This window comes from Melospiza melodia, chromosome W (assembly GCF_035770615.1).
Source record: "Melospiza melodia melodia isolate bMelMel2 chromosome W, bMelMel2.pri, whole genome shotgun sequence".
NCBI classification, from domain to species: domain Eukaryota; kingdom Metazoa; phylum Chordata; class Aves; order Passeriformes; family Passerellidae; genus Melospiza; species Melospiza melodia.
The window spans coordinates 1,848,780-1,920,868 of record NC_086225.1 but is presented as its reverse complement, the minus strand read 5'-3'; the positions used below and the strand labels follow the sequence as shown (position 1 = coordinate 1,920,868).

The 72,089-nt window shown below is 43.2% G+C and overlaps 1 protein-coding gene across 1 annotated transcript; it reads right to left on the bottom strand.

Moving 5' to 3' along the window:
* Window positions 1-29,619: 29,619 nt before the first annotated feature.
* Window positions 29,620-71,726, bottom strand: LOC134431477 (arrestin domain-containing protein 3-like). Its single transcript, XM_063179490.1, has 8 exons — window positions 71,447-71,726; window positions 42,646-42,727; window positions 38,042-38,189; window positions 36,696-36,798; window positions 35,971-36,227; window positions 32,265-32,427; window positions 31,290-31,444; window positions 29,620-29,676 (listed from the first exon to the last, which is right to left on the bottom strand). Exons 1-8 carry the CDS (start codon window positions 71,724-71,726, stop codon window positions 29,620-29,622), a joined length of 1,245 nt encoding a protein of 414 aa, XP_063035560.1.
* Window positions 71,727-72,089: the final 363 nt, after the last annotated feature.

Genomic DNA, 72,089 nt, shown 5'->3' with positions numbered 1-72,089 from the left:
AAGGTCAAGCTATAACAGAAAAATCCTCAATCCATGCTCTGCAGTATCCCACCAACCCTCAAAACTGCTGTAACTCTGTTTTTATCTGGGGTAATGGAACTTGTAAAATCTCTTGTATTCTTTCTGGATCAATACACTGTAACCCTAGAGTCAAAATGTGTCCCAAATATTTGACCTTTTATTCTGCTAACTGTGCCTTCTTTTCGGACACTCTAAGTCCTTTTTTAGCAAGAAAATTAAGCAGCTTCACAATAGCCTCCTCAACTACCTTTTCCTGTTCCCCTGATAAAATCATCCACACACTGCAACAACGTAACTCCTGAGAGTAGAGTAAACTCTCTTAATATTTTCTGCAAAGCTTGACCGAACAAAACCGGTGACTCTGCATATCCCTGCGGAAGGACTGTCCAGGTCAATTGTTTTACCATTTTCCCCTCCTTCCTCCTCTTCCGACTCAAAGGCAAAATACTGTGTACTATCTTCAGTAATTGGACACCCCCAGAAAGCATCCTTCAAATCCAGTACTGAATAATACTGATGTGAAGAAGGGGTCTGATTCAGGATGGTATAGGGATCCAGAACTGAGGGATGCCTTGGTTTGACAATTTCATTTTTTATTCTTAAATTCTGCACCATTCTGTAAGTTCCATCTGGTTTCTTAACTGGAAGGATAGGAGTGTTATAGGGAGACATACATGGCTGCAAAAGATCTGCCTTTATCAGGGACTCAATGACAGGCTGTAACCCCTTCCTTCCCTCCCTTGAAAGAGGGTATTGCTTTTTAGACATCACTTGTCCTGGTTGCTTCAAAGTAATTTGGAGAGGTGCTATGTCTAGTTTTCCATATTTCCCTGGGGCTGCCCACACTTCTGGATTTATTTCAGCATAAGCCTTCTCAGACACTTTACACAAAGATATCACAGTATGGGACACTGTCATTTTTTACAATACTAATTTGCATTCCCACTTTACCCATCAAACCCTTCCCACTAAGTAACAATCATAATTAGGAACAAACAAGAATTCATGCATTTCAAACCTATCTCCCACATCTATTAAAAGGGGTAGAATTAAATGCACTGGTTCATAATTTCCACTCACTCCTTGAATAATCAAAGATCTTTTTGACAATTTCCCCCCCCTTAGGTATAAAATTTAAAGTGGATCGAGAGGCTCCTATGTCTAGCAGAAAGCACACCTCCTCTTGATCTGGACCCACCTTAAAAGTTATCAACGGCTCCAGAGTGGTGGGTCCTTGATATAATGAGAGCCCCTGACACCCCTAACAATCCATTTCCATTATCCTCTGGACTTCCTCCTCCTGAGGGTCCAGCTTTCTCTGCGGACACTCCCTTTTCCAATGCTCTTCTGCCCAGCAGATAGCGCACTGGTTTCTCCCCAACCGCTGTTTGGGTTGGCTTTCCTCAGCCAAGGAGGGAATACCTCTGCCACATCCTTGTGGCCGACCTTGTCCCCTCTGTCCCGGGGGACCCCTTGGACCCTGCAGTTTGTTTCTCTGGGGCTGTAAAAACTCTGCCATCATCTTTGCCTTAGCTTTTACGTTTTCCTCATCTCTTCTTATATATATCTACTGTGTTTTTCTAACTAATTCCTCCAGAGGCTTATTCTGCTACTCTTCATCTTTCTGTACTCCTTTCCTTATATCAGGCCAGGCCTTAGTAACAAATTATACTTTCAGCAATGTGTCAAAGGCTGGCTCCTCAAGATCCATTCCCCCATGCTTCCACAAGGCATCCCTAATTCTCTCGAACCAATGAGAAGGGCTTTCATGTTTCTCCTGTTCTAACAACATAGCCTCAGCTATGTTGTTAGTTCTGGGAGTGGCTGATTTAATTGCCCCAATCAAATAAGCACAGTAAGATCCAGACTGGCCTAGTTATTTTGGTCCCACTGGGGGTTAGCCTGGGGGATGGCATCATCCACTGTAGGTGCATAAGGTCCAGCCCCGCCCACTGCTTGTGGATGTTCATCCTCCCCCAGCTGCAAAATCATTTCTTTCTTTGATGACCCAAACAAAATCCCCAAAAGAAAATCCCAATCTTTCTATGCATAATTCGCATTTCCCTAATATTCCTCTATCATTTCCCCCACCCCTATGGGATCATAGGGGGGGTTAATTCTTTTCTCAACCCTCTTATATCCTGGGTAGTAAGTGGTACAATTACAAACCCAAACCCTCCCCCTTGACCCCCCCAAGGGAACTTGGCATAGTGGCATCTGGTGTACCCCTGTCTCTTGGGTCCGGGGGGCTTCTGATGTCCTATACTGAGTTCCTCTTCTAGTTCTAGGGGGAGATACGATATGCTGCCCCCCTCACCCCATATCATCATTATTCTCAGGCAGGACCATACAAACAGCATTTCCCTTATCCCCTTGCTGCGGGAGTTGAGGATACAGGGGACGTGCAGCAGCTGGTAACACTGGAGGGCAAGATGGGGGAAGGTGCTGAAAAACATCCCAATCCTCCCCTTTTTCCTCTTGTCCCTTTTTTCTTAACACATAGATTTCTCCTCTTGCTTGTCTAATCCATATCAATCCACATTCCCTTTCAATCCGTCCTTTCCAATTCCCCTCTAAATATCTCCACATATTTTGACACAAATGAGTTCTATCTCTTCTATAAGGTGGCCATATAAGTCCCTTTGGCAACTTATACTCTGCCCACACAAAATAACAATATTTTACCATGATGTCCATAGTTATCTCTGGGTTAATGTATAATCTGTTCCAAGACCTCAGCATTCTCCCCAAGGGACTCTTTGGGGGTATTAATGGATCATCATTCCTTTTGCTGAGGCCACTTTCTGGCTTTACCCTTGCAACCCTCCATGGGTGCCTTTTTTCACCTGTGCTACCCTCCATGGGTGCCATCAAAGGTTTGCTCCCCGAAGATCCCGTTTTCTTCACTGGTGAGATTTTCAGTGGTCCTTCCTTGTGGACTCTTCACAGACCCCCCCTGGTCCGCCACTCATCTGTCTCCTGGACAGTCTCGGGAACCCAATCAATTGCGCGGTGCCGGCTGTCACCAAAGGGAGGTGATCACCAAAACTGGGTGAGGCATGCCTTCTGCCCCACTTACTGCCCGCCGCCCCTGGACAGTGGAAAGGTCCCAGACGAGTCCCACCAGTTGTCAGGAAAACTAGTCCACAAACATCAGAGTTTTATGTCCAAAAACCGAGACAGAGGAGTCCTTTTACTTTATTGGAATAAAAACAGAGGCCATGAGGCATGCCCCTGATGTCTCTCAAATTTTTGGAGGACGCAGCCTTCTTTTTATCCTAATTTCCCATCCGCATTTCCCTTCTCTCTTTCCCCACTGGCTGAGGTACTTGAGAGATAGAGACTTCCCTGAAGACCTGATACCAAAGATTTCCCTCTAATCTATAATCCTCTTTTTAATTTTTAGTTCTCATGGAATTTAGGAATTTTCCCCCATTGTTTCTTTCATATTTCAATATCCAGTCTCATTAATTAGTAAACCTACAGTTTGTTTATAAAGGCAAATATCTTTTGCCATTCATCAATCAGTGGAGGGTTTCGATCCAGAGCTTTATTCTGGCCCACAGGCCTCTGAATCCAGCAACAGCTCCAACAGAACTCCCTGAACCGTGTGGTTGCTGTTCCTTTTAACCCTGGGGAGAGGGGGAGGGAAGGGGTAGGTAGCCCACCAACCAGGTACAGGAGGGGAGGTCTTAAGGGACAAATGACACCTGGATGGCTCAATGCCCCCCTGGGGGTAGACGGCATCCTTTGAATCTGCCAATCACTCAACGCCCTTCTGGAATTCCAGGACTGACTGACAGTTCTCGGCAGGGGTCAGGGTGGGGAAAGGAAGGATGATTGACACACCTGGGAGAGAATCTTCATGGGAGGGACCCGAGGTTCTGAGGTAAACCCTGAAATCATAACGCAACACTGGTAGTGGTATGCCGGCTGGCAGGGTGGCCAGAGGAGTTTCTGGTCACATCAGCAACTATTGCATCAGTTATTAAAGTGTTTTTGGAGCAAATAATTCCAGGATATGGGATTGTGAAGGCAGTGGACTTGGATGGGGGAACTCATTTTACAGGGGGGTTCTTCAAGGTGAAAGGAATGTTATAGATCAATAATGAGATGATTGGCTCTTGCAATTAAGGGATGAACATTGTGTGAATATTAAGAGAAGCTTTATTGATGTATAGTTATGTTATTGTGGTTTGTTGTTTAGATGTCGTCTGTTCTCCCCATAGTCCCCTTTTCCCCTCTGTATTGTGGCCATCGGACAGCCTGGGTTATCTAGGACAGGTAGAGAGAAGGCATGTACATATAACCCTTGCATGGGGCTGTTGGGAATGGAAAAGCTTGTTGCTAGGAGGGGCATGGCATGATAACACCTGACCCTCCAATCAAGCTACAAGAAAGTGGTCTCCACCAATAAATGGCTGAGAAGAGTTTACTGACAGCCTTTGGGAGGGGCCAAGGTTGCCTGAATGCAACCCCCAGGGGTATAAAAGGCCACAAGGGGTGCGGGGGGGGGGTCCCCAGTGCTGTTTTTGCTTATTTAGTCCTTTTGTTGTATTTTTTGTTAAGGTTTAATAAACCTTTTAAAATTTTTAAAGTGAGGAGTCATTTCTCACAGGAATGAAGGATTTGTCTTGACAAACAAACTGTGGATCTGCTGATAAATCAAGTTAAATACAGAGAGATGAAAGAAACAATGGGAAGAATCAGCATTTCCCCTGGGGTCTCTCAAATTGTTAGAGGACGCAGCCTCCCTTTTATCCTAACTTCCTGACCACGTTTCCCTCTCTCTTTCCCCATTGGCTGAGGTACTTGAGAGATACAGACTTCCCAAAATGCCTAATACCGAAGATCCCCTTCTAATGCATAACCTCCCCTCTTTTTCTTTTCCTTGTGTCAATCAGGGGAATTCCTATGGAATTTATGGTTCTCTTATAGCTCCATTTATATCAAGGACCCACCACCCTGGAGCCCTTGTTAACTTTTAAGGTGGGTCCAGATCGAGAGGAGGTGTGTTACCTGGTAGACACAGGGGCCTCTTGATTTACCTTCAATTTTATCACTAAGGGGGGTGTTGCAGTGTGATGTAATACCCTGTTTCAGTTATCCCAGTTCCTTTCCCAGGTGTGCCAATACTTTCTCCCTTCCCCTCCCCTCGCCTCCTGCTGAGAGCTGTCCATCAATCTTGGTATTCCAGCAAGGGCGTTGTGTGATTGGCGAAGTTCAAAAGATGCCTCTCAGCCTTGGGGACATTGGGCCATACAGGTGTCATTTGTCCCCTGAGACTTCCCCCCTCCTACCTGGTTGGTGGCATACCTGCCCCTTCCCTCCCCCTCTCCCTGGGGCTTAAAAGACACGGGCGACCCCCCGCGGTTCTGGGTTCTGTTGGAGCTGTTGCAACATTCAGAGGTCTGTGTGCCTGGAATAAAGCTCTGGATCAAACCCTCCAGCAGGACCCGTCTCCTTTTTCCTTCACCATCGCCTAAAGCCTTTCCACCAGAGGTAAACCTGAGTTCCTGCTTGCCTGGACTTGTCCCAAGTGCCAGCTGCAACATCCAGGTAGCCAAAGGTGTCTCTGAGGTAAAACCACCTCAGCTTCCGCCTCTGGTCAAGCAGCAAGAGCCAGACGAGCCCAGACACGTTCCATCCGGTAATATTGGGATCATATTCCAATAGGGGGGAAAGTTGTCAAAAAAGATCTTTGATTATTGAAGAGGTCGTAGAAATTGTGGTTTCTTCTGTAGGCTTAGAAGTTTGAAGGCATCTTTCTCTGAGGTAATTGTGGAAATTGTGGTAAATGAATTTGAAGATTTGATTCCTTTGTCAACTTGTGGTTTAGTGCAGAGCCTAAAGCTCCTGTTTGGAGGGGACCCATGCCCCTGTGCTTTTTGTGGGTTTTGTTTTGAAAAGCAAGAATTGACAGGTTTCAGTCCTGAAGCCAATTCTGCAACTCCTGTCTTGTGGGGAACCTTCCACCCACCAGTCTGTGGTCTGTTGTGGAGAACTAAAATTGGCAGGTTCTAATCCTGAGGCCAGTTCTGCAGTGGCTGTCTTGTGGGGATGGTGTTGTCCCTATGCAAGCCTAGGTTCCTCTGTGGGGGCTATTGTGAAGGTCCGCCCGAAATAAACGGGTGACGAATGATTTTTGGGTGCAAAAATAACCAACACAAGGCACAGGGGTTTTTGCAGTAACAAATCAACAAGGTGCAATTTATTGATTATAACCACAGCCAAGTATGCGTTTGGTTAAGGGATCCGGGGAAGAGAAGGGTAAGACAAGGAAAAAGGGAGGAAAGAAGGTCAGGGAATGGGGTATAGCTACCAAAACGTGGTGTCTTCGGGGTCCCGCCGCCGAAACTCGCTGGTACACGTCTTGGGGAGTACTCAAAGGACAGTCGGACCGAACCCCAATATATATACTGTTCTTGGTTGGGGGAAGGTAACTGAAATTAGGTTTCCATGGAGGGGAGAAGTCCATTGTTTTCATGGCCGAATGCTCACAGGTATGTTAAGTTTTCCCCCTCCCTGAGTTGGGAGGGAGTACAGTCCCAGTCTCTGGAAGGAGGTTGCCATGGGGGTGCCATGGGGGTGTCAATAGGGTGCCAGAGGGGTTCTTGGTTCCTTGATGAGGGGATTCGCATCTCTGTTGGTCTGTCACGGTGGTTGAAGACAGGCAAGAGGGGTCTTCTTATGGAGCGGAGGGGAACCACCCCAGAGCTCAGTCCAGCCAGATCAGGAGTTTGGAAGAAAGTCCAGTTCAATTGTCCAGAAAAGGGCAGCATGCCCCCTTCGAGTACAGCATGGCGTGTTCTGCAAACATCACTTGTGAACACAGTAGATAAGCAGGAGACTTTCTTTCCCAACCGGCTCAGCACTTTTAACTCTTCGGTAGTCTTTTCTCATGACAATTGTGAGGCAAAAAATGAAGGATTTTCGGATGGACTTCTACAGCTATAGGAAAACTTTAGGGGAAAATATTTTGTTATCCTTCTTTGGTTAATTTATTAGTCGCCTTCCTACCCCTGGAGTTGTCTTGATTTAAAAAAAAATTGGGATAGGGAGCAATTGGTTACTAAAAGATGATTGACTACTAAAAAAGTGATTGATTATTAAGAAAAGCTTTAGGCAGTGGCATTGCTTGCCTCAGAACTCGATCATGTCCAAAAGGAAAACCACTCGAACAAAAGAAGCAAACTGATAAGGCTAACTGCTCCAGGGCAAAAAGCAGAAGCCTGCTAAAACCCTGAAATAAAAGCAACTCAAATGCCTAATTTACCAGCTGCAACCATTGCACAATTTTTTAAAAGCAGTCTCACTCCCTTCGCTGAACAATCAGTTGGAGGAAACCCCACTGAAAACCTATGAGAAACAACAAAAGTGGTGGAACAAGCACCTCATAGAATAAAAGCTAAAACTCCACCTAAGTTAATGCAATTAACAACTTGTTTAATTCAGGCATATTTTGCTGGGGAAGTTTGTTTCTTTTCTCTTTTCCTGGAATCTCAAACATCCCTGCACTGAAGATAAGGAAAACAGTTTGAGAGCACAGAAACTGCAAGTAGAAAAATCACACCTAAATGTGATAACCATTTCTTCACATGGATTCTGTCACTTTGTGTTAACCACAAGAAGTTTTTACTTCATTTTAATAATTGGTCTTGTAGGCCAAATTTTCACTTTTACAGGAACCTACCAGCATGAGATGGAGCTGTGTGAAAACCAATGAAATTTAAAGTGCCACCATAATTGTTTGCATTGTCAGTTTGTTAATGTTTGTGATTTGTTTGTGTTTTCATTGCAAGTGTGAAAAACGCCAATCGCTTGTTCTGAAATTTTAAACGTTTAAGAGTAATAAAATTGATATAAAAATAGTAATAAAAATTGTAGTAATAAGAATTGGGACAATCAGAGTTAGGAAAATAAAGGACCATAAAACCAAAGAATTACAGACATCTAGGTGTGTTTTGCTCTTTCTGTCAAGCAAAAGCACACCTTGCTAACAAAGGATTAACCCTTAAAAGCACTAGCATGTTGCATACTCATATATCTCATACATGATGCAAAAATTCCTTTCAAACAAAGGGTGTTCTCTTGTTATTCTCAACTTCTGCCCCTTAATCCTGTTGGCTCCTAAAAGTCGGGAAGGAGGTTGTCCTGGGTTGACTATATGATGCTTTTATCCCAAATTGTCTTGTTCTGTTTATGCTGAATAACAAGTTTTGCACCTTTAAGACTTGTTCCAGAGAGTGAAGGGGGGAGAGAAGAAGCGTGCAGTTTGTTTTCATACACTGCACTCACTCCTCCACATTCCTGCTCCTGGACTGCGTTAAACCTAAACAATATTAAACAATGAAACCTCTTGCTACTCCAAAAGAGATTACAAACTCACAAAGTCCCCTCCCTGGGTTGCAGCTTAGCTCACTTCAGTCTCTTATCAGTCCCTCCAGTGATGGAAATGCCGCGGCCCAAGCCTGGCCTGGTGGGCCACAGGTGCGAGCTGCCGGTGCTCTTTTGGGTGTTCAGTCCAGAGCAGGTTTCAAGAGGTCCAAAGAAAAGGAAAAAAAAACTCAAAAGTCCAGGGAACTTCTTTGCCTCAGCTAGCTAACACTAACTAAAAAGCAAAAAAGAGCTCTGTCCCGCTGTCTGTGCATCCGCAGACAACACAGTTCAGGAGGAGGAATGTGGAGGAGTGGAGTACAGTGTCTGAAAACAAACTGCGCGCTTCTTGTCTCCCCCCCTTCACTCTCTGGAACACTCTTAAAGGTGCAAAACTTATTATTCAACATAAACAGAATGAGATGATTGGGGATAAAAGCATCATATAGTCAACCCAGGACATTGGGTCTGTCTGACCCTGGCTGCCATAGGTGTCCCGGATAGCAAAGTCCCACTGTAATATATGTTAGAAATAATTCATGCTATAAAAGAATGTATTTTATAAAGATTGTGAAATACAAACAAGTCTCTGACCACAAGCAGCCTGAGAGGTGGATGTCTATTCAAACTCCAAAAGGCCAGATAATGATCGGCATTTAACTTATGAATAGAAGCACCCAGCGCCGTTACCCCAAGTTATCGCCGTTACCCCAAGTTATTGGAAGGTCTCTAAGAGTGATCATCCCCTGTTGATAACATTGATCAAGATAGCCAAAGTCACCAGAAGGATACATGTGAATACGTGACTTCCCAGGATTCAATCAACGCTGGCTATCAACCAGGAAACGGCAATTGTCCAGCTCTGCACAGTGAAAGAACCAGCTATGAATATACAGAGTTACGAAAGAAACTTGGACTCCTTCACTTCGGGCATAATAAACTGTATAAAATGTCCCAGCTAGAAGCAGCTCAGGTGAACGAGGGGGGATTCGATGCACTAGAGGTCAGATCCAGGTTCACTCAGCAATGATCCCGGGCTCGATGCTGTCTCTTTGGCTGTGGTGGTTTTGAGGACCATACTTTGGTCACGGAAAAAGAGAAATAAATCTTTTCACAATTTTGATAATTTGGCTTTCGAGTGATCATTTATAACACCGCTAAGCACAACCTGCCCAGGTGGCCCAGGCAGGCTCCCAGCCACAGGCGATCTTAGCAAGCGGCTTAGCTCTTTCAGTGAGATCAGCTCTTTGGTAATTTCAGCTCTTTAGTGATTTCAGCTCTTTGCTTTCTAAGTGCCTCAGCAGACGCAGGGATGAGAGAGAAGAGCAGTGTGAGGTTCCACGGAGGTGTCTTTATTGGCAGCCTCTGTGAAGGGTGTCAGGTACAGTTCTTCTGCCAAACTAGGCAGAGGCAGGGGTTTACATAGGGTATAGGGGTTTTGGGAAACAGTCCAATAGTAAGGGTCGAGGCAAATATGACCTGTGTTCTTACACAGAGAAATAACAAGGGTCCGAAGGTGGAAGAGAGGCTTCTTTGGTCCAGTCATCATGACTAGGTATTTCTTATCTTAGGCAAGTGACCGCCAGGGAGGCCTTGCAGGCCCCGTGGCTGCTACAGCCCAGTGATTGGCCATTAACGATTCAGGTACTCTCTGGTGTGGGTGGAAATCTCTGAAAGCCTGCAAAGCTAACACTTGGCACAGATAACAGGGCCTAATGGGCAGATCGCCACAGTTAAACCTTTTGTGTTTTCAGTTGCCCTGGTTTTGTGGGGGAGGGATGTGTTGATACAGTGGGGAATTTTTATGCATTCAAACTTTGTATATGATTCATTGGGACACCAGACACCCCCACAATGGTCCCTGGCTGATGTGCTTCAGGCACTTTCAAGCATTGGAAGGAGCAGCCCAGCTACCAAACTAACACTAGATACAGATCTAAAGCCCCAAGGAACACCCAGCCCTGGTAAAACTGGTTATATTTCCAGTTACTCACTTTCTTATTTTAAACAATGTATTTTGTTGTGAATTTTTGGGTACAGTTATTTAGTACTGTATAACTAAATTTTTATTGTTTTAGCCTTCAGTGGTTATATCCCATTATTTAATTTAGCCAAACTTAAATCTAACCTACAAGAAATCTTTACAAACTGCTAGCAGGGGGTGCGGCACCCCCTCTTAGCTTGTGTTGGCAAGCTCTGTGTTTAAATTAACCTTCTAATCTTAGTAACTTGTGAATTGTGATTTTTAACAGGATTGTAACTAGAAAAATTCAAAGGTGTTTGTATAGAGGTGGTGTCTTAAATATTAGTAACATAGCAAAACTGCATAGTTCACTGAGAGTAATTAGATAAGTCATAACTTCAAGATTCGTTAGCTCACATTCAAGACAAACCTTGAATGTTATCTGCAGTAGTTATTTGAGACTTAACTATAATTAATATATAAACTCCACTGTCAGCTCTATTAAGTACTTGCTTTTTACTCCATATTTCTAACAAGGTAATTGTATGGTAAATATTTCAGTACAGTTGTTTACTTGCATGTTTTTTTACTTTGGTGTTTAACTGTTATATGACAAATTTTCAGTAACTTCTTTGTAATGATAGAGTCAAAATTACTTTAAATTCTTTTAAGTACTGTTAAGATTAAGTATTAGTAAGACTAAGCAAAGTTAAATTTAAGTATTATTCAAGTTCTGTTATTTTAAGTTCTGTTAAGTGCTGTTCAGATTAGTTCAATAATGTTAACTTTAAGTTCTTTTAGATATACTCTCTCTTACATTTAAGTGAAGTTAATGTGATAGATGAGTAATGCGATGATTGACTCTCACAATTAACAGACAAATATCATGTATATAGGTTAAGAAAAGTTTTATAGATTTATAGTTATGTTTTACCCCCGCATTGTTATCAAGGGACAGCCGGGGTTGGGACATTTTGGAGGGCCAGCTTGTCACTATGGCCACATCTGACCTCCAATCAGGATTTGAGGAAGTAAACTCCACCACTGGACAGTGAAGAAGGAGTCGATGGACAGAATTTTGGGAGGGGCTAAAGGGTTAAAACGCGAAACCTCCATTGTCTGGGTGTGCACATGGTGGGGAAAATCCTTTGCTCCTGGCGCCGTAACATTTTCTCTATTCAGTCTTCTGTTGTATTTTTGATAAGGTTTAATAAACCTTTCTAAATTTATGAAAAGTGAGTAGCCATTTCTCACAGTTAAGTTTTGGTGAAACTGATTTTAAGTTTTGTTAAAATTTGCTTATTTAAATTGCACAATACAGCTATTTTGTTATAAAAATAAGAACAATCTCTGCTGGTTTATCTTCCATAGGTAGCACTGAAGAATGAGTAACAATTCCATATTATGACTGTTATCAGTTATAAGTTATTTAATGCTTTCTTTTTTACATTTTGCTTTAATGTCATATGTGCATAAATGTCTAGGAAAATATAACCTCAATTTCTTAAGACAGTTTCTACTGATATATTAGTAATCCTGATTATGTTGATAATCTTATAATATGAATTCACTGACTTTTTACAACAGGCATTACTTTATTCATTTGCGCTTTGTCTATGGTACCATTGACTGTTTAACGATAAAGGACAAAGCCAGCTGATTTGAAAACTTTCACATATGGTTGTATAGCTATTTGTAAGACATATATTACTTTTCTAACTACTATTACTAAGAGGTTTCTAAAATATATTAAAGAGACTCTTCCAGTTAAAAGCCTGGACCCTGGCCAAGTCCTAGCCTTAACTAGTAGAGAAATATACCCAATAAACCCAAGTGTTTCCTACACCAAAACTATACTCGAGTAATTTTGACTTGCCTAACTTGGACCTATAATGGATGAACCTCCTTTTAAAGTGAACTTGGAAATCTTTCCCAGGAATGATTTTCTAAGCCCTCACTTTCAAAATGAAGTTTGCCAATTACTCCAGACTCTAAGCAATAGTATAATACTTAAGAAATTGATAATGCATTGATTTAAATCACCATTCTATTTTTCATGTATGACTAATTGTATGTATTATCTGATTTATTTTTACTTAGTATAAGTTTATTGTTTTCTTACATATTGTTATGCTTTTATGATGCCTTCATGTTCATAATGAGAAACACATGTTATTAAAAACAAAAAAGTAGGGGGGAATATAGCCCCTCCAGAACTTTACACTAATATTTACACTAAAAATTTTTGAATCAAATAAAATCAAATTTGACCCTTTGCTTTCCTAAAACACCCTTGGTGGAACCCCAAGAATTAGATCTCCTGGGTTCTGTGGAAATGGATTTTTGTGTTACATTTAAGTACAGAAGAAGAAATCAGTCTAAAACTTTAAAATGTTTCTCCCTATCACCTCGTGTATAAGAATCAAACCTTTTGGTACAATTATACTTCTGGCAGCCTTTCTAAATCCAGCAATGCCCCCCCCCCTGCGGCTGCCATCAGTAATGTTTTTAGTTTATAAAGATCAAGCCTGAGCCTTTTAGCGGCTGGAGTTTTTAGCTAAAAGATTCTTTTTAGGATGGGTATGTATGTGATGATTTTGATAATAATTGTATTAATCATGATACTTTGCTTTTTTCAATGTGTGCAGAGATTAATTATTAAGGCCATTGAAGGAGTGGTTTTGGTTGAAAAAAGAAGGGAGAGATATTGGGATACACAAGACAGATGAGGGACTTCGAACCTGGTTAGCATAAGAGATTTGATAACAGGATGCCTTGGCAAGAGCAAACAGAACTTTGAGGATTAAATCAAGATTGCAAGAAGATTCAATCAGACTGACTTACTGGAAAAAGAAAATTACATCAAGACTTGTTGTCGTGGGTTGACAGCCTTTATCCCAATATCGTGTGTTGTGTCTGGCAGCTGTGCCTTTTCTCTCTCCCCCCCCCCCCCCCGGCCGTCTTGCTGCGGCGGGGCGGGGAAGAGAGGAGGGAGTGTGTGACCAGGCACTTTCGCTTTTTGGCTTTTGGCTGCTTGGCTTGGCTAGCCGCTTGCTTGCTTGCTTTCTGCTTTTTGCGCTGTTTTTTTTCCTTTTCTTTTGTTCCCTCTTTCTTACCCTCCCCTGAAGATACTGGACCGGCTCTGGACCTGACCTGAGACGTCCAGGACACCTGGAGCTTGCGAGAGAAGCTCAGCGCCCTTCACAACACAGTCTGGTTTCTTTTCTTTTCTTGTGTTGGGGAGTGTTCTTTTGTTACTTGTAAATAAATAGGTTTTGTTTTCCATTTTGCTCCTCCGAGAAATTCCTTCCCGAACCCGGTGTTGGGGGAGGAGTGGTTGGAGGTTTGTTTTGTTTTGGGGGTCTCCCTTTTGGAGATTTCCCCTAATTTGTCCTAAACCAGGACACTTCTGCAAGTAAGAGATGCTTAAAATGCATAAGTTTGTTTATGTGATTTTTAACCCAATTATTGTAGTAAAACATTACTAGTCTCCCTAAAATAGTATATAAGCCTTTGTATCCCACAATCAAATCTGATTCTTTGACCATCACACTCAGTCCCTGTCTCTCTCTCTTCATTGCCGTTAGTGACTTTATTCTGAAAGAGGCATTTATTGGCTAAATAGAACAGGAGGTGTATATGTGGGAAAAAGTGTTTGCAACTGGACTTCATCTTTGGATTTATTTATTAGCAGAAGAAGGGGGAGTGTGTAGAAAATTAAATTGCTCAAACTGGTTTTTGCAAATAGATGACAATGGAAAAGTAAGGAAACAAATAGCAAAGGGAACTGTGATGGCTAACAGCTGACCCGAAAGCCTCACAGGCACAAGTAACCCTGACCTTAACTCAATCAACCTATACCTGTGATAGAAAGGAAACATCTTTGGGAGAGAGGGCACTGAGAGGCGGAGGGACTTGGCTGCAGAGAACGGATTCCAGCCAATCCCTGACAAGCATGTATGCAGATAGCTATTGGTCAGTGAACTGGGTGGCACCAAGATTCTAGCCAATCGGAGTCAACCATATAAAAGCAAGTGGTGAACAATAAAGTATTGTTATTGCTGCATGAACCTCAGAGTGTCATGTCGTGTCATGTCTGTCCCAACTGCGGCAGGGAATAAGAAAGTTAGCTCATGTATCGGTCCAAATGTAGAAAGAATGGGAATGGCGCATGTTTTTATGGTTACCTGGTGGAGTATTGGTTAAACGGATGCTGTTTTTCCTCTTATGTGCTGTAGCAACTCTCATCTTTTTACCACGCATGATCCCTTGCTTAGTGCAACTTGTTCAACATGTGATCAAGGGGATGCAGGTAGTAGCCATGCCTACAAATCCAGAAATGGCTACAAAAGGACAGAAAATTATGTCACTGCAAATAATTGCAAAATCAAAAAGACCCAGGAATGGGAAAGTAAGTCAATGATAATTAAAGTTTGTAAAGACAATTATTGAGAAAAGAAAAAAGGAGGGATTGAAAGGAATGAGGGATTTGTCTTTACAAACAAACTGTGGGTCTGCTGATAAATAAAGTTAGATACAGAGAGATGAAAGAAACAATGGCAAGAACCATAAATTCCATAGGAAGTCCACTGATTGACACAAGGAAAAGAAAAAGAGGGGGGGGTAGGGGGGTATACATTACAAGGGGATCTTGGGCATTGGGCATTTCGAGAAGTCTGTACCTCTCAAGGACCTTAGCCAATATGGAAAGAGAGAGGGAAACGTGGCTGGGTAATTAGGACAAAAAAGGGGCTGCGTCCTCTAACAATGTGAGAGACCCCAGGGGAAATGCCCCATGGCCTCTCCTTTTCTTCAAATAAAGTTACAGTACTCCTCTGTCTCCTTTTTGGACATAACCTCTGGTGTTTGTGGGCTAATTTTCCTGACAAAGGGATTATGGCTGCTTTGAGAATTCACTGGGACCTCCATACCCCCTGGCACCCTGAGAATTCAGATCAAGTGGAAACCATGAATGGAGAAATGAAGAAGCACCTTTTGAAGCTGGTAACAGAAACTAAGATGGCACTGATAGGGTAGATGTCTTTACAATGAAATGGGTGAGGGTATGGGTCTTAACGTCTTTTAAATGGGTCTTAATGTCTCTACTAACTTCAAGCAGCCCGGTTTGTTACAGAGCCCAGACAGCTTAACTCCTGAAACAGTCAAGTGGGTCTGCACAAGCCTAAAGTTCTGAACTTCTGGGGTAAAATGACAGGTTCAAGGGGAGGATATGTGGTAGGTGGTTCCGGAAGTCTGTACCTTCATAGTACCTCAGCCAACAGGGAAAGGAGGAGGGCAACGTGCGGCCGGGAGTTTAGGATAAAAGGAGGCTGCGCCCTCCGAAACCTCGAGAGAGACAACCCTGTGGGCATGTGGCCCAGTGGACTCTCTCCCTTTATTCAGACAAAGTTGCAGGACTCCTCTGCCTCCTTTATGGACACTGGCTTTGCATAGCATGATTTTCCATACAAGAGGAGGGCCACGAAGATGATGCATGGGGTTGTTATGACCCAATTGCAGGACCCAGCACTTGGTCTTGTTGAATTTCATACAATTGTCCTTGGCTTATCGATCCAGTCCGTCCAGATCCCTTTTGCAGAACCTTCCTACCTTCAATCAGATTAACACTCCCGCCCAGCTAGGTGTCATCTGAAAAGTTACTGAGGGTGCACTCAATCCCCTTATCCAGATCCACGACAGAGATATTAACAGAATTGGCCCCAATACTGAGCCCTGGGGAACACCATGTGTGACTGGCTACAACTCCATTCACCACAATTCTTTGGGCCCAGCCATCCAGCCAGCAGAGTACACCCATCCAAGCCATGAGCAGACAGTTTCTCAAGGAGAATGCTGCAGGAGACAGTGTCAAAGGCTTTACTAAAGTCCAGATAGACAATATCCACAGCCTTTCCCTCATCCACTAGGCAGGTCACCTGGTCATAGAAGGAGATCAGGTTAGCCAAGCAGGACTTGGCTTACCTAAACCTATGCTGGCTGGGCCTCATTCCCTGGTTGTCCTGTATGTGCCGTGCAATTGCACTCAAGAGCAGGTCTGGCCACAGCTGTAAAGATCTCATCATCAAATCCCCTTCTCCCAGCGCAGCTGAGACCTGAGACCTCTACAACCCATACAAAAAAACAAAAAACAACCATGAAGGCGATCTTGACACAAGCAAACCGCAGCTCCCTGCCACAAGTTACCAGCAAGTCAAGTAGACCTCAAATGTAATGTTAACCCTTTCAATACTTCAATCCTCCCTCGAGTGAGAGAAAAAACCAAGATGCAAATATGCGTTGGAATGTTGGGGGACACAAGACAGATGATGGGCTTTGGACCTGGTTAACATAAGAGATTTGATAACAGGATGCCTTGGCAAAAGCAAACAGAACTTTGAAAATTAGATCTAGATAGCAAAGATTTAATCAGACAGGTTTACCAGAAAAAGAAAATCCTATTAAACTCTGCAAGCAAGAGATGTTGTTATATGCATAAGTTTGTGTATGTGATTTCAACCTAATCATTGTAGTACACATTACTAATCTCCCTGAAATAGTATATAAGCCTTTGTATCCCACAATAAAATCGGATTCTGATCACCAAATCAGTCTCCCCGTCTCTCTCCATCGCTGACAAATATGTAAAAGAACAACATGAAGTCATCGAAGTAATCCAAAAAAAAAGTTGTCCCAGATGAGAGGGGTGAGGAGATGCCTTGTTTTTAGAGCTGAAATCCTCTTGTAAGCTATAGAGAAAAGACTCTTTTTCCTTATAGCACATAAAACTATAGAGAGATAAAAGTGTTCAAATTATTATCGAGGAAAAGCCTCCATTGTAAAATAAGTAGATGTTAAAATAACTGTAATCCCATGAGAAGTTTAAACAGAGAGAGAGAGAGAAGAGTAGTCCTGTGCTTCCAGAAGAAGGAAAAAAATCTCTGTTCCCAGAGATAAAGATGATTTTAGAAATAGGTAATGAAAACTTTTACCTTTAAACAACTCATCTTGAAAACAATACCACATAAGTCAACATAGCCCATCAACAAGCTATAAGAAGGCTTGTAGAAATGGGAAAGATTTCACAATAGCAGAGTTCCCTGGACGGCTGCTACTTGTAACAAAATTGAGAACCACAAAAAAACTATTTTTCCTCTTGTGGAGAAGTCTCCATAACCTTAACAAAAAAGACTTCTCTCCTTCAATAAACTAAAAAAAGACTATTTTAGAAGTAGTAAACGGACTAGAAATCTTAAGTGTAGTTTCTTTACATTTTCAGTGAGAAAAAGTTGTAGGGGGAAGAGAAGTGTTCTAGAAGGTTTGTTTTGATTCTTACTACTTTTTTCCTTCTAGTTACTTTTAATAAAATCTTCTTTATACCCTTTAAAAGTTTTAAGCCTACTTTGCCTTTCTCCTAATCCTATCTCACAACAAAAAGTAAGTATATTAGTGATTAGCCAACACCAAACCCACCACACCAGTAAATGGTTTATATCTTCAGAGCTGAATGAAACATGGAAAAATAAATTATATTCTGTTTGCTGACTGATGGACAAGCATGACAAATTCACCTTGAACATTAATATGACCAGGTCCAGTGGGAAGCTTAATTTGGATTCTAGACAATTTGATGACTCTAAGGGATTGTTTATATTTAGATAATGACATGCCCTTTCAGATAAAAAAATAATACTAGATTTTGTAGTGATTTTTCCTTCCTCTTATGTTTTCCCATTTTATGCAGTTGAAAACAAGTGCCATATCTCTTTTGAGAAAGACTGAATGACATCTCCCTCATAAAATCATTTTAGACAGAACATTTATTAAATCAATGAACAGCTAACAGGTTCTGAGTTCTCCCATTCCCAACATTTGTTGAAGAGCAGGCATGTCAAAGGCATACTTTAGAATAGTCTGATACACAGGAACAAGAAGGGAATCATCTTTCACTTCACAATTCCCTCTGTTGTCCTTAGTGGGAACCAGTAGAGGGATTTCATGGCAGGTCTCACTGCTGTCATGTGTGGTGATTCACCATCTTAGATTTTTGTTTTTCTTGTATAAGGGATCAGACTCTACTGCCAAAGAGGCAAACTTAATGCTTAATACCTGGTTTTGCACTTCAATATCAGTTCCTGGATATGAGTTTGGGGTTCATTTGGTTTTTTGCGATTGTATATTTCTACCCCCTTAAAAATTGCAGGCTCTCACCTTCCCTGTTTTAAGTTATCGTCTTTCATCCAAATGTGCCAAGCATTTATAGCAAAGTGCTTGAAACAAATTAAAAATACAATGTCCTTCTAAATTCCAAATATTTCATGTTATGAACTGGATTAAAGGTACACTATTCAACTTGTAAGCCACAGCATCATCTAGCCTCTATTCAGAAGCTACCACTAGGTCAGGAGATATGGAGACGTAGCTCTAAAAAGAGCAAGCTGCAGCTGACAGGAAGTGAATGATTACTTAGAGAACAAATAGATTACTTTTTTCCTATTTCAAGAATATCATTCAGAGGGCGGTTGAAAGACACCTGATGACATGTCTTGTACATTGCTTTCACTAGGAAAAAAAAATCCTTTTTAACTGTCATGCAAGTATAAGTCCTTGGCATCTCCTAAAGTTCTGAGAGTCTCTGAAGAAGATTCTGCTCAAAATTCATGGAATGTGGAAAGTCTGTGACTAGACTGAGTCAGGCTGGACTCTCCAGTCAAATCAATATTCCTAGGAATAGCTGTCATCTTGTAACAGAAGCCTACTGAAAAATCATATTGGACACTTGACTCTGCAGTTGCATATAGCCATATAATTTGATTCACAGGATTCGGTTCAAAGCAGCAGCATTCACATTAGCAAAGAAGTGTCCCTGTAGAAAGTTCATTACTAGACAAAAGACAAGCTTACTCTATCTGTTCTGAAGAATGTTCTTTGATTCTGTAGCTGAACTTTTGTGAGTGCTGCTGTCCTGCAAAAAACTAAGGTAGCTGTAGTTTATGGTAAATTACTGGCTGATTTTCCTAAAACATGAAATGCTTAATTATAAAAAGTTATCAATAAGTGTTATTTTAACTAGATAACTGGAAAAAAAATTGATCAGTTTTGCAATGTTGCCTAATATCTCTCAGATATTGGAGTTTCATGATTCATCATCCTTTTATATTTTTTTATGGATAGCTGATATGAAAGAGTCATTAGTTTTATATCCTGGTATAGCACAGATTTGTATGCATGCACACGTATTTTAATATTCAGAAATACAAAATATTTGGGTTTTTTTAAATGAACTCCCCATATCTCAAAGAATAAAACTGGTTCATTTCCAATTTTTTGTTAATACTAGTGTTGCCAGAATGATTTTTGCTTTCATAATTCCTATATATATATATATATATATATTCATAGCTCTGTAGGCTATTGTTGAACAGTTATATAGTTCCTAGCTCACTCCAGTACTTTTCCCTACCCTGATAGGCAGAAAGACAAAACACATTCCAGAGGCTCCAAATCCCAGGGGGGTCCAAAGCCCCTATCGTATCTTGGTTCTTCCTGGGAGCCAAGGTTGAAATCACCTCTTCAAGACACATTTTCATAAACAAAGTTTAGTTCCTATCTAAAGGGGAGCTACAGAAGAGGTGGAACCAAAAGGGGGGAATTACTTCATCACTTGTGCTTCTAATTGGGGATTCTTGCCAATTATGCTAATCTGCCAAGCTTATAAAACTGTATTCACCCCATGTGGGTTTTGCATTTTTCCATATCTGCCCCTGAAGCCCTCCAATAAAGACCACCCTTTATATTACCTCCTATACTAATACTGTCTGGAAAGTGTGTTGTTTTATTTCTAGGTCTTTAAGGCATCACTAGCAATAAACCTAAAGGTAGAAAAAAATAATGAGTAGTGATTGTGGTCTAAAAATGTAATTTCAAGAAAATGTTGCACAAAAATGCTCAAAGTGTCTGTCCCTTCAATGACACTGATGATAATTTAAAATCTGACATTACCACATAGCATTACAAACTTCAGTTATTAAAAAGGGTCATGCTCTTCTTAGAAAAAATATTCTAATCATTGTCACTCAGCTATAAAGGAGTTCTGAGTCTATAATCATAATGAGAGACAACTTTATTTTTTACATTTCCTATTGGTTTCAATCAAAACTCAAGCACAAATGATTCACAGTGGTATTAATGGGAAAAAAAAACCCTAAAAGATCTTTCTGGATTCTCCCCGCTTGGCAGTTGCAAATTCAAAATTAAATAAAAATGCTATATTTGATACAATAATTCACACATTTAGGAAGTCTACTGTTTGCATTCTACAAGGAGTTAGATCCAATGTTTGTGTTGTCTATGTTAGTAGCATATACCATAAAACCTCCTGTAACAATACCGTGATAATTTAGCGGTCTTCGGTACCTTCAACACCAACAGTCAGGAACAGTATTTACTGGACTCCTGAGTCCCAGCTGCTAGCCTAGTGAACCTTGCCTTAGGTCAAAAGACACTTTGATACTAAGCAATGATGATACTCCATTCTTTCAGAGGTTCAGCTGTGTGCAGTATACAGAAACAAGATGCTATGGCAGTGCTTCATTTCTGGAATGTTGAGGAGTTGTATTAATATCTTGCAAAGCTCTACTGACCAAAACACAAATCACAGATAGTGGTTTTCAACATCTGGTAACATCAGACTTCTAAGTAAACAGGAAGACACACCTTATTGACCCCAGTTCAATAAACCAACCTTCAGATCCCAACTGCAAATCACTGAGTTGTAGTAAACCCCTCAGGTTTAGCCAGGGCCCCTTGGAGAATAGAATGCTGCCTAAGCGGCAAAGAAGTTTCCTGTCTCCAGGGACACCCGCCTTGTACCTTATCCCTATAGCCATGTAAGGCAATATGTTGTTAACCCTACTATTGGTCACTTATGGTCACTCTAACACCTTTGCCATTGGTCAGGATTGGATCTGGGCCAAGGGTATAAAAGTAGCATACTGTACCCCTACTAACTCGGAAGAAGAAGAGCTGAGACCCTTCACGGACCCTCCAATAAAGCCATACTCGTGGAACAGCCAGCGTCTTCTGCTTCTCCTCTCTCTACCGTCTGCTGGAGCCTTAGGCCAAGGGAAAAGCTACCTAGCAAGCAAAGAGCTTGAAATCATAAGAGCTGCCTAATCACTAAGAGCTGAATATTCCCTGCTTGCTAGGGCTGTCCCGCGGCCTTGGTCTGAGAGCGAGCTGGCTCCTAGCACCCAGTCCCCTTGGGGACTGAGCTCTGGAGCTGTAACAGCTTGCCTAGGATAAGACCAAGCAAGGCTCATTTACTGAGTTATCTGGCTTTTAAAGTAATTCCCCTTCCCCAGTTTCCTCCCACCCCTACAAAAATGTGCAGTCCCCGCCCCCACCATTTGTACTGGAAAACACTAAATAACTTGATCAGAGGTCACGAGTTACAGTAATTTTTAAGCAGTGTCCTGAAAAAACCATTAATATCCTGTAAGTTATTGGTATTTTCTAAGTTTAGGAGATTGTATTATAGCTTCCCAACTGAAACCTAGCCCTAAGAAACCATTGATATAAACAAGGCAAAGGAACTGAAGGTGCTGAAACTCAGCTCTTGTACTAATCAGTGGTGTAGCTCCAGAAATAGTTTATTCCTATGTAGTTGATACATAGCATATGCATTTCCGATAGCAATTTGATCCCTATGGCTGTTGTCTTACACAAAGACACATATTCAATGGTGAAGTCACAAACAATCTTACAGATTACAATTAAAGCATATTAAAGCATTTAAACAAAATTTTAGAGTTTCTTTTTCACAAAGAAGAACAATAGAAAAAAATTAATTGCTTTCCACGTAGTTCTCTTAAAACAAAGTCCATAAGGACATATTCAGCACCAAAAGTTAATTTAAAAAAGAAACACAACCAAAAAAACCAAACAGAAAACCCCAGCCAAAACCTAGCCATAGAATAGAATCTGTAAAGCAAACATTTAATATTGCACTTTGTTTCTCTAATGCTTGGATTTTACTTTTTCCTAATTCAGATCAAGATTCTATATCAAATATTGGGCTACAATTATGAACCTATAATGCCTCTGAACAACTAATAAAAAGTTTAAGTGGGAAATCTTTATTTGATAAGGTTTAAGAATTTTTCACTCTGATCACAGCCTGTGATGCAACATAAATTATGACAACATTGGTCAATTTTGCTTCATATATAGTTTTTCCAATATACTGGGATAAGTGCTTCAATGCTACATATATCAACAATTGTTCCCTAGTCTGTTAACAAAAAAGAAAAAAAAGTTAAATCATCAAATGCCCTTTTATGTCAACAATTTTAACTTGTACAATTTTGTCTGGTTGTAAAGGATTGAAGGAAAGGACAGTCACAAAAATGGCAGCATAAGACATCACCCAGTTTCCAATTGTTGCTTATCAAAGTCCAAACATTTGAACTGAATCACTTAAGACATGACTCTCATTTAATCATCCTGTCATCATTTTTGGAACATAAAATATCTTTCATGTTCTTTTAAAGGCCACTTATGGAAAAGCCTATTTTATTATATTTATGAAGCCTTAAAAATAAGGCATAACTTTGTAAGAATGAGCACAATACAGAAACATCAGCTTTCCCTCCCCTCTCCTCCCTTCTGAGCTGTTTCATTGCACAAGGATTCACATGATGAATTAGTTTTTAAATAGTCAACATCAGACATGTCTCAGACAATAGTTTTTGTTGGTGGTTTTTGGTTTTGGGTGGGGTTTTTTGTGGTTGGTTGGTTTTATTTTTTTTACATGATTTCTGAAAAGAAAACTTACATTTACAAATCTCTAGCATAAAAACACTGATCAGATCTAATAGCTCCATCATTCATTTCTTCTTCAGAATACGTTCAAGGAGTCAGTGCTTTTTCTATATAAGTTTTCGCATTCTAGATGAATGTATGATTAAAGCCGTTGGATTTTTTGTTTGCTTCATAGAATCAGAATATCTTGAGTTGGAAGGGACCCACAAGGATCATCGAAGTCCAACTCCTGGCCCTGCAAAGGACAGTCCCAAGAATCCCACCCTGTGCCTGAGAGCATCATCCAAACACTTCTTGAGATCTGTCAGGCTTGGTGCTGTGACCACTTCTCTGGGAAGCCCATTCCAGTGCCCAACCACCCTCTGGGTGAAGAACCTTTTCCTAATATCCAACCTAAACCTCCCCTGATACAACTTCAGGCCATTCCCTCGGGTCCTGTTACTGGTCATCAGAGAGAAGAGATCAGTATCAGTGCCTGCCCTTCCACTGGCTCTCATGAGGAAGCTGTAGACTGCAATGAGGTCTCCCTTCAGTCTCCTCTTCTCCAGGCTGAACAAACCAAGTGACCTCAGCCACTCTTCATACAGCTTCCCCTCTAGACCTTTCACTATCTTTGTAGCCCTCCTTTGGATGCTCTCTAATAGATCTATATCCTTCTTATATTGTGGCACTGAGACAGAGTAAAGATCCATTCTGAATTAGGTGAAGTGTCTAAGAGAGGTGAAAAGTCTGTGAGGCCAAAGCTGAAGGAAGAACTCGCATGCCGAGACAGCAAGGAGACAGAGAAAGAAAAACAGAAAAGACCACAAGGTCGATTTGCCCCCGACTTAGAAATTCCTTTGATAAAGAAGAACTGGTGCTAAATGTCACGCGGAATGAATATGTATGAACTTATTGTGAAACTGTATGCATATGCATTTGGAAGGGGGATAAAAGAAGACCCGAGGTCTTCAGAGGCACGCATGCCTTGTTGGGGGACTTGCGTCTGGCGTGCGTCGTAAATAAACATACCGGGCTTTACAACTTTTATAAAGTTGTGAGGTTTCTTCTTTTCTCCGCAAAACAGCACCCAAAACTGCCCCCAGGACTCAAGGCGAGATCACACCAGTGCAGAGCAGAGCAGGACAAGCACCTCCCTTAACTGGCTGGCAATGCTGTGCCTGATGCATCCCAGGGCATGGTTGGCCCTCCCGGCTGCCAGGGCACTGCTGACTCATATTTAACTTGGCATTGACCAGGACCCCCAGTTCCCTTTCTGCACAGCTGCTCTCCAGCCTCTTGTTCCCCAGTCTGTCCATACATCCAGGGTTGCCCCATCCCAGGTGCAGAACCTGGCACTTGCCTTTGTTGAACTTCATACAGTTGGTGATTGCCCAGCCCTCTCATTTGTCAAGGTCTCTCTGCAGGGCCTCTCTGCCTTTGAGGAAGTCAACAGCTCTTCCCATTTTATTATCGTCAGCAAACTTAGTTTACCATCGAGTCCTGCATCCAAGTCATTTATGAAGATGTCGAAGAGAACTGGCCCTAAAATGGAAATTTTTTGTTATAAATTGTTTGTTTTAAAGCTCTCAGGACTAGCCCAGGAGCAATCAGAGCAATTCTCAGCAAACTAATTTGAGTATGGTTGGTAACATTGATACTCTGGCTCAGTTTTATAATAATTTTAGTCTATCAACCTCCAAACCAAGATGATAAGGCAAATGGAGCAATATTTCAGTCACTTAAACAAGCTTCAGGTCAACAGAACCTGGTTCTCAAGGATGACTTCAGCTGCCCAGACATTTGTTGGAAGAACAATACAGCAGCTCATATATCAGCCATCAAGTTCCTGGAATACGTAGAGGACTGCTTCCTCATACAAACGTTGGATGTGCTAAACAGAAATGAGGCACTGCTGGACTTGCTTCTCACAAATCAAGAAAATCTGCTTTGTAATATCTGTTAGTGATAACCTTGGCTGCAGTGATCACAATATTGTGGAATTGGAGAGCCAGCTGAGCATGCTAAAGGTTAGTATTAAGACAAAGGTTTTAGATTTTAGAAGAGCAAACTTCAGCTTGCTCAGAGCTCAGTTGGGAGGGATTCTATGGGAAGCTTCCACAGAGGATAAAGGTGCTAGTGAGGGTTGGGAGTTTTTCCAAGAATGCTTTCTTGGAAGCACAAAAGTAATTCATCGCCAAATAGGCAGAGCAAGAGACCCCCTGGCTAAACTGCAAGCCTCCGAGTCTGCTCAAAACCAAGAGACACATACCAGAGATGGAAAAGCAGACAAATAGCTATTGAATACTACAAAGGCACTGCCAGGGCATGCAGAGAAGCAGTTAGAAAAGCAGAAGTTCAGAACAAATTGAAATTGTCCAGAGATGTCAAAAATCTGAAGAAAGGGTTCTTTGTGTATGTAAACAGTAAGAAACAGAAGGAAAATATGGACCTGATGTTAAACAGGAGAGATGAATTAGTCACCAGCAATGCTGAAGAGGCTAGAGGTTCTTTACACTTTCTTCTCCTCTGTCTTCTTCACCCAGCACTGTTGGGCCCCAGGCCTTGGGAACAAAAATCCAGGTTGATGCAAATGCAGACCTACTGTCAATGAAGAAAGAGTTGGCATGTGGACTGTTACAGGAGCTTGACACCAACAAATCGATGGACCCTAACACTGTCCACCCAAGAGTGTTAAGAGAGTTGGCTGACATCATTGCAAGGCTGCTTGGTCTCCATAACCTTTGAGAACTCACAGAGATCGGGGGACTGCCCAGGAGATTGGAAGGCTAATATCACCCCCATCTACAAGAAAGATTAAAAGAGGATCACAGAGATTATATGTCCATCAGTCTTATTCAGTCTCTGGGAAAGTTATTGAACAAATCTTCCTTGGGGCTATCAGAAGTCAAATGAAACATGGGATTGGGAAAAGCCAGCACAGACTCACCAAGGGCAAATTATGCTTAACAAACCTGATCACGTTCTATGACTAAGTAACTGGCTTGGTTATATGGGGCAAGCAGTGGACACTGTCTGCATGGATTTCTCCAAGGCTTTCGATGCTGTTTCCCACAGCCTCCTCCTACAGAGACTAATGTGTTATGGTCTAGACAAGCGGTCTGTGCAGTGCGTGGGGAGCTGGCTGACAGGCCACACCTAGAAGGTGGTGGTAAATAGCTCCTTTTCAAACTGGAAATCTGTCACAAGTGGGGTCCCCCAGGGATCAATATTGGGCCCCAATTGTTGCCGGGCTTGCAAGGGTTGCAGGGTGAAGAGAGAGGCGAGAATCTTGACTCCATGATCAGAAGGCTGGATTTATTATTTTATGATATATATGTTACATTATGACTATACTAAAAGCAATAGAGAGAAAAGTTCAGAAGGTTGCTATGCTAAGAATAAAAAAGCAATGAATAAACAAAGGGGCTCTCTCTGATTCTGTCCCAGAGAGAGCTCGGCCTTTGATTGGCCCTTAATTGTAAACACCCAACATGGGCCAATCACAGGTGCACCTGTTGCATTCCACAGCAGCAGATAACCATTGTTTACATTCCCCTTCTGGGGCCACAGCTTCCCAGAAGGGGGAAAAATCCTAAAGAAAGGATTTTTCACAAAAGATGTCTATGACACCCAATGCTGTTTAATATCTTCATAAGTAATCTGGATGATGGAATTAAGTGTACCCCGATGAAGTGTGCTGATGATACCAAACTGAATGGGGAAGCGGACACTTTGGAAGAAAGATCCTCCCTGCAGGAAGACCTGGATAGGCTGGAAGAGTGGACTAACAAGAACCTTATGAAGTTCAACAAAGACAAACATTTTGCACCTGGAAAACATCATCCAGGAATGCAGCATAGGGTAGGATCTATCCCAATGGGAAGGTATTCTGTGGAAAGGGCCCTAGGGATCCTGGTGGACAACAAGCTGAATACGAGTGAACGTGACCTGCTGTGGCAGAGAGCCAACAGGATGCTGGGTTGCATCAACAAGGGTGCCACCAGCAGAGATAAAGAAGTCATTCTCCCACTCTACTCAGTGCCTTGTCAGGCCACATTTGGAATACTGTGTTCACTTTTGGTCCCTGATATACAAAAGAAGATGTTGGCAGGCTGGAGAGGGTCCAGAGAAGGGCCACAAAGATGATTCAACAACTGGGAAGGTGCCATGTGAAGAAAGGCTGAGAGAACTGAGTTCATTCAGCCTTGAGAAAAGAAGGTTAAGGGGAGACGTTATCACCATGTTCCAGTATTTAAAAGGTGGCTACAAAGAAGATGGAGACTTCCTTTTTACAATGAGTCACATGGAAAAGACAAGGGGTAATAGGTACAAGTTACTCCTCAGGAGATTCTAATTGGACACGAGAGAACAATTTTTCCCAATGAGAACAATTAGCCATTGGAATAATCTCCCCAGGGAAGTGGCAGATTCCCCAACACTGGACACTTTTTAGGTGTACTAGGGCTGCTTGTCTAGACCATGCTTTTGCCAAGAAAGGTTGGACCAGATAATCCTTGAGCTCCCTTCCAATCTGATGTTCTATGATTCTGTGACAGAGTATAATAAACCCTGAAGATAATACCAAATGGGCAAACTGAGCTGCTGCTTAGTTGCCATAGTTCAATTTTTTCTTGCAGTCTGAAATATGCTTTTTACTGGAGACTCATTTTATATATCATTTTTGATTATTAGGGAACTACATATTATTTAAATGAAACCAAACACAAACCAACCAACAAACCTTCTCCTTCCCATCCCTAATCGTTAACATTATTGCTGCCCGTGAACCCTGGACAGCATTTGATTATCCCCTTTTCACACTTTCTTTTCACACTTTGCTAGTGTCTGCTGATGCTGCTTTCACTTTGTAAGTTTTGCGCATGTCCCTGTTCAAAATCCCCCTCAAAGAACAAAACCAAAACACAGATATAAATAACAGTGCAACATGAAACAAATAGTATTCTAACAGTTTGGCAAGTGATTAATTCACCTGAGATTTAGTGATCTATAGGCAGTCTGTAACAAAACATTGCTTTGCAATAAAAGCACAAAGGCAACAAATTATTTTAAGAAATCAAGAAGGTATACAATCTTGATTACGTCTCAGTTTCCTTCTGTTCTCTCTTCTCCCACCTATCTGTTGCTTGTCTACTACATTTGGCTGCAAAACATACATCAAGGATTGACTTTGAAGGCATGTAATGCTTGTAAATAAATCCACAATAGGATCCAAGCTGAAGAGGTGATACATGATCAGCCTACAAGGACAATTCTGAGCATGTGCATATGCAGGCAAAGTGCAGGCTACATCAAATTAAAAGTCAGGGCATTTGTCAATTTTGTCAATTTGTCAGCCTTCATCTCTTTTTTTTTTTTTTTTTTTTTGGTAAAGCTGTCATTTGTTCCTTGTTGTACAGATCACAAACAACTGGGGAGGTATTGGAATACGGCTCCCAATATTACCAGTTAGATTGTGCCTGGGCCAGTCTGACCCTCGCTGCTGGGCCAAAGGCAGCAACTGCGGTGTATCACCCCAGAGATACCTTTAGCTTGCTGGAGATTGCAGCTGGGCACTGAACAAGTCCAGGCTTGTTAGGAACCCCGTTTACCTTAGGAGGAATGGCTTCAGGCGATGGTGAAGAGAAAAGGGAGATGATTCTGCTGGAGGGTTTAAATCCGGAGGTTTATTCCATGCTTACAGAGGTCTGAATGTGGGCAACTGCTCCAACATAAACCTGGCCGCATGGTCTGATGACCTTTTTAAGCTCAGGGACAGGGGGAGGGGAGGTACAGGTGAGCCACCAACCAGGTGAGAGGGGCAGGGTCTCAGGGGAAGATGACACCCAGACAGGCCAATGACCCCCAGGCCTGAGTGGCATCCTTTGAACTTGACCAACCACACCACGCCTTGCTGGAATGTTAAGCCTGATTGACAGGACTCACTCAGCATGGGGGCAAGGGGGAAGGGAGAGAGGTATAGGCACACCTGGGGAAGTGACCTGGAAGTCCAAAATGGGACATTACAGCACACCACAACAGGGAGGGATTGGTAACAACAGTCCATCACAAATGAGAATAAGTTGTAGTGACACTTAGCTGTATAACATAAGTAATAAGCATATGCAAATTTTCATAGAATCATAGAAAGCAGCCATTCCTCTCTTACAACATTACAACATGGTTTGAGTGTTTTGAAATACCTGGCTGCATGCTAATAAGGCTGCTCCTAGTATATGCTACTATTTAATGGAAGGGGACACAAGTTTTCAAGCATGTGGAGCAGTCCTATGATGTGCTGTAGGTGTCAAAAGCATGATCACAGGTTCTTTTCATTTATTCACCATACGGGCAAGAGCAATATCATTTCCTTTAAAAGCAAGTCTCCACTATGATACCTTGATCTTCAACACAGAAGGTGAGATTCAAAACCCAAGTGAAGTCAGTTTTTATGGATACCTTCAACGAGAGGGGCAAGACGGTATCTCATCTGTGGGCTGATCTGGGTTTGGATCAATCTAACCAAAAGAAAAAGAAAAAACCCCAAAACAACAACAGCAAGAAAAAATAAACAACAAAAAAACCCAACCAAACAATTCACCAAATAAACCCAGAACAAAAAAAAAACCAAAAATAAACAAAAATAAAAGCCATAACAACTCAGTGCATTTCAGCATCAATTGTTAGGAATAAAAATCAAAATTCACAAGTTTAAGACAATTATAATATGTGGCATTTCCAGTCCAGGTGTTATTGAAATAACTGAAAAACTTCTAGTTACACAAAACTTTGGATAAACAGTAATAGAAATATTAGATCCAGTGGAAGACTTTAAACTACAGGTTGATGGCAATTTAAGCATGAATAACTGCTATAAAAAATTTTTTCTCCTTTACTCACACAGAAGTCTTTTGAATTATCTGATATATACAAAAAAGATTACTTGACACATACCACTGGAAACATAATTTAAGAAATATTTACTTGAGAGAAGCAAAGAAGTTTTTCTTGAAATGGTAGAAATGTATCAATAAAAAAATCATTCTACTTTTAAATTAAAGTAGTTAATACTCAAATATCCTATGGGATGTTTCAAAAAGTTCATGTGCTCTAAACTTTACCTCTTCTTCCTCTCAACAGGAGAATTAAAGGGTACAAGCCTGCTAACTTAGGTCTCAAAAAAAGATGAAAGAATAGTTTACACGTACATTGCATCTTCTAGACATTGAATCAGTTAACGTCATGTAGCCCATTGGATTTGCATTTCAAGCCGGGGGGGAGATGTCGTGTTACATAATGCTATTTTCCTAAAGTGGATCAATTCAGACCAAATATGGCCAGAGGACACTTTTTTTTTTCATTTGTCCTACATCACTTCTTTTTCTTGAAAAAGAAAAAAAAAAAAAAAAAAACAACATGAAAAGCTTGGAAATTTGCATCTCATTCATGGTTATTCGGTGGCTGCATTTTTAGTTCTGTGAAGGACAAAAGTGTTGAAGAACTGTGTACTTCAGAAAACTTAAGTCATAAATTAATACCAATACATCACTTTTCTATGTGAAACTTCTGAAAGGCCTACGTTCAGAGAATTTAAACACACATACAGGCAAAACAGATTAGTGGTTGCTATAAAATGTTAGTAAGCGGCAGAGGTGAAAGAGTTGAAACCTTATTTTTAATACACAAATTTTTAAAAATTATGTTTCTAAAATGGCAAACACCACTTTGAAAATTTCCAGAAAGTATTAGACTAGGAAAGAGTGCTGCCAAGAAGAATTACCTCCCCCTGTTGGCAGTTCCAGGACATAGCATGATGGAGAAGCCAAGGCACCTCATGGAGCACATTTTACATTTAAGGTTGCAGAGTTCACGTAAAAAAAAAAAGGAAAAAATTATAGAAAGGGTAACCCATGATGTAAAACAGGCATGGAAAACTCATGATGCAATTCATCTGCATCTTGCAAACAAACAAAAATACTCCTCAAAACCAGCTTATTCCATGTTCATAATTTTAATGGTTTCTTCCAATTTTAGGAAGGAGAAACAGGTTTGTAAACTTATTCCATCAGACAAAAAAAAAAATCAGCCACAAACAAGATATAAATCATCATAGTCTGACAGATATACCTACTTCTGAATATAGGGGAGGAGGCAGAAAACGAAACTCCTGGATGTATGCAAATAATGGTCCTTGCAGTGCTCTCTGAAAATCATCAAAAGCAGCTACAGGAGCAAGCCCAGACTGTCTGTTTTCCTCTGTGACCACTTCTGCATAGTTAGGAGGTGCTGGAGGGAGAAGGTACATACAGTTCAAACAACAAGTTCTTATGCATGACAAAATATACAACATGATAAATATTAGACTTCAACCACTGAAAGATTCACCAGCAGATAAACAACTTTAAAATTGTTAAACAAAAAAGAGAGACGATTTTGTTCTATTCTGATATTAAGTTTATGTTCAAAGACAGACTGACCACTGTTTATTGTGGCTGAATTATCCCATTAAAATTTAAATCAGACCAAAGATAATTTATTCTCTGTACAAGTAGAAATGACAGAACACTGCAGTCCTCTGTACTCCAGAAGTCTCCAGGTCTGGGATTTGCACTTAAAAAAAGCAAGATATTAGATGTGCAAAAAGAGAAGGAAGGAAATACATAATTCTTTCTTTGGCCATGAGAAATCTCCCATAGAAAAGAATATTATCTTTTCACAAAGCCTTGGCTACTAAGGCTGATGAGAAAGCCCAGAAACTGCTATTATGGGTTGCAATGCCTTATAACCAAGCATGCAATTGGGATACTGGAAGTGGAAGCAATGAAGTTATGCACAGATACAATGGTATCCTGTGCTTTTTTTTCTGCCGCTTTCCAAAGAAGCTAGATTTCACTGCCTGTCCTAGAGACAGAAAGGCAGGGAGGGGAAAAAAAAATCTCTTGCTCTACACAGAACAAGCAGGTGGCAAGAAAACATCCACAATAGATCTCCTGTGGGCTTTATTATAAAAGCATGTAATTTGACTCTGTTAACAAGACTACAATGAATAAAGCAGACAAAAATCAAGAGAGCAGCAAATTGATTGGGATTTGTATTATCATGCTACCTTCTAGTCTTTCAGGCAGAGTCAGACCAAGCCAGTTCATGCTCATGCTACCCTGGCTGCTTACGCTTGATGTTCTGCTACCAAATGGATGTAGAGGAATGGTACCAATGACCAGTGGCAAGTTAAGGAACAAATCCACAGCTCCTGGAATATCAACATATACCTGAAGAAAAATGAAACAAGTATATGATTAGAATGTGGGGTTTTATCAGCATTTCATAAGTATTAGTCTAAGTTATCTTTCTATGAAATTTTTCATGAGGAGATTGTTTTAATAGCCCCTGTGAAAAACTCCAATCACTTGTTTTCAAAGTTTTAAAAGTTTAATAGTAATAAATGGTTATAAAAATAGTAATATAATTAGAATAATAAAAATTTGGACAATTTGGATTAGGACAATATAAGACAATAAAAACAAAGAGTTACAGACGTCTGGGTACCTTTTTCTGGGCAAAATAAGCCTGAAAAAGGACACACGTTAACAGAGGATTAACCCTTAAAAACAATAGCCTGCTGCATATTCATACACTGTTGCGTTATGATTTCAGGGTTTATCTCAGAAACCCGAGTACCTCCCCTGAAGATTCCCTCTCAGGTTTGTCAATCATCATTCCTTTCCTCACCCTGACCCCTGCCGAGAACTGTCTGTCAGTCCTGGAATTCCAGAAGGGCCTTGAGTGATTGGCAGATTCAAAGGATGCCTCCTTCTACCCCCGGGGGAGGAGGGGAGGGTGCATTGGGCCATCCAGGTGTCCTTTATCCCCTAAGACCTCCTCTCCTGTACCTGGTTGGTGGGCTTCCTACCCCTTCTCTCCCCTTCTCCCCCGGGTTAAAAGGGCAGGCAACCACATGGCTCAGGGAGTTCTGTTGGAGCTGTTGCTGGATTCAGAGGCCTGCAGGCCAGAATAAAGCTCTGGATTAAAACCCTCCATCAGAACCGACTCCTTTCCTTCACCATTGCCTTAAAGATTGTGCGTCAGAGGAAAACCTGAGGAGCTGACCCTCTTCATGAGGAAGCTCCATCCCACCACCACCAGAGCTCCAGCATGTCTGGACTTGTCTCTGTTATTGTTGGAAAAGAAATGAAATTTAGCAAAATATTTAATTATAGTGAGTTGTGTGTGAACTGGTTTGTTAAAAAAGCAGTTTTGTAGCCGTTGAAAAGTGTGTTGAGTTTTGTGTGTAACCTAGCAGGTAGTCTTAGGGATTTAATAAATAATTAAACTAGTGCAAGAAAGTAAGAATGCTAACCTGTCTAGAGGCAGCATACAATGCTCTTAGAATAAGATAAGCAGAGGATTAATGATCTTGTTTGTGAACCAAGGAATGTATCACAAGGGGTCTGTGACCAGGCAAGGGGAACGGGGAACTGTTTCTTGGAGGCTAGGCAAGGGGAACGGGGAAACTGTTCCTTGGAGACTTTGTTGTGAATCGCATGTATAAGAGGGAAGCACCCATACGTGAATTTGGGGGCTCGGACTTTAGGGACGTGAGTCCCCCAGTTCCCCGGGCCCTTAATAAAGCACCCACAAAACTTATCCGAGTTTTGTGTCATTTATCAATCGGGCAACATTATGAACAAAAATTCAGTTGATTTTTTTCTGTGAGAAAAAAGTTACCACTACTGCTGGGCTGCTGCCTGTTATGGTAATTACGGGTCGTTGTCGTTAATGGTTGTTTTTGTATTAGTAAAAACCCTGGCTAGGGCGAGGTAATGGCCCTTCTCTGAGACAGTGAAGGGCGGGGACCTTCCCAAACAGTGAGGAGAAGAGACCTCAGAGGGTGGGGGGGGATATGCAAAGTGACTCCAAGGACCAACATGCTGTGGGACCCCTACTCCAAACGTGCAGGAACCCCAAAAACAACGAGCCAAATAAGAGTTGAGAGACTGGAGTGATGTCTGGACGAGATGAGCCGAGTGCTAGGCCTGCAGAGATGCTGGAAAGCTTCATTGTTCCTCACCCTGTCTTCGAGAGCTCCCGGGCCAGGTCTGGCAGGAAGCGAGACCCGGACCGTGGTAGGAACATCTGGCGGGGATTACCACGCCCTAAAGGCTCCCACGAGGACTGGATCCCCCAGCTCTGCCCCTGGTGGACAGAGCTGTGCATATCCTCCTCCTCTGAGTCGCCTTGGGAGAGACGACGGACGCTGCAGACCTGTCGAGCCGCCCAATCCTGAGCTGATCACTTTTAATAAAGGCATTAAAAAGGAGAAGAAGTCTCCTGGCCCTGTTTATTTCAGTCTCCACATGCCCAGCCACAACACAAAGCTAGCCAAAAGTGTCTCTGGGATGAAACACCACAGTTGCTGCTATTTGGTTTAGCAGCAAGGGCCAGATAAGCTAAGGCACATCCCGTCCGGCTATATTGGTAAATATATCAATAATACACCTCACACATGATGCATAAATTCCATTCAAACAAAGAATTCTGTCTGGTCAGTGTCAATTTCTTCCTCTTAATCCTAATGGAGTCTTCAGGGCTGAGCAAGGCAGGAAGAAGTTAGTTTCTTCTGATAAGGGAGCAATAAATTCTTTTTCTCTGAAAGATTTAGGTGTCCTGTAGCTGCTGTCTTGCTGCGAGTCCTCTCTTAAAAAAAAAGTATCTGACATAGCATAGTTTCTATATTAACATTATGTTATATCCTAAAACTATATTTAACACACTACTTAAGAAAATTAATACAGCATAACTTTCTAAAATAACACATGTAATAGTCATTTAAATATTTGCGAAAAGCCAGTCATAAAATACACATTTTTCACAGCCCCTTTTAGGGTCCATGCCCCTATGAAGACATGAGCTCTTCAAGTTAAGAAGAGTCTTAACATGAGCCCTCACATGGAAATGCAGTGTACTCATTAAATGCTCGCTTAGTTGACAGACAACTGCTTTGAGAACTTGCATGATTTAAACTAAATTTACTTACCAGACCTCCTGTCATGACACTAATACCAGAACATGTATTTCTTTCATAACTAATTGTAATATATGGTAGGGATAATTCATGCTATTAATGTATAGTATAAAAATATTGTGAAATCCAAACCATGTCTTTTGACTACTCCGGCCGGGAGCAGCTGTCTAATTCAGATTCAACTAGTTCCTGGATGCACGTTTAGATAACAATCGATGCCTTAACGTAAGAATAGAAGCTTCCAGGGCGATGATCGTTGGTTTCCAGAGCCACTTGAAAGCGATTAGAAAGCGATTATCGCCTTGCCGATTGCATCTATCAAGGTAGTCAGTTGTGCCACCCTGATACATCTGAATACACAGCTCCTCCGAAGCCGATTGACACCAATGGCACACCTGGATGAGGCTTTTGTCCACCTCTGTACATGGAAAGCAACAGTGATGCATGTGAAGAGACACAAAGGAAATTTGGTCATCTTTGCATAGGGCAGAATAAACTGTATGAAACCTCGCTGTGTGAAGCTGCGAGTGTGAACCGGGGGAACTCTGACACTCGGGAGGTCAGATCCCTGTTCACCCGGCGCTGATCCCGGGCTCGACGCTGTCTCTTTGGCTGTGGTGGTTTCAAAGACCGAATTTCGGTCTCACAGACAAATTAATAAATCTTTGATAATTTTGGCTCACAATTTGATCATTTATAACACTAATCATCACAAAATGCCGTGCTAGAAATTTGTATGGCATGTTGGAAGCTACTCATTCTCACGAGTGAAACAGACTGCCCAACATACCATCAGTGAATACTCCACACGGATTATACTACAGTCAAGGATTGAAGGGGAAACAGGCGGAATTTTCAACTGTTTGCCATTCCAGGTTTCTGTTTTGCCAGATGACAAGGATTCCCCACGGAGGTTGGCAACAAGCTGTCTGACTTCCTTCATTTTCCCTTTGGCATAGAATGCCTGCGTTTGGTAAATGGTTGCCTTTGGCACTACCATACGGGAAGAGCAATTCTCAATCTCTGCAAAGATCTGAATTGATTCACCTGAAACAAAAAGGAAAAAAAAACCAAAACAAAAACTCAACAAAACACACCAGAATTTCAATTTCTCCTTATATTTACAAGGCAGTTTAAGCAAACTTTCACATTCTTTATACTGTTATAACAATGCTGCTATCACTGCTCTACCTTACAAAAACCACATCCACTGATGCTAATAGAAACAAGATCCTCATGAGCTGTTTGAAAAGGAAAACGAAAACAACACATTCAAAAAAAAAAAAAAAGCCAGTCTAACACCCAAAACATGCCAGTCTAACAGATGAGGTCATTGAACCATCTAGAGATACAAGTTGCGCTCTCTTAGTTAACAGGGTATGCAGAGAAGATTGCTAAATGCAGACTGATGTGGTACAAATATCCTTAATGTTTCATTTATGTTAAAACAGTAGTACAGACTCCAGCTTTAAAAAGGAAGGAAAATCACACAGAATTGATTATAGGATCACATACCTGGGATGTAGCCCTTTCTTTCAATTTTCACACTTAAAGATATTGGGCCTGAGGTACAAAGCCAACAACATAGAGTCTTTTCTTTTGTGCCTGCTTGGGGTGACTGCAAGAAGAAGAAAAGTACTGTCCATCAAATTACGAGCTCCATGAATCTCATCGGGTATTTAAACCAACACAGGAAAATAATAATTTTCATAATGTGCTTATTATTACATATTTTGATAAACAAAGCTGCTTTCATAGGAAAAGTCTCAAGCAGTTTAAACAACATTATACAGATACAGTGTTTGTCCTAATTCCACTGGTGTATTTGTATTGCTTTTTCTGTGATCCTCCATACTACAGCTACAATTACAACAATACTAAAAGAAAATACTGTATAGGTTAAAACAAAAGGCTTCATAGCCTACACATCCCAACATAATGCTGCAGAGCTTTTAATTTAACTAACAGCAGATTAGAACATCTTCACACTTTCCATTATGCTGCATTTCCAAAACAAAATAACTAAGCTAAACTACTGTAATCTTTACTCCTGCTATTTCCTCAGTTTCTGAATAATCCTGTTTCATCTGTGTTAAAAAGACATATTTTACACAACACCAGGATTCAGGGCTTGAACTAAAGCCCACTAAAGTCAAATGAGAGACCCTCGATTTTCATGGAGTTTTTACAACGTCCCTTTGCAAGCTGATTTTTCACCCATACACACAAGAAATCTGTTTCAACGGTCTTCTGATTTTCTTTCCCCTCTAGATTAAAATTTGAGAAGGGAATAAAAAAAAAGGATTTTTTAGGCCAGACTGAAATCAAATCCTCACTGAGAGCAGTTGTGATATTAAAGTCATTTTAATGAAATGATATTTCAGAAAAGGATTATACAGAATTGCAATCGTTTTCTCCCCATCAGTGGAAAACGATCCATATGGAAATTACCAATTATGCACTGCAGTAACATTTTTCCTTTGCATTTTTAAGTTTGCAGTCTCTAACTAAAATATTAAGCATTGCATTGTTCCATCATAGATTATTCATTATTTATAATTTAGGAGGACCAGTTCACCAAATTTCTTCCTTAATGAGAGTCTACAAGTTGGTAGCATCAGTTTAGACTGAAAAATGCATTTTACATCTTGTAAAGATCAAGCAACTCCAAGTACAGCATAACTTAGCCTTCAAAATACCAGCAGTTAAAGAGTTGTTAAACTGATATAATACTTAAAAGAAGAGCTGTACTTAAACTAGCAAATAAATATTAGGTATAGTTACATGCTGACGTTCTTTCACTTATTATACTTCATTATTTTTATGCCAGAAAAGGAATGAGTATTTCTGTCAGTTCTTACCAGTAACGAAGGAGTGTTGATGTCTATATGTTCAAAGACTGTAAATTCCTTCTTTAATTTTACTGGTAGAAGCCAAGGCCTATGCAATTCAGCTTTCACCCAATACCGCACACTGCCGTGTCTGCCTTCGAATGAGGTAGCAAGTGGTCTGTGCAGGACAAAGGTCAAAATCGAGTAAAGTTTTTCTCTCATTCCAGTCCAATTGATCAGATTTGGAATTAGTATGTTGTTGAGGTTTAGGATTTTTCCTTTTGTTTCTTTCTCTTAGGGAATATTCTCCCATTTTTATTGCTAGGAAACAATAACGGCCGGTACTTAAGAGAAACAAAAGAAATAACCACAGAGAAGGGGGAGGAGTGCAGCTGGCTTTACTATCGTAGCTGAGGGGGCATTCTCCTAGAAAGGGCAGAGATATAGTGAGATTTGGGCTGAGGGAAGGGGTAGGGTGCAGCTTCTAGCTCTCTCGGAGTCGGGTGATTGATTGCTGCTCACTGGGGGGGGGGGAAGGAGGAGGGAGGAGAATTCGCTGCTGCCGCCGTAACCCAGCCCTGTCCTGCTTCTTCTGCTGTGGGTGAGCCTTTGATCGTGAAAGCAGCCACTGAACTGGGACGTTATTGTCACAGATGAGTAATGCGATGGTTGACTCTCACAATTAAAAGGCAAATATCATGTATACATGTGAAGAGAAGTTTTAAAGACTTATGTTTTACCCCTCCTCCCTTGCATTGTTATCAGGAAGTGGCCTGGGTTCGGGATATTTGGGAGGGTCGGCTTGTTACGATGGCAACATCTGACCTCCAATCAAGATTTAAGGAAGCAAACTCCACCACTGGACAGCGAAGAAGGAATCGATGGACAGAACTTTGGGAGGGGCTAAAGGGTTAAAAGGCAAAACCTCCATTGTCTGGGTGAGCACATGGCGGGAAAAATCCTTTGCTCTCGGCGCCGTAATATTTTCTCTATTCAGTCTTCTGTTGTAGTTTTGATAAGGTTTTAATAAACCTTTTAAATTTTTTTAAAAGTGAGTATAATTTCTCACATTATTAACACCCTACCTCACTAAAAAAAAAAGGGCTCTCACCATCTGCTTGGGTACCTCAGGGAAAACCCCGGGATCCCGAGCCCTTTCCCCCTCCCAGGGAGCCTCTCCCTGCCGGATTTGGGAGCCGGGCTGCCACTGCCTGGCCCCCACCGTTTCTTTACCTCTGCTCCGGGTTTTTTGCTACACTGTAGCCCACACCTCCTGCCTGCCAGGATGCTCGGCGGCTCCAGCTACAGCGTTTCTGATACATCTCGTCTACCACTCCGGGATTTTGTTCGTCCCTGTTGTTCCAGTTTGCTGCTTCCGAGGTCCCTGCTACAGCTCCTTTTGCTATGCAGAGGGGCATCAGGATCAGCTGCCCCTGGGGGTTTGTAAAGGAAGCCCCTTTCCCATCCCTTCTGCCGGCTGTGCCCGCCATTGTCCACGTGCAGAGAGACGACTGATGTCACGCCACAGCGCCCCCTGCAGCCGTGGGGAAATCATCTCACCTGCCCTTCCCAGCAGAGGAGCCATCAGTGCCCCTGCCGGCTGTGACCATAACTACACCAAAGGGGAAGGTGCCTGACAGCCGAGAGAAGGCTGTTCCTGGGTTTCTGGTTTTGTTTGTCGTTGCTGTCGTTGTTGTTCGTTTGCATTGTTATACATACTAGTAAAGAACTGTTATTCCTTTTCCCATATGTTTCCCTGAAAGCCCCTTAATTTCAAAGCTATTCGGAGGGAAGGGGGTCATATTCTCCATTCCAAGGGAGGTTCCTGCCTTCCTTGGCAGACCCTTGCCTTTCAAACCAAGACATATGAAGAACTGTATTTTTAATGTATCATAATAAGCATAACTTATTTGCAACATTCCCATATCTCAGAAAAACGTAATGTTAAAGTTGGGGAAATATATCATCCCCGATTCATTCAACAGTAGTTTTGTAGAAGTTCTAAGAAGCAATTAAGGAATTGTGCAAGAAAAGTGCCAGAAGAATACACATCTCCTTTACAGGCCATTTTCAAGTGTAGAATAAAGCATGCCCTTTTAAGGTCAAATTAAGGCCACCAAGAAAAATTAGCATTAGTACCATCCCATTATTATTTTGGACATTGTATTCTGTAAATAACTGTGTATTATTTACTTGGCTGGTATCTCAGTGGTTTAACTATAACTAAATGCTTTTGTAGTTTGTTTTGCTTTAAGTACAGTAGTTAAAAATTTCTATGTAAAGTTCTGAAGAGTTTTTGAGCATCATCTAATTTTCCTTTACCCTCATGACATCATCTTAATATATATACACGCACACATAGAAGATAAAGACTATTCTTCTGCTCTGAACACTGAATGACAAAATCCTTTTAGGGAGTTGGAGAGGGAAAAAAAATATGCAGATAGGGATGTCAAACCTTTCAGCATTACCCTTTTATCCTCTTCCTCCTTCTTCCCCCTCCCACCCCCCCATCATAAGATGGAGGACATAAGATTTTTATATTCCCTTCATGTCCCGTTAACTGTAACTTGTCTTTTCCTAACACTTTCATCCTTTAGTCTCCAGGGAGAATTTTTATATTGCACTATGTTTGAAATGCATCATAATAAAATATAAGTTATGGGCAAAGCTTCCCTCCCTAATTTCTATATCAAATAATATTAGCTGTGCTATTACTTTACTAGAAAGAATCATTCTGCTACAAGTTTGACATCTCTATTTGCATATCTGAAATGTTTACTTTTTTTCTTAATAACGCAAATGAAAGGATTTTCTAATCAACTTTCAGTGTTTCATCCTGCTGCAGTATCCTTAAGAAAAAAAAAGAAACAAAAAACAGTAAGGCCAGTCAGCATATTTGTTCTTTTCACTATTGCTTTGTTTTTGGTTGCACTGGGTCTGGCTGGGATGGAGAAAACTTGCCTCATAATAGCCCATATCATGGAGCGTTCACTACACATATTGAGGCCCTGCTTTTCAGGAAGTGGCTGGACATTTGCCTGCTGATGGGAACTAGTGAATTCATTCTTATTTTTGCTTTGCTTCCACATACAGCTTTTGTGGTTTTTTATTAAAACTGCCTTTATCTTGACCCACAAGCTTGTCCATCTTATTTTCTCTCCCTGGCCTGTTGATGCAGAAGAATGAGAGAGCAACTGCATGGAGGGCTGGCAGGCAAGTGAGGTCAAATCACCACGTTGGTCTTGTTTTAAATAAATTTTAGAAATATTCCATGGATACAAAATAGTAAGAAATGGTAAGGAGGCAGTGTCAAACTAGTGTTCTTCAGGCCTTTTCCTACCAGCCTTCATTTTTTCCTGTATTATCAAAGATGGCTTCATAGTTATTCTTTCAAGTCACTTGACAAGACCTTTAGTGTTTTAATCAATTCTTGTGCTATTTTAGTGGTCATATTTGAACATTTCTTCCAACTCAAGGGAATATCAGTATCATCCTTATCACTTCTTATAGAAGAGTTTTTCATTTGAACCTTAAATTGATTTTTAAGTTTCCATATATATGCATCCTCTTCAGCATTCTAATAATATCGACTGTAAAGCCCTGCGCTATTTGCGGAAACTGATCTGTAAAAGCATTTATCATCTGCAAGTTCTGTTAAAGCCAGTCCCTCTAACAAGCAGATGTTTTATTTTCTGTTAAAGCCAGTCCCTCTAACAAGCAGATGTTTTATTAGCTTTAAAATTAGGTATCAGTCTAATATTCTGCCTATTTTTTTTAACCTTAATGACTTTGGTACCTGGCTTTTACAGTAGAAGGCTCCTCCTACCTCCTTTCTTTCATCTATTTCCAGACTCTCTCTGTTCCTTCATATTTAATTTTCCTGAAACTTGTGCTTGAGCTAATTTCCATGTTGGTAACTCCTCTATGTATAAATCTTCCCTTCACAATGCATACATTAGAATCCTCAAATGTGTGTGTGTGTGGCAATTTATCTTAAGACTTCTGCTATCACTCTTGCTTCACCTTTGCTTTCTGAGTAAAGCGGGATTAGGTATGGGAATGTTTCTTGCTTCATCCACCCATCCATTTGGTTTTTTTTCCATCCTGGCTGTTTTGTCTAGAGGTCAGCCTGAGTACATACATACTATTTGAAATAGAAAAAAAAGCCAAGCAAACTCTTATTTAGTTCAAATGCAGTTAAGCCTGCCACATCTCTTTCAGACTGAGCTTGAACAGTTAAACTGTTATCACTAGGTTCTGATGGCCTGCATGGCTCCAGTAAAATCTTGTTTAATTTAGAAGATACCTCAGCCCCTCTGCAGGACTCAAATGACACCAGTTCCCCTCACTTCTCCTGTGAAGGGGTCCAATCCTCCATAAGGAGCCAACATACCTCAGTCAAAAGAAAGAGTAACCAAGTGGGCAAAAATGAGCTTCTGTTTTGTGAACAACTCTTAACCAGTTTAAAAGCAACCTCTTCAGTTTAATGAGATTTTGTCCTCTACTACATGTCTGAGCACAACTCCTACTACCACTGAAAAGGTTTCCCTCCCCCCACAAGAAATTTTCTTAAGCAGGTATGTATCTTAGCCTTCTCTCACACAAGCTGTGTACTGCATGTAAGTACTTACATCTGTGGAAGCTCAAAGCTGAATGCATATTCATGCCTTCCTGAATGAATGATGTGAAGGCCTTCTTCCAAATTGCCATCATCTAGGAGGAAAAAACCCAATATGCTATTCCACCTGTGAACATTTTACACAGCACAAAATATTATATAGGTTTCTTTTCCAGCATAAGAGGGATTTATACATTCTTTACAATACTAAGAATACAGTGTCTCAGAAACACTTAAGTCTCTCCAGTCCATTTGTATTAACTGCTAGATGTATAGCTGCAGAATTTTTAACCTTAGGTGAGATTCCAAGACTTGTCTGACATAAAAGCAGAAGTTAACTTGTTTTAATTTATGATCTTGTGAAAAACAGAGTTCACTCCTTGGAATTTTTAAAAGTTTAATAATTATAGGATAAAGAGGGACAATATTTCCAGCGCTGGGGTGCTCCTGGCCAACAGCCAAAGAACACACCAGTACATAGAGTGTTATCTTTATACCTTTACATCTGACTGGGGTACATGCATATTCATGTGTTTTTCATACATTATTCAAACTTTCTTTTGACCTTTCTGATGTTTTAGGAAATTCTTTGTTTGGCTTCTTCTCACTCCAGCTTATATGCATGACATCCTGGGTGTCAGGTCAATATATTTTATTTCTTCTTGTGTCTACATTCTGCTGTTTCACATCCTCTGATAAGGATTTACTATTGTTGCAGTGTGTTGCAATTTCCTGTTTTAGACTTCCCAGTCCCCCACGTGTGCCAACCTCTCCTTTCCCCTCCCCCTTGCTCCCTTGCTAGGTGCTGTCCGTCAAGCTTAACATTCCAGCAAGGGCGTCATGTGATTGGCAGAAATTCAAAAGATGCTTCTCAGTCCTGGGGTCATTGGCCTGTCTATGTGTCATTGTCCCCTGAGACCCTCCCCCTCCCACCTGGTTGGTGGCTCACCTATCCTTTCCCTCCCCCCTCCCTGTGGGCTGAAAACGACATTGAGGCCATGCGGTCGGTTATTCTGTGGAGCTGTTACCAAGATTCAGAGATCTGTGACCCTGGAATAAAACTGGATTAAACCCTCCGCAGAATCCGTCTCCTCTTTCTCTTCATCTAGCCTAAGGACTTTCCCCAGAGGTAAAACTGAGTTCTTATTGTTATGAACAAAAACTCGGTTAATATTTTTTATGAGAAAAAGTTTCAAAAAGGCAGCCAGACCACTGGCCCTGCCCAAGTTCTGTGTGTTTTGTTATTGTAATCACGGGTCGTTGTCGTTAATGGTTGTTTTTGTATTAGTAAAAGCCCTGGCTGGGGCGAGGTAATGGCCCTTCTCCTGGGTGGGGACCTTGCCCGAAGCTAAGTTTTACCTTTCTCAGAATAGGGAAGACACCTGAGAAGGTGGGGGGGGTTATGCAAAGTGACTCGCAAGACCAGAATGCTTTGTGGGACCCCCATCTCCAAACTCATGGAGAAACCCCAAAAACAACGAGCCACCTAAGAGTTGAGAGACTGGAGTGATGTTTGGACGTGAGGAACCAAGTGCTGAGCCTGCAGAGATGCGGGAAACCTTCATCGTTCCTCACCCTGTCCTCGAGATCCCCCGAGCCAGGACTGGGGGGTCTGGAGACCCGGACCGAGGCAACATCTTATGGGATCAAGCCCTGAAGGCTCCCAAGAGGATCTGATCCCCAGCTCTGTCCCTGGTGGACAAAGCTGCGCATATCCTCCTCCTCTGAGTCGCCCTGGGAGACGACGGACGCTACAGTCCCGTCGAGCCACCCAATCCTGAGCTGATCACTTTTTAATAAAGGCATTACACAGGAGAAGAAGTCTCCTGGCCCTGTTTATTTCACTTATTAGCCTGGACTTGTTCCAAGTGCCTAGCTGCAACATCCAGCCAGCCAGAGGAATCTCTGTGCTGAAATACCACAGCTGCCACCTCTGTCCAAGCAGCAGGGGCCAGACGAGCCCAGGCACGTTCCATCCGGTAATATTGGGATCTTATTCCAATATTTGGCGCCCAACCGTGCGGCTGATCGAATCTGCAGCCCCAAGAAGTCATCTCAGAACCTCGGAAAGACTTTAGGCAGCTAAGCACCCATTGGAAGAGCTATGGCTGCATAGCTCTCCAGAGAGACTTTGGGACTGAATCCACAAGAAGTTTCGCGGACTGCTCAGCACCTCTGGAAAGTGCAGCTCCTTTCTGGCGAGCAAATTTTCCAGGGGAGAATAGGGGAGCCCCTCCTGCCCGTGGGGTCCTGTTCTGGTGAAGAGACACCCTGCCTGACCTTGCCAGCAACAGCTTCGATTTCGGTGAGTATTTCTGCTCCTTAGAGGGGGTAGAAGCTTGAAAAACAGTCTCTGCTGTGAGTTCTGTTCCTTTTTGCTCTTGCAGTATAGGCTGCGCAGCCCTGCGGAGCGGGAGTGATACCCTGTTAGACATAACTCACTGCGGCGTGGCTTTGCTGTCTTTCTAAATTCGCGGCGCCGGTGGAGGAGCGGGGGAGCTCTCCCTGCCCCTCCCTCCGGCTCAGCAGCGCAGCGTGCTTAGCTCTCTCGGCCGGGGGAAGCTCTCTCGGTGCGGGGGCCTCTCTACACGTGGCGCGGGGGGGGGCTGCTCTCTCTCGGTGCGAGAGAGGGGGGGCTGCTTCTCTCGGTGATTGGGGGTGGCTTTTGCAGCGCGGTGCACGGGAGGCGCTTTCTCGGCTTTCTAGACGCGGTGCGGGGCGGCCCCAGTTTCGGCTTCACCACATGGAGCCGGCAGGGGAGGCTTAGTCTCTCCCTCGCAGCAGCAGGGTGGGTTCCGATTCCATGCTGCTGCCACGGCAATTTTAAAAGTAGTGTAAGCTCTTGCACTGTGAAAGGCTAACGTCTGCTCGTTATTGTAATGGGTTAAAACTTTAAGTTTGTTCATCAAAGCTGACAAAGTTATTCCAGTAAGACTGTTGCACCACCTCAATTTGTTTGCTTAAGTAAATTTCCGGACTTAAAAGGATAAGGAAGGTGAAACCAAAACCAATGGGTTTCACAAACACTTGTTTATCTGCTTAGTAAACTCTTAATATGGGTGATGGGCTTGCTATGATTGATAACACAGTATTAGCTTATCTGCTCAGTAAACCTAAGATTCCAGGAACTCAGCAGATTGAGCCTAAAATTCCAGGAATCAGACAAAGGAAAATTACCAACCTTCATCTTCAGACCCCGGGAGGTGGACTATGACCACCTAAACACAAAAGAAGAATACGCAGAGTACTACACATAAACCCAGAAGCAGGACTGTATAAGAACTCCACGAAATATCAGAAGTGTGCGGCAGTGGTAGAGCGGGGACTCTCCTGTCGCCCAGCGCGCCCGGGGCGCTGACTTTGCCTATTATCGCTTGCTCTATCAATTAATAAATTTCATTTTATTTTGACTTATTAGTCGGTGATTAATTCCCCACCGCAACTAACCTATAACAGTTATCGCTTCTTATCTGTGGTTTTTTTTAGAAATCGGTAGTTGATTTGGCTTTGTTTTCGGTCTGCGGAACTTTATATTGTGCCTTTTACATCTAAAATGGGCTCAAAGTTAAGCACAGCACAAAAAGGAGTGTATTATCATATTGTTACGATTTTAGTCAGTGGAAATATAAAGTTCTCTAAAGGAAAATTGAAACAGTTTATACGGTGGCTTTTTCTACACTTCCCATAAATTTCCCCTGAAGAAGTCCACAATATTAAATTTTGGGATAAAGTAGGAAATGAATTGATAACCTTGGGACAGTCTGGGGATATATCTTCAGTTAAATTCCTTTTCTGGCGTTTACAGGTTCGAACAGCCTTGCGCAAAGGGAACTGGAGAAAAAGCCAGATATTAATCAATGTACCCCTGCTCTCCCTGTCTCTCCCCCTTGCAGCTCTAAACCTCTTACCCCAAAACTTGGTGTTTTAAAGAGAGCATACTCTGCTAATGCCCTGGGAAATCGACTCCCAGAGCACTTTAAAATGCCTGAGTTCCTTTGTCCACAAGGTCCTGGCCAGACTGCATGGAACCTTTCCCAAAACCTCTGTGTCCCCTGCTCTGAAACCCAGAGCACGTGTTAGCTTTTCGGAGAGCAATGATCCCCAAAATGGCACCCAGTCCCTAGGGGCTCCACAAGATGGAGGATGCCACATGGCACCTTCCCATACCTGGTCGTCTTCTTCCCAAGATCCCCCTAAGTATCCCAAAATTCCTTCCCCATCCCCCTCCCCTCCTGCTCCTTGTGACACCTCCCCTCCCCCCCTTACCTGCTGTACCCTCAGCTCCACCCCTCTACTCCTCCCAGGGGGCGTCTGCCGATGTGACATCACCAGGCGTCCCCGCCCCCTCCCCGAGCCCCCACGGTGGGGGCACGCCCACTGCTTCTCCCCACAACTGTATTGGTGTTCCAAATGCTTCCGATTCAAGTGATACAGGGCAGGAAACTGCAGACCCAATACAGGGTCTCAATTTGTCATTCGCTCCTGTTACGTATCAGCCTGCAGCACAAGGGGAAGCAGCATAAACTGCTAATTGGAGATCTTTTGGATGACAATTTATTAAAGAGATGTGAAAATCACACAGGGAGTATTGCCCACACAGTCCATATTTCCGTGGCCTTTTAAATTCTGAACTGAGTAGGACTGTAGTAGTCTCGCATGATTTAAAACAGCTTTTCTCATGCCTCATGACCTCTACAGAATTCAAATTATGGAAATTAGCATGGAAACAACTGCTAAAAGAAGCTCTCCCAGGCTTGCATGCTGAACCAAACACAGCGAAAGATACCAATGGCTTGCCAATTACCATTGAGCATCTCTCCGGTGAGGGCCAATGGTCTTTACCCTCAGTCTAAGCTACCGTAATGAGGCAAAGTGGAAAATTTTCCAGAGTAGAAATCCATTTTGATTTAGGTGAAATGTACATCTTTGAGTTAAGTCTGTAGTTTGAAACATAGCTATGTAGCCTGACTGCAAGGCCTAGGCTGCCTAGGCTCAGGGATTCAGTGAAGGACAGAGATAAGGGGGGGGGGGGGGGCGGGAAGACAGAAGGTGATAGAGAGAGACAGACTGCTGTGAGAGCAAGTCAACCTGACCCAGGAATTCTTTCTGATAAAGAAGAACTAGCAGCAAATGTCACACGAAATTTGTAAAAATGAATATGTATAAACCTATTTTGAAATTGTATGCATATGTATTTGAGAGGAGGAGAAAAAGGGACCTGAAGTTCCCAGAAGTACGCATGTCATTTTAGGGGAACGATTCCCACATGCGTCCAGCGCTGTAATAAACATACTGGCTTTACAACTTTCGCAAACTTCTGGAGTTTTTGGCTATATCTCCGGAAAACATTTTGGCACCCCAGATGGGAGTTCTCTGTCCCCGCAGAGGCAGAGGGTATAGATGGGCCTCCAAGGCATGCCTCAGGATTTTCCTGGAGGGGCTCTGCTCATCTCGGCTTGCCTCCTGCATGGACAGACAAGAACCTGCTGGCGTGCGGAGGATATGGTATGTATTTAGAGGCTCCCGGAGGAAAAGAGAGATAGGACAACTGAGTAAAGATAGGACAGCTGAGTAAGTCACTCAGAGACATCTGAGTGCTCGGCCTGTGGATGCAGCTGATAGAGCTGGACTAGAGACGGGAGTTCACTGTTTGATAGGGTGGACCGCTAGCGCCCCTGGGGGTGGGTCAAGTGAACCTGTGTGTGTGTGTGGTGTCTGGACACTATATTATTGTATGGATATTGCATTGTGTAATTAATGTTAATGTGTCTGTAATCGTGCGCGTGTGTGGCGTATGAAAGAGAGAGCGAACAAGTGAGTTCACCAATGGTGCGGGGGGGGGGGAGTTCTCTCTGTGTTTGAAGCGGCCGGGTGAGGATTGAGGCGCCAGCTGAGGCAGGCTCTCTGGAATTTTACTGTGTGCTGTTATTTTGATTGTGTCAGGAGAAAGCTGATGTGGGTAAATGCTGAATTATTGTATGCTATGTTGTGTTGAGAAAAGTGGGCACTTTAAAAGATATGCCCTTTCCCAGTGAGTGTGTGTGGTGATTTTCTTCCACCGCATTGTGGTAATTTGATTCTCAGATTGTATAGTGGTGTTTGTGAAGACTTTAAGATTTTGTTTGCAACAAGCGTAGCATTTTACACAGAAGAACTATGGTATGGTGATTTATGTTTAACTGTGGTAAAAGTGAATTAAAGGAATTCCAAGAATTTCTCCCACACAGCAATTCAAGCCTTAGCTCTAGTGAATTTGAGATGGGGGGGGGTCTGTGTTTGACAGCATATCAGAGTTTTTGCCATAACAAGCACAGCCTTTTGCAAGGTAGTAAAGTGAGTGTCAGTGGAAACAATGCTTTAATTAGATTGTGCAAGAAGAAAACTAGAAAAGACTGACATTTTGTAAAACAGAGTTTAGATAGAAGAGATGAATGAGTTTATGGGACTTCAGTGGGTAATATGGTAAATTTGGACTGAGAACAACCTGCCATAGAGGTTAAGTGATAAACGCTGAAGTGATAAATGGGATAGCCTGCAGGCAATTCCTGGGAGTTTTTGGTGCATTGAGAGGCTGGCACCTTATGTGCAATGCAGAGTTTGTGAGAGGAGCTGGTATTGCTGTTCTGTGTCTTAAGTGTAAATTAAAGGTTCCTGATCAAGCTGATTCAGAACCTGAGATCTTAAAGCTTGTGTGGGGAGAATCACATCTGATATCTGCCACCTGGAGATCTGTGTGTGAGGAAAAACTGAGAAAAGACACTGTGAGGCTTGGGGAGAAACAAGATAGCATAAGGAGAAGGAGATAATGAGAACTGACCAGAGCAAAGAGGTTCCTGAACGAGCCCCTTTTGGGAGGGACTCACTGGGAGAAGGCTGCCAGTAGGGGCGGCTCAGAAAATAAAAAGATGTATAACACCTCATTGCAGTTAATGCTGTTTTTAAGACGGGAAGGTAAATGGGATGAGGTTTTGCATGCTGATATGTTTTTTGTTTTAAAAAATCACCAAGAATGGCAAAGGGACTGTGGGATCAGATCTCCCTCAGATCCACTGGTCTTGACCCTTGAAAAGGAAAACAAGGCAAAGAGAAGGCAAATCAAACATGTTGTTCAGCATGCAGCATAAGATAGCAATGCATGAAGTCAGACAAAGATTATCATGCTGAAACACAAAGCGATTACAGTTCACAAAATGAGTACATATGATTTGTTAAAGGCTCCTCCTAAGGTAACGGAGGAAAGATAAGGATGACCTCCCCAAAAGGGAAGAGGACTCAGGCTCCAAAGGCATACCCATTCGCACCCATCCCACTCCTGGCAGTCCAATTTCATCCAGAACTAGGAGGTAAGAAACCCCTCTGCGAGAGGCAGTGAGATCAAAAGAAAGAAAGGGGTGGAATTTTAGTTGATACAGGGGCCATATATTCAGGTTTAAATAAAGCTTTAGTACCTGTGGAGAATGTTTATGTTGTAGTGTGGGAAACAACTAGCCAGTCTGAGAAGCCATACTTTTGCAAACCTTTAAAGTAACGTGTACTATGTGTACTTAGAAGCTTTTGTACAATTCGCTAAACATTCTCAAATGAGAAAGTTTACTCTGGAGGCAAATGATATAAAGATGTTAGGCTTAACATTAACAGCCATTGAAATTAAGAAAGACATTAGTAAAGAGATATTAGAATAGGTAAATAAGTATTTTCGGGGGTATGGGCTTCTGCTGTACCAGGGAGGGTGAAAAATGCCCCCCCATAGTAATCAAGCTTAAGGAACACAACCAGTGAGAATTGAGCAGTACCCCCTCAAAGAAGATAGGGAAGAAATCAGCCCAATAATTGATAGTCCTGGATTGAGGGCTGTCAATAAGATAACACAGAATTTATACCCTGTGGTAGCAAATCCATATACTTTACTAACTTGTTTAACACCTGAGTTAACCTGGCTTACTGTTTTGGACCTGAGAGATGCCTTCTTTTGCCTCCCTATCCATGAAGCCAGCCAGAAAATTTTTGCATTCAAATGAGAAAGCCCTAGAAGCAGTGCAAAACACAGCTCACACGGTCCATGTGCATGAAGACTTAAAAAATTCCCCCACTCTGATTAGAGAACAACTTGCAAAGACCCAGAGTCCCGAGAAGCTCCACAAGAAGAGAAGCTGTTGGAGCACATGGATGATCTTCTAGTAGCCACTCAGACAAAAGAAGCGTGTGTGGCCTAGACGGTAAGCCTTTCAAATTTCCCAGGACTCCAAGGTTACAGAGTATCAAAGAAAAAGGCACAGGTAGTGAAACAGAAAGTAATCTACCTGGGGTATGAAGTGAGTGCTGGCCAATGGACTTTAGGGCAGGGAAGGCATATGCCATACCCCAAAACCCCAGACAACAAAGGAACTCTAAACTTTCTTAGGCATGGCAATATAGTGCCAGCTGTGAGTTTATAATTATAGACTGCTCGTCCGACCCCTCTATGCTCTTATTGCTAATGGAAACAGAGATTTCCAGTGGACAAAGAAGCCACACAGGCCTCTCACCAGCTAAAGAGTGCCCTCATGTCAGATCCAGCTTTGAGACTTCCAGATGTAAGTAAACCATTCTTTCTATTTTCCCATGAAAGACAAGGAATTGCCCTGGGACTACTGGCTGAGGACTTGGGTCTATACCGGAGAGCAGTTGCTTACTTCTCTAAGCAACTAGATGCAACAGCAAAGGGATGGCCAGGTTGCCTCAGAGCTGTAGCAGCAGTCATGCTGAATATTCAAGAGGCACGCAAGTTTACCCTAGTGTCACCCTGTTTTTTTAAGATTTTCTAAGCCTTCTGATGTTGACATTCTTGTAGTGAACTTTCTCACACACTTTCTGTAAATAACTCATTGCTTTGCATTCCTTTATGGAGGAGGAGAGAGTTGATGGACTGTTGGTTTGACCAGTGTCATTGGAGAGGTGTCACTGTCACCCTCCAATCCACTGTCACTTTGGTAAAACTATAAATATTGGAGTCAGAAAATAAACTTTCCTTTTTTCCTTCACCTTGAGAACAGCGGTGTGTGCTTGTGTTCTTTCGTGTCCTATAGTGACATCTGGTGACCGCCGAGTGTATTACAGCCTAGGCTGAGACACGGACTGTGGATTTTGGTGAGGTCTCTGTCCCCCTCTTTGGTGCTTTGCCTGCTGTTCTTGGGGTGATGGCAACCTCTGTGGCTTTCGAGGATGAGTCCCTTGTTTTGGATCTCTGGAGGGGGGTCCTGGAGTGGAAACAGATTCCTGTTTCCTGGATTGATTTTGAGAGATTGTTTCTGTGGGCCCCAGAGCGAGGGTTCTTTTCGGTCCCTACGAAGGCATTCTCCAGGGAGGAGTGGTCTCTCATGGGGGTCCGCCTCATGGAGGCCCTGTTTGATGACTGCACGGTAGATGTGGCATCGCTGCTGGTGCAGTGGAAAAGATGTGAGGAGGTTTAGCAGGGGTCTGGTTCTTGTAGCCCTCGGAGTTCCCAGGGAAGCCCTTCTGTCTCAGACGTGGATGAGGGGGAGTTTGAGTTTCTGTCCGATGTGGTGTCCCCCTCCCCGCCCCAGGACGGTGTGCTGGGGAATGGCGATTGTTCCCCCAGGGTGGATTGGGCTTGCAGCCAGCTGGTCCCGTGTCCAGGGGGCGGAGCCCCATGGGTTTCTGGGGGCTCTGTGGATTCGGCAGGCCGTCCCCGCCCTGCCCGGATGGCGGGGCAGGGGACGGGTTGCCCTCTCTTTGTGCCTTCCCGGCCTTTGAGGGTCAGCCTCTGCCTCGGCTTGAGTGTGATCCGGTGACGACTCTGTGTCCGAACTGCGGTGTGTCTGTCACGTTCTCCCTGAGCGCAGCAGGGGCGGGCTCGCCTGCCCCCAAGTTGGGCTCCTCAGCGGGGGGGGGAGACGACTCTGCCCGTCTCTGGGCATGCGCAGTCGGTGAAAGCAGCCGGGGGCGGGGCGTCAGTCGGTGTTCCATCCGGCCCCGCTCTGGTGGGCGGGCAGCCCGCCCCTCTCTGCTCGGTGGGGGCGGTGCCCGCTGTGGAGTCTTGCGGCTTGGGGCGGGCTCTCATAGGGGGCTTGCCAGGCTCCCTTGTGCCGCCCTGCAGTTATGTGGCTCCGTGGGCTGCGTCTCTCTCGGCATCCTGCCCCTCCCCTGTGTCGGGGGCCCCACACCGGTCTTGTCCCAGCCCGCGCCAGATTTGCAGGCCATGCCAGCACCTGCGTCCACTGAGGCGCCCCCTTCCGGAGCTGCAGCGCAGCAGGGTGCTGAGGTGTTTACCTTTAGCGCAACTGCTGACACGGCCGGTGGGAGGCCGGTGGGTGCCCGGGGCCATGGCGCTTTCTCGTCAAATCATTGGACGCTTCCTGCATGCCAGGTGACTGTGCGTCCGAGGCACCCCAAGCGTTTCTGGCAAGAGACCAAAACCAAGGCCGACGAGATGAATGAGCCTGTCTCCTCGCGGCATCTGCAGGGTCGCGGAGCGGACTCCTTTGGCTCTGCCGGTGCTGCAGGGGGTGCAGCGACGAGTGGTGTTGACCTGGCTCCCAGTCACTCGTCCTCTCTTGCCCCCGTGGGTCCCAAGGATCGGGACACAGCAGGTGTGGTGGCTTTGCCAGGGGGTCCCCAGGCTTTCCCTGTGCTCAGGGGCATTGCTCATAACACCCATGAACCCCTTTCATATAAGCTGGAGGAAGAACTCCATGAAGCAGTTGCTCAGCATGGTTTGGGGTCTGCTGAGGTTATGCAGACTCTCTGGAGGATTGCTAAGGACATGCTGACACCTCACCATCTCCATTGTGTGGCACATTCTCTTTTTGACCCTGTGTAATTTGGTGTTTTTGAGACCAAGTGGGCTCGTTTGGCAGCCCAAGCGGTGGTGCAGAATGCTGCGCTGGGGCCGCAGGACCCCAGGCGTGGGGCTGTCGCTGACATGCTGATGGGAACAGGGCTTAATGAAAATGTTCAGGGGCAGATTGGATTCGATCCCCTTGTGCTTGACCAGTGCCACATGGTGGGCATGGCAGCGTTTGTTCAGACCCTGGAAATGGCTGCTCCGAAGCAGCCATTTTCAACCATTGTCCAGGGGGATGATGAGCCTTCCATGGCATTTGCGGCAAGGCTGATTGTGTCCGTGGAGAGGCAGGTGCCTGATCCTGTGGCAAGGAGTGTTACGATTGCAAACCTTGTCAGGTGTAATTGCAATGCTGCATGTAGGAGGGTCATAGTGGCTCTGCCTGGTGTTCCTTCTATCTCTGAGATGGCAGAGGCCTGTGCGGACATCGTCTCCCCGGGTTGGAAGTTGGCTGCTGTGGCTGCCGCTGTGCAGCCAGTTTGGGCGGCACTGCAGGGCAAGCGGCCACAGCAGGGGACTGCGCAGGCTGGAAAGAAGAGGGGAAAGAAAGCACAGAAGGTCAAATTCCCCATGTTCTTGTGCGGTCGATGTGATAGGCCGAATCACATGTCCAATGTTTGCAAGGCGACTGTTCATGTTAATGGCCAGGCTTTACTGGGCTCGGGAAACGTCAAGCGGAGCACGCAGGAGGGGCGTGTCCAGACACAAGCTTCTCTCCAGACCCCAGAGCCGATGGAGGTCTCCTTTGCCGGCTTGCAGCCAGCACCCACGGAGCAGCAGGTGTGGCTGTCTGCACCGCAGCAACAGTTGTCTTAGTATCTTCTGAGATACGCAAGGTTCCCCTGGATGCCTTTGGTCCCTTGCTCAATGCTTTGCATGCTCATGGACTGATGGTGGCTCCAGAAAAGGTTCAACAACAACCACCTTGGAAGTACTTGGGGGTCAAAATTCTGGAACGCACAATCCGTCACCAGGAGGTGCAATTTGTGCATTCTGTGAAGACACTGAATGATGCTCAGAAATTGGTAGGTGTCATCACTTGGTTACGTCCGTACTTGGGACTAACCGACACACAGCTGTCTCCTCTGTATGGTTTGTTGAAATGAGACTCTGATCTAAAGTCACCTCGCACACTCACACCAGAGGCGCATAAGGCGTTGGAGGTGGTTCAGCAGGCTGTTTCGGCTTGCCAAGTTTATCGCATTGATCCCTCTGTTGATGTCACTGTGTTCATCACCACTCCAGATTCGTATCCCACGGGCATCATTGGCCAATAGAGTGACAAATGGTCTGATTCCTTGCACGTTCTGGAATGGGTTTGCCTGCCCCATCAGCCGCAGAAGACGGCAACTGCATTGTTTGAGCTGATTGCTCGCTTGATAATCAAATGCTGGCAACGGTGTTTGCAATTGATGGGTGCGGATCCTGCAAAGATCATACTCCTGGTGCAACGGGAGGATTTTGACTGGAGCTTTGCAAACAGTGTGTCCCTTCAGAGTGCTCTGGAAAATTTTTCAGGGCAGATCACTTACCATCTGCCCAGCCATAGGCTACTGCATATGGCAAAATTCACAGAAATCTCTTTGCAGCCCAAGAATGGCCAGGAACCCGTGCAAGGACCCACCGTCTTCACTGACGGTTCAGGGAGAACAGGAAAGGCCATTGTTACCTGGACGGACGGATCTGTGTGGCAGATTCTAAAAGGCCATGAGGATGGGTCAGCCCAATTGGTTGAACTGAGGGCTGCTGTCATAGCATTTGAGAAATTTTCCCAGGAACCTTTCAACTTGGTCACGGATTCCACCTATGTGGCTGATATCGCACAGCGGTTGGGTCATTCGGGTTTGAAGGAGGGCAGTAATCCTGCCTTGTTTCATTTGCTGAAGACCTTATGGTGTGCCATTCAGGCCCGGGTTCATCCATTCTATGTTTTGCATGTGAGGAGTCACACCAATTTGCCAGGCTTTATAGTGGAAGGTAACATGAGGGCTGACAAGTTGGCTAACCCAGCGTGGGTAGCGCCTCAGCCTGATACACTTGCAGAGGCCAAGGCATCGCATGGGTTTTTCCACCAAAACGAACAAACCCTGCAGAAGCAGTTTCAGCTGACACTAACTGAGGATCGTGACGTTGTTGAGTCATGTGATGACTGCCATGCACTTGCTCCGCCTTTGCTGGCAGGGGTAAACCCCAGAGGCCTTAGGGCCTTGGAGCTTTGGCAGACCGATGTCACCCAGATTGCCGAGTTTAGCCGGTTCAAGTATGTGCATGTCACTGTGGACACATTCTCCTCTGCGATGTGGGCTTTGGCTCACACTGGGGAGAAGGCCCGTGATGTCCTTGCCCACTGGAGGCAGGCCTTTGCCGTTCTGGGCATACCTTCTGCTGTGAAAACCGACAGTGGTCCTGCTTACGCATTGCAAAAGGTGCAGCAGTTCCTGCAGTTGTGGGGTGTCTCACACAAGTTTGGTAACCCTCATTCTCCGACTGGTCAAGCTATTGTAGAATGCGCTCATGGTACTCTGAAGCGAGTTCTTCAAAAACAAAAAAAGGGAATGCAGCGTGAAACCCCGCAGAGTCGGTTGGCAAAAGCTTTGTGCACAATCAATCATCTCACAGTGCCGCAGAACTCAAATAATCCTGTCATTTTGAATCACCATCTCTCGTTGCAGGTTGCGGATGAGGCACATCAGCCTTGGGCGAAGGTTCGGGTGCGGAATTTAGTCACAAAACAGTGGGAAGGTCCCTATGACCTTATCGCTTCGGGGCGTGGGTATGCTTGTGTATCCACAGATACTGGGGTATGCTGGGTACCTTTGAAATGTGTTCGCCCTGACCTGCGACTGCAGAGGCAGAATTCAGCTGACGAGCAAGATGGAGACCGTGAACAACCTGAAAGGCATCAAGCGGGTGAATCATTGAGGGATGACTCGGATGCAGATGATGAGAGTGATCACTCTGATGATTCCTCCGCAAGTGGACACTGAACATTGTTCATGTTTTCTTTTTCACATTGTTCATTTTCTTTTCTCTTTTTCTTCTTTAAACGGAAAAGGGTGAGATGTCACCCTGGTTTTTTATGATTTTCTAAGCCTTCTGATGCTGACATTCTTGTAGTGAACTTTCTCACACACTTTCTGTAAATAACTCAATGTTTTGCATTCCTTTATGGAGGAGGAGAGAGTTGATGGACTGTTGGTTTGACCAGTGTCATTGGAGAGGTGTCACTGTCACCCTCCAATCCGCTGTCACTTTTGTAAAACTATAAATATTGGAGTCAGAAAATAAACTTTCCTTTTTTCCTTCACCTTGAGAACAGCGGTGTGCGCTTGTGTTCTTTCGTGTCCTATAGCGACACCCTGGGACAAAAATGACTGTGCTAGTGTCCCACACAGTGTCCGCAGTACTGGTAGTAAAGGGCAGCCACTGGTTCTCACCACAGAGGTTCCTGAAATACCAGGCCATCATGGTAGAGCAAGATGATGTAAAGATAGTGGTGACTAATATTGTCAACCCAGCTTCTTTTCTCAGTGTAATCAAGGAGAAGCAGTACACCACGATTACCTGGAGACCACTGAAGCTACTTACTCCAGCTAGCCAGACTTGAAAAACACTCCTCTGGACGATGCAGAGACCTAGTTCACTGACAGGAGTAGCTACATTGCCAGTGGAAAGCGACATGCTAAGTACACAGTGACTACCTGCAGAGAGGAAATAGAGTCTGGACCCTTACCAAAAAGTACCTCTGCACAGAAGGCCGAGATAAATGCATTGACCCATGCCTTAGAAACAGCAAAAGGAAAACAAAATAAACATCTATACAGACTTGAAGTATGCATTCAGAGTCGTCCATGCACATGGAGCCATCTGGAAGGAGAGGGGACTGCTAAAGAAGAGACAATCTGGCTGCTGGAAGCAGTTCAGCTGCCTGAAAAGGCATATTAAGGCACACCAGAGAGTGACCTCAGAATTGGAGGAAGGAAATGAGCTGGCGGATGGAGAGGCAAAGAAAGCAGCAAAAGGAGAGGTAATCATGGACAGATTTTCCTCGAAGGTAAGCCAGAATACAATAATACTAGTCAAAAGAGACATACAACCACAAGGGGTGGGCTACCATTGAAAGAGAGCTAGTAATCCCTTCCCATTTTTGTGGTCACTAGTGAAGGAGGAGCACTAGAAAACACACTGGGGCCTAATTACTTAAAAGCTTTTATAGTGTGGCTCCTTTCCCAAAATGACCAAGGCTGCCAGTGATACAGAGTGCATCAAAATGAAGTGTTGACTTTGAAGTAGTAGTTTCCACAGGCTTTCTAGAACACACATCTGATTGAAAGCATTGTCGTCAGGAATTTATATGCCGCTATTACTCAGGTAAACTGACAGTGTGATCCTTGCCTCCAGACTAACCCCAAAAATACCCCCAGGCCAAAACTCGGTCAGATTGAGAGAAGCCATGGGCCTGGATAGCAGTGGCAAATTGACTTTTCAGAACTCCCAAGGAGAGGGGGGTATCGGTATTTATTGGCATTGACAGATATGTTTTCAGGGTGGCCAGAAGCATTCCCCACCAGAACTGTCAAAGCTCAAGAGGTGACCAGGGTATTATTACAAGAAATAATACCACGCTTCAGAGTTCCAGCCACAATATCCTCAGATAGAGGATCACATTTCATTTCCAAAGTAGTGCAACAGATTGGTAGCCACCTGGGCATAGATTTGGAACTTCACACTCCATACTGCCCCCAATCAAGCAGCCAGGTAGAGAAAATGAATCATTTGATTAAGCAGCAGATTGTAAGACTGGGGCAGGAAGTTAATCTACCCTGGCCCCAAGCTCTTCCACTAGCACTATTGCGAATTCAAACTAAACCTTGGGCTAAAGGAAAGCTGAGTCCTTTTGAAATGCTTTATGGAAGACCATATGGAATACAAAGGGAATGTCCACCCACATTGGGGTGATAACACTGGCCACCTACATGGTGTCTTTAAGCAAACAGCTCAGAGAAATTGAGAAACACGTGGCTGGAACTTGGAGCAGAGAGCTAGACAGACCAGTACATAACATACAGCCTGCAGATTATGTATATGTTAAGTCTCTTGCAGAAAAGACTTTGGAACCACAGTGGGAGGGACCACTGCAAGTACTTCTCACCACCTTCACTGCAATCAAGATCAAGGAGCAGAATGCCTGGATTCATCACTCTCGAGTGAAGAAGGCCCCAGAAGCCCCTTGGAGAGTGACATCAGGAGACAATGAACTGAGACTAAAACTTACTCAGGCAAAATGAGTATATTGCGGTCAGGAGTAGCTCATACTTTGATTTACAGAATTGTTTTGTATGTAATTATAACTGAAGTTTTAGAACTAGAGAGTACCTCTATCCAAAGCAATGCTGAATGGCCTTGGTCCCAGTCTTTTAATCAGTATACTGGATCTATGGGAGAGCTTTCTGAGATAAAGGATTTAAACCTATTCACTGTAGTAATCCACGAGAATCAGGTATATGAGGAACAAGAATGGCACGAACAGGAACTGTGGACACTTCAAGGGATCAGAGGAGAAGAAATCAAAGAAGAGTACTTAGTGGCCAATAGGAAGGCTTATGAGAGACCAGATGCAATTAGTGTCTCCACCTCTCCTGGTGTATACAAACACCAGGAAGTTTGTGATAGCCTAAGTGCATCAGACTGTTGGTGTAATTTCACCTTGATACAGCCCGTAGAAGTGACTTGCCTTTGGACTCAAGATGCTATCAGACTCTCATTTAAATTCAAAGTAGACACTGCACTTTTTACAACAGCAGGACCTTATACAACCCACACTGAGACTCAAATAGTTCAGACTCAACCCAAACTTGAACCTGAAGTGCATGAAATAGGTCCCTAAGTAGTAAAGAATGTGAGTAAACAACAACTATTGTTCAATCCAGAATGGTCTCTCAAATGTGTTGAGTTGCTAACGCAAATTAACATCTCCAAAATCCAACCAGCCTGCTCCTCTTTCTTAAGAACATCCTTTGAGGGCTGGACAACATAGTTACAAAGACAGGTATACCTCAGGAGCAGAATAAGAAAGGATCTAACTGGGATATTAGGGACAGGATTAGGAGTTTTAAATGGAATTGATTCAGAAATACTGATGAATAAACTGGCCACTGCAGCAAGTGGCCTAACAAAATTAAAGCAGCCTTTACAGTCATCTCTATTAGCATTAGGAACTAGCCAGTGGCAGATTTCAAAAGTACTGCCAAAGTGAGAAAGACCAGGGACCAAGACCACAAGTTAATGGTAGAAGCATTTAGTACAGTTCAAGATAATGTGTCTTTAGCTTTCAGTTTTATACAAGCACAGTTATGGATGCAGGCAACAGCAGCTCTGATCTACGAGAAAGGGGTGAAGGTAATTTTCCAGCTGAAATTCAGAAAATTGTCTGGGATAATGCGATAGATTTTGAAAGGAAGTTTCAATCCTGGTAGACTATGGTAAATTTCACCTATGATCCTGCTTCTAATGTGACCACTGCCTTTCTGCTTACCATACGTAATGCCACTGTTTATGTTATCCATCCCATCATTGCACTAGGATTAAATAATGAAAAAACAATGCTCTACCCTTCAGAACATAGAATGTGGGCACAAAAAGTGAATGAAAAGTAGCAAACAGTAAACTTAGAGTCCTGCATTACTAGAGAACAGCTAGAATTCATTTGTGAAAGCAATACTGTTAATGCCCAGGATGTGTGTCTAGACACTGAACAGAGTATTTGCCACTTCAAAATTCATCTAGCCACTGACCAGAGAACTGTGCTCGTGTATACTGGTAAAAGTTGTGTGTGCCTGAGATCTGCTTGTGCTGCTATAAAGATTGATAACAATGATGTTATTTCGTCAAGCAGAAATAATTTTAATTTTTGTATTTGTAATTTGTTAAGATTATCAGGTGTGGGTTTTCATACTTAGCCCGAGTGACATCCCACCAGTTGATTAAAACCAATTACACAATGTACCACAGACTATCACCTACTCCTATTAGAATGGACCTTACATTAGTAAAACAATTAATTAAGCACCAAGACCTACTGGGGATCAGGAAGGAAATCCAAGGAAGTGGAAAGAAAACCTTAATTACTGTCCAACATGATACAAAAGAAATAACCAGAATTCTACAGAGAATAAAACAAAATGCAGATCACCACTGGTGGGATGTGATCTTTAGGTGGTCACCAACTGCAAATGGAATCTTTATTAAGTTGTGTCATCCCATTGTAGTTTTGTTAATATTAGTTAAAATAAGTTTAGGATTATCCATTATATTGCTAATTTGGAATTGGAGAATACTACAGCGCCTAACAGTGTTAACTTCCTTATCAAACGTAAATGGCAAAGCACTAAAGTATTCTTATTGTCATAAGAATTTGCATGAAGTAAAAGAATTTACTTCCTCCTTTTTAGGAAAGAGGGGAATGAGGCAAAGTGGAAAATTTTTCAGAGTAGAAATCCATTTTGATTTAGGTGAAATGTACATCTTTGAGTTAAGTCTGTAGTTTGAAACATAGCTATGTAGCCTGACTGCAAGGCCTAGGCTGCCTAGGCTCAGGGATTCAGTGAAGGACAGAGATAAGGGGGCGGGGAGGGAGACACAGAAAGTGATAAAGAGAGACAGAGAGACTGCTGTGAGAGCAAGTCAACCTGACCCAGGAATTCTTTCTGATAAAGAACTAGAGGCAAATGTCACACGAAATTTGTAAAAATGAATATGTATAAACCTATTTTGAAATTATATGCATATGTATTTGAGAGGAGGAGAAAAAGGGACCTGAAGTTCCCAGAAGTACGCATGTCATTTTAGGGGAACGATTCCCACATGCGTCCAGCGCTGTAATAAACATACCGGCTTTACAACTTTCACAAAAGTTGTGGAGTTTTTGGCTATATCTCTGCAAAACACTAATTCCTGTAGAAACACTCGAGAAAGTCAAAGAGGCAGCTGAAAAAGCATTATTTTCCCTCCAACCCGAGGGGCCTTTTGAGCCTTATAGTAAGATCAAGCAGCTACCATCAGAGGCTTTCTTGAAATTTGTACAAAGGTTTAACTAGAGCTATTGAAATACAAGTTTAAAAAGAGAATACAAGGGAAGAGGTTTTAGAGGAAATGGCATTTACAAATGCAAATGAGCAGTGTCGAGCGGCAATTTTGAGTCTTCCCCTAGAAACCCCCCCCACTAAAAAATATGCTTCTAGTCTGTAACAGGAAAGTGCCTCTGATGAGTGTTGCTGAAGACACCAGACCAAGGATGCTGCCAAGACCACCTCAGCATGTCGCCGTTGTCCAGCCCTGCGCCCATTCCCTCAGCACAGCAGTACCCTGAGCAGCAGCGAAGACCAGCAATGGTTGACCCCACAAAGCCATGCCTGCTTTGCAATAACCTTGGGCACTGGAGTAGCCAGTGCCCCCTGAAAAAACAATTTGATGAATTTAGAAATAGCAGGGGAGAAGAACTGCAAGCACTCCCACAGGGTCAACAACAACAAAAAAACTGAAAGGGGAGCGCCGGCCTGCCAGGCATGCAGACACAAAAGGAGCAGGCCAAGGGAATAAGGGAAGCAAAATAAACCAAGCACGCAGTAATGTTAATATTTCTGTAAGTGAAGCAGATGCTTCAAAGACCATGTCTGCTGGTCCATTGTTGCAAGTGAAACAAAATAACCTTTGTTATGATTTAGGTGAACCCATGTTAGCCACATATTCTGTCAATGAGCCGTACAGGTTGCAGCTGACAGAGTCACTCCACCTGAAAAGCACTGACTGGCATTTTGGCTCCGTCAATCCAGAACAGAAGGGTACTTGGCACTGAATTCATTGTAAGTACATCGTCATTGGGGACACCAAACACACACCACAAGAGATCAAAATTGCTCCAGGAATGACAACATCAGATCCTGAGCAATTCGTTCTCGGGCTGCACTGTTTCCACCCACCCGTGTTTCTTCCCAAGGGACAAATTGTTGCCCAAGCTATCCCTGTGCCGTGTTTACCTGAAGGCACAAAAAACAAGGGTCCACAGTCGCCCGGGTCCAAGTTATTGGGAAGGACAAACCCAAAATCTGGTGTAATGTCAGTGGGGGTGAAGAGTCCAAACGCATTGAGATGCTTGTAGACACAGGTGCAGACTGCACAGTGATCCCAGTACAAGACTGGCCAGCACAATGGCCTTTGCAAAACGTTGCTGGTGACGTTCGAGGTGTAGAAGGTCTGCAATTGGCGAGACAATCCAAGAGCGTCATCCAAATTGAGGGACCAAATGGACAATTGGCAAATATCTGTCCATTTGTGTTAGATTATTTGGAACCATTGTTAGGGAGAGATTTAATGGCCCAGTGGGGTGTCACAATTGATATTCCAGACTCTCCACAGCATTTTTGCACAGCAGTCATTGAACAGCGCCCCGCCCAAAAACTGAAGTGGAAAACAGACAAACCAGTTGAGGTGAAACAATGGCCACTCAGTAAACAAAAAATAAAGGTGCTCGAGGAGCTAGTGGAAGAACAACTAAAAAAGGGTCAAATTGTGCAGACCACATCCCCGTGGAACTCTCCAGTGTTTGTCATCCAAAAGGCTGACAAAAAGAGATGGCGGCTCCTCCACGACCTCCGACAAATTAATAATGTCATTGAAGATATGGGCTCTCCCCAACCTGGTATGCCATCCCCAACTATGCTTCCCCAGGATTGGAAATTGGCTGTTATTGATATAAAAGATTGTTTTTTCCAAACTCCCCCACACCCTGACAATGCACCGCGTTTCACATTCTCGGTCCCTACCATCAACATGGAAGCCCCTATGAAACGGTACCATTGGACAGTTCTTCCTCAGAGACTGAAGGTCTTGCCAGCAATCTGCCAGCGGTATGTCTCTTCCCTGCTTTCCCCAGTGCGTGCAGACACAGAAAAGGCCATCATCTATCATTATATGGACGATATCCTTGTGTGTGCCCCCAAAGATGATTTACTTACACATGCGCTTGACCTAATGATCAATGCATTGATTGTTGCAGAGTTCGAGCTCCAGGAAAAGAAAATTCAAAAGATGCCACCTTGGAAATATTTGAGCTTAGAAATTGGAAACAGGACCATTGTTCCCCAAAAACTAGAAATCAATCCAAAGATCAAGACCCTTGCGGATGTCCACAAGTTGTGTGGGTCTTTGAATTGGGTATGGCCATGGCTAGGTCTGACTAATGAAGACCTTGCCCCTCTTTTCAATTGATCGAAAGGGGGAGAGGACCCGGGTGCTCCTAGGTCCATTACCCCAGAGGCACGGAAAGCTCTAGAAAAGGTTCAAATTGCAATGTCCACAAGACAGGCCCACCGATGTTGGCCTGACCTGCCATTCAAATTTATCATCTTAGGTAAGTTGCCACACCTCCATGGAATCATTTTCCAGTGGGAGGAAAAACAAACACCTAAGGCAAAGGATACACCACAAAAGGGCCAGGACCAGGGGGACCCTCTCTTGATCATAGAATGGGTTTTCCTCAGTCACAAAAGGTCCAAGAGAATGACAAAGCCTCAAGAGCTGGTAGCAGAACTGATCTGGAAAGCAAGGACCCGGATCAGGGAGTTAGCAGGATGTGACTCTGAGTGCATTCACATTCCAGTTGAGTTATATTCGGGCCAAAATACTATGCAAATGTTGGAACAATTGTTCCGAGAAAATGAAGTGTTGCAGTTTGCTCTAGATTCCTACTCAGGACAAATTTCTGTCCAGAGGCCTGCCCACAAAATGTTCGAACAAGATGTTCAATTCACTCTGAAATTGAGAAGTGCTCTAAGTAGGAGACCTTTAAAAAAGGCTCTGACTGTTTTTACAGATGGGTCTGGGAAGTCCCACAAGTCCGTTATGACTTGGAATGATCCTCAAACCCAGCAGTGGGAGACGGACATTGCTGAGGTGGAAGGTTCACCTCAAGTTGCTGAATTGGCTGCGGTTGTTAGGGCTTTTGAAAAGTTCTCAGAACCATTCAATCTGATTATGGATTCTGCATATGTGGCAGGAGTAGTATCCAGGGCAGATCAAGCAATACTGCAAGAAGTGTCTAACATCGCACTTTTCGAATTGCTCTCAAAACTTGTAAAGTTAGTCACCCACCGAGAGCAACCATTTTATGTGATGCACGTCAGGTCACACACTGACTTGCCAGGGTTTATCGCTGAAGGCAACAGAAGAGCAGATGCTCTTGCTGCACCTGCAGTGATGGCCACTTTCCCAAATGTTTTTGAACAGGCAAAAATCAGCCACCAGCTTTTCCACCAAAATGCACCTGGCCTGGTTCGTCAGTTTCACATCACTCGAGAACAGGCCAAAGCGATTGTGGCCACATGCCCAAATTGCCAACAACATGCACTCCCTACAGTGAGTACGGGAGCAAACCCAAGGGGACTGAACAGTTGTGAACTGTGGCAAACAGATGTAACACACATACAGTCTTTTGGACGGCAGAAATATGTTCATGTTAGTGTAGATACCTTTTCTGGAGCGGTCTATGCCTTTGCCCACACAGGAGAATCATCTATCGATGCCATTAAGCACCTCTTACAGGCTTTTTCTTTCATGGGCATCCCCAAGGAGTTAAAAACTGATAATGGGCCTGTTTACAAATCCAAGGAATTCAGGAGCTTCCTGCAGCAATGGGGAGTAGAGCACAAAACTGGCATCCCCTACTCCCCTACAGGTCGAGCCATAGTAGAAAGGGCTCACCGTGATATCAAAAGAGTCCTGGACCAGCAACATCAGGTTCTGAAGGTGGAACCTCCCCACATCTGGTTGTCCAGGGCGCTGTTCACAATCAGTTTTCTGAACTTTTCTTTTGACAGCCTGAATCCACCCATCCTATGCCACTTTGGGGGGAGCAGTCATAGGTTGATGAAAGAAAAACCTCCGGTTTTAGTAAAGGACCCTGAGTCTTGGAAAACAGTGGGACCTTACAAATTGGTTACTTGGGGACGTGGATATGCCTGTGTGTCCACCCCCTCTGGTTTAAAGTGGGTTCCTTCCAAATGGGTAAAGCCTTATGTTCCCAAGGTCTCAGAGAAATCTACAGAAGCACCCCAGGTTGATAATGCTGCCTGGAGAAGGAAATGCCGCACGCGTTCTCTGGAGGGAATTCCATTTAAGCCTCCTATCTGGAATAGTTCATAATATATGTTTGTCTTAAGTTTCCTTTTATCGGTTTAGATCCCTCTGTTTGTGTGCAGTCTCGAGACACCATGAGACCAAGGCTGCTCCTCGTCCTACTTGCGATCATTTCTCCAGCGATCTCCTGGATAGTCCCTCAGCCCTTGGACAAGATCACATTTGTCTCTCCACAGCGACAGCCTCTGACCCCTGTCAACTTGCCTGGTGGGAGTTCCTTTCAAATCCTCAGAGTTCCCAAATGAAATGTGGAGTGCTTTAAATAAGTGAACCTACTCCCACCTTCCCCTGGCCGTTACCCTGCTGACAATCCTTTACTGTTTTGGCAGGAGTGGGCGAGAAAGTTACCAGTGCCAAAAAGGGAGCCACAAGATTTCCATCTCTTAGGCTCCATGAATGCAACCTTTTGCATTCACTTTAAATTCAATTCCCAGTTAGCATATAATGAAGCTAAGCAAAACATTTATCCTGACCCTAGCAACTCACACTACACAGACAAAAACTGGTGTGAAAATTCAGTCCTAGTCATGCACTCATCAGTGGGTGATTATAAGCCTCGTGAACTCCCAAGAGGTGTGTTTTTAATATGTGGAGACAGAGCATGGGCAGGTCTCCCTCCTCGTTTGCTTGGAGGTCCACGTACCTTTGGCAAGCTGAGCCTGTTAACCCCAAATTGAACAAATCTAATACATTGGCTATCCAAAAAAGAGACCTAAGGCAATTAGACCCTGACTGTAATTCGGAAATTGTTCACTGGTCCAGACTTAAGGCCACCGCAATTACAGTCCTTCTGCCGTGGATCTCGGCAGCAAAAAGCATGGGAGAATTAGGCCGATTGGAATGTTGGGTTGCAAAACAGGCAAATCTCACTTCTACTGCCCTGAGTGACCTCTTATCGGATGAGGAAATTACCAGGCAAGCCACCATTCTGAATAGGGTAGCCACAGACTATCTGCTCCTTCTGCACAACCATTGCTGTGAAGAATTTGAAGATCTCTGCTGCCTCAACCTGTCATCAAAAGCAGAGAACATCCATGCCACAATCGACAAGATGAAAACCATGGTGAGCGACATCAAGAGAGAAACTGACGACTGGCTGAGTGGACTGTTCAAGGGCTGGGGACTCTCGGGCTGGTTGGGATCTATTCTGAAAACTGTGTTTTTAGTACTGTTTATATTAGTTCTTGTTGTAGTTGTTAGCATTGTTTTTGGACTAATCAAACGCATGGTTCTCAAGTTAATTTTAAGCTCATCTCCCCCTCCTGAAGTTTACCATTTGGAAGCCCTTAGTGCTCCAATGGATGACATGGAAGCCTCAGTGGAAAACACTGACCGTCCTGTAGAGGAGGAACCGATTCACCAACCATAGTTTGGCGAGCACTCTGCATCACAAACCCAGTCCTCTTCTTTTTAAACAAAACTAGGGGGAGATGTTGCAGTGTGTTGCAATTTCCTGTTTTAGACTTCCCAGTCCCCCACGTGTGCCAACCTCTCCTTTCCCCTCCACCTTGCTCCCTTGCTAGGTGCTGTCCGTCAAGCTTAACATTCCAGCAAGGGCGTCGTGTGATAGGCAGAAGTTCAAAAGATGCTTCTCAGTCCTAGGGTCATTGGCCTGTCTATGTGTCATTGTCCCCTGAGACCCTCCCCCTCCCACCTGGTTGGTGGCTCACCTATCCTTTCCCTCCCCCCTCCCTGTGGGCTTTAATGGACATTGAGGCCATGCGGTCGGTTATTCTGTGCAGCTGTTACAAGATTCAGAGATCTGTGACCCTGGAATAAAAATCTGGATTAAACCCTCCGCAGAATCCGTCTCCTTTTCCTCTTCACCTAGCCTAAGGACTTTCACCAGAGGTAAAACTGAGTTCTTATTAGCCTGGACTTGTTCCAAGTGCCTAGTTGCAACATCCATCCAGCCAGAGGAATCTCTGTGGTGAAATACCACAGCTGCCACCTCTGTCCAAGCAGCAGGGGCCAGACGAGCCCAGGCACGTTCCATCCGGTAATATTGGGATCTTATTCCAATAACTATGTCCTCTTTAAATTTAACATGGTATTCTCTAATTGTCCTCCAGTGCTCTGGTTTGTGTCATGGTTATCTTATCACTTGGACAGGTCAGTCGGTGTATGGCCTTACACTGTTCGTCTAAGTTACAAAAAGCCCTTTTCACATCTTATGTTTTACTAAGGTCTATAGTACAATACATTCATTACCATACTATTTCTATAAGAGATACATAGATATTATATTCATTACACTACTATTTCTATGAGCAATACAGGGCATACTTAAGCTGATTATGATATATTAACAAGCAGCTAGAAAGAATTATGATTTTTACTATACTAAATACTTATAATCAATAACAACATGCAAAAGCTAATACATAAATGTGAAAGCCAGTATTATCTGGTCATTTTTAACAATCTTAAATCCAAGTACTAACATAGCTGTAAGTGCTGCCATTTCAAGGTCTGCCTTAAAGATCTGTACTGGAAACTGTTTTCCAATATGACTTCTAGTTAAAATTAAATAGAGCTCTCTAATAGTATTAAGTGATCTTAGTATTTTCTGCTACATTAATTGATTACATTTAGTAATTCAGCTTCCTCCTAAAGCCTAAATAGCAAGTGTCCAAAAATTGATTTTTTTAAAAAGTGCACAAGCACCGCCTAGAAAGTACCAAAAAAATTCAGGGGCACAAGAAGTGGCAAGCTGTCCAATTAATGTTGTTAAGAGTTAATGTATCAAAAATTCAAAGTTTAGCTCGATTTTGCTTGGATAGCAAAGACCCAAACATTTCCTAATTTCAATGAGAAAGCTGACCTTGTTTTAGAGTCATGATTTCTTGTATTGCTTGAAATGCTCCAATAAATTTGTGGTTTATTCCGATATAATTACCATGAACCCAGAAAAAAAATCCTGCTGATTCCAACAGTACAGACAGTTATTTAGATAAAACAATTGAGCATCTCATATACAAAAGGGTTGGCATAATAAAGGCACATATAGTGGGATTACACAAAAGACCCTTCCTGTTGTTATTGTCTGAAGCATCATGAAGGAACGCTGCTACATTTTAAGATTTGTTAGTTCCCACTGTTCTACAAAAGTGCTGATGCTCCAATTTCTTTAGTGCACCAGAAATGCTGAAACAAACCTATGCAAAAATATAAAACCCCTAGAACACTATTTATGTAAATGCCCCTGCAGCATGTAATGTCACAAAATAACAATCTTCAATACACTGAAAGAGTAAAGCAATGTGTATAATGGTTTTTGTTGCTGTTGTTGTTAAACGCTTGGACGGCTTTGCTTGGTTTTAATTAAAAATAATAGCGTTTTCCTTGCACATACATTTTTTCATCCCTTCTTCACTTCCTGTCAGATCAGCAGTCCCACTGAGCCTGAACAGCAGCAGCAGAATTATGGTAAGCAAGTACTGAGCTGTCAATCACAGACTAGGCTGGAGCAGGACTGGCCTAAACAGGCACGAGCACATCCCCTACCAACCACTCATATACATACAATCTACATTACACCCCACTACATTTGCTCAGCAACTCTGCTCACAGTCTGGCCTGACTACCACAGAGGTAAGGAGAAAGGGGGAGGGCCATCACCCACGCCTCACCATCCGCTCTCCTCATACCACAGGGCCATGCTGCTGGCTTGCCCCGTGTAGACACCCCAGTCCTGCACTTCTCTCAGGAGCGTGTGCTGACCATTACTGAAATGCGATTACAGATCGTGCTGGCCAGGGGCATGGGCCAGGAGAGATAACCGAGTGAGCGATGCAAGAGGCCGTGGGGCCGTGTGTCCCAACGGCCGCCCCTGCTCACAACTCCTTGCTGGCCCAGTGGATGTGCACGGCAGGAGCTTGAATACTTCTGTCTGTCCCCAGAGGTGGGCATTCTCAAGAAAGGCAATGTGCCCTCTGCAGCCACTTCGCTCCGCCTCCCAGCACACACTAGAGAGCAGGCAAAGGAACTTCCCCCATGTCCCAGGCCCCTACAATCAGCGGCTGGCATCACCTTGGCAACAGGCTAACAAACCCCAGCAGGCCAGTGACAAGGCAGGGACAGGGAGTGGTGTTCCAGACTATGGTAGGGTACAAGGCATAAACTCCCCTCTGTGCAGCGAGTGTTCACAGTCCTGCCTGCAGCCAAGGGAAGGACAGTGGTGTCTCGGGACAACTGCTTAAGATTGTACGTGCTGCACATGCAGCACCAGTCTTGCTTCTGGTGTTGGAATGCGTCAGATCTGTCCCTTCCCTGCCACCATTTGTTCCCTTTCCAGACAAAACCAAGCACCTACTATCGAGGTCAGCATTTGGATCTACAGGCCACATAGAAAGTCATTGCGTCTGCTTAAGTTGACAGAAGCATAGGATCTCTTTCTTACTTGCAAGGATACATCCTGCTTTGAGTGACTCCTGCATGCTTGCCTGTTTCTGTCATCTGCAAGCCAGAGGTGAATGAATTTTTCGCGTGAGAGAATTATTTCTAAGGCAGCAGTATAAAGAACATGTGAACTGGAAAGACATCTCATGAGCGACCCGAGCTTGCTTGCATCATGGTAGCATAATTAAAATCAATAGCAACTGCTTTGTAGAAGATTTCTGCAGTAAATATCTTAAAAAATAAAAAAACAAAACAAAGACACACACACACATAAAACAACAACCCCCCCGCCCCCAACAAAGTCAAAACAACACATTTTCTCGTTCTAAGAATTGAGTCATTACCACCACCGGACTGTGCAACCAATATGCAGAGAGAAGGAATACTCCCTCCCTTCTTCCCGGGACAGGCCCCAAACAGGATTGAACCGCTTCTAACAAAGGACAAAGGGTGGAAACTTCAGAAATAACAAGCTTAGAGTCCCTTGTACTTTCACAACGTAACTATGCAAACAATAGATTAGCAAATTTAAGACCCACAGTCCCACTCACAATGTAATACCCCATTTCCATACCCCAAAATAAGGGAATTTGCAGGGCACTTTCCATTTCTATAGGAGCTTAGCAGACCAGGTTTTCATTGAATGCAGGTTCCAGAACTCTTCAACTCAGAAGCGATGCTCCATTCATACAACCATGGCCTCTTATTTGGCCTTTCAGACAGATTTTTACATCTGGGTCCCCCATAGAGGAGTTGAATAAAAGAAATTAAAGTAATTTACAAGTATACTAGTTTAGAACAAAGGAAGAAATGGAAAATTACGGGTGCAGTAGTGATAGCATATCAAAGTAATCCACGGGAAATCTTTTATCTGCCAACAATGAATCAACCTCAAAAATAATTCTGCAAGTCAGACCTGTATCTGTTATGTGTCAAAACGTCTAATGGTACATCTTAATTACACTTATGATTTGATAGGATGCTACCAAGAAAATTATTTACTACATATCTGGTTTTGACTCAACAGCTATTTTCCCCATAGAGAAACAAATCACACTAATATTGCTAAAAAAAAAAGGAATTTTATATTACAAAACACATATTAAAAAACAATGTAAATCCTTATGAAAAGACTGTGAAAAGGCAGGTATTTTTTAAAAGTCCTGTCTTCAGGTACTTTGAAAATGCACCTCAACATGCTTTTAAGTAAATGTTCAAATAGTCAAAAATACAACCTAAGAATGTAACCAGCATTTCCTCATCTTTAGAAATAGTGAACACTCTGAGACTGCGTATTAAGGAGGGATAAACCAAGCAAAGATACATCTTTTTCTGGAAATATGTCTGCATGTAATGAATGAATAAGCAAAAAGCTTACCTCTTGCACGCCCGACTAGAACGTCCTTATAGTTAAAATACTCGACTTCTTCAGTGTAATTTTGTGTATAGGCAGTGTTGGATCCAGCATTTCTAGATTCGCTCCAACGTACTTTTGCATGTCCTCTTGCATGAATTTTAAGAGCTTTCACTCTAATTTCCCCAGTAACTTCTAAACTGATCCTTCCTGAGACTGTGTCCCCGCTAGAATACACGGGGATATTGCTGTTACTGAGACAGTCAAAGCTTATTGTCAAACTCTTCACCTTCCCCAGCACCATGATTTTTAACGAAATGTATAAAAATATACTGCAAGGAAAACAAAAAAAAATCAAGGTCTCATACAAAACGCGACCTTCACGTTACACTGAACAACGCCTCTGCTGCGTAGAGCCTGCCAACCAGATCAGCGTGTCCCCTACGAACGCTTCATCGGAATTGCTGAGAAGACAACGACAGCCGCCCAACACTACGATATTCGTACAAAGGCAGCTGGCCCGCACGCTGCAAGGTCACTTTAAGAACAGCTTTGTGAAAAACAACCACCCCCGCTCATGCGCGAAGCGAGTCGTAGCGGCGGTTTCCTCCACCGCTTGCCTGTCTTTCCTGCCGCGTTCGTTTTTTTTTTGTGTTATCGCTTTCAT

Coding starts and splice junctions, on each gene's coding strand:
- LOC134431477 (XM_063179490.1), bottom strand. CDS start 71,726: ATGGTGCTGGGGAAGGTGAAGAGTTTGACAATAAGCTTTGACTGTCTC. Junction 38,190..42,645: donor AGCTTTGAGCTTCCACAGAT/GTAAGTACTTAC, acceptor TGTCCTGCACAG/ACCACTTGCTACCTCATTCG. Junction 36,228..36,695: donor AAGAAAGGGCTACATCCCAG/GTATGTGATCCT, acceptor TTTTTGTTTCAG/GTGAATCAATTCAGATCTTT.